This window comes from Muscardinus avellanarius, assembly GCF_963383645.1.
Source record: "Muscardinus avellanarius genome assembly, chromosome: 16".
Taxonomy (NCBI): Eukaryota; Metazoa; Chordata; class Mammalia; order Rodentia; family Gliridae; genus Muscardinus; species Muscardinus avellanarius.
The window spans coordinates 41,700,239-41,772,327 of NC_137802.1; positions in this window are offsets into that span (position 1 = coordinate 41,700,239).

Genomic DNA, 72,089 nt, shown 5'->3' on the forward strand with positions numbered 1-72,089 from the left:
GTTGCTTTATAACTTTGGGTAAAAATGATTAAATAAGGTCTTGCAGCCTCTGATTTAACTTTTACAAGAGAACAATACTGTCACCTTCAAAAAGTGATGAAAACTGCCAGCCATGTGGCGCACGCTTGTAATCCCCGCACTTGGGAGGCGGAGACAGGAGGATGGCGCAAGTTTGAAGCCATTCTCACTGGTTTAAGAGACCCTGTTTCCAAATTTAAAAAAATATAAAATAGGTCTTGGAGTGTAGCCCAGAGGTAGAAGGGCTCCCAGAAACCCCAGGACCACCCAAAAAAAAAAAAAGTATGAAGACAACAAAAGAATTTCGTTCATAACATCCTGACTCAAAGCTTGGCATATGGAGTATACATATTAAGGCATCTAGTTCTATTAACTAGAATATGGTTAGATGGACATATAAAAGTATAATATTTATAATACCCATACCTTGCCATTTTCCTGAGCATAATATGAGAAATCTTAGACAATTATAATTAAGAGAAATTATGCAAGAAGTATATGTAAAAGTCATCCAATCAGAAATTTCCTCTTTTCACTAATGACATTACTATGTAGGTATAAAATATAAAACTCCAAAAACAGTGTAAAAATAAAACAAAACTGAAGAAATAAATTCAGCAAAGATATAGGATGCAAAAGAAGTATATACAAAATAAATGGCATTTCTATACACTAATCACATATTATCTGAAAAAGAAATTGGCAAAATAGCCCGTTGACTATAGCATAAAAGTTAAATACTGAGGAATGACAGACTTGCACACTGAAAGCCACAAATCACCAGTGAAAGAAATTAAAGACATGAAAAAATCAAGATATCCTATGTTTATTAATAATACATTGTTGAAATTTCTATACTAATCAAAACTATGTATAAATTTTATATAATCCCTATGAAAATCTCAATGGTGTTTTTTTATATAGAAAAAAGAAGTATAAGTTGCATATGAAACTACTAAAGACTCCAAAGAATAAAAGCAAGCATGTAAAATAGGTGCAAAATTGAAGGCCTCACACTCCTGATTTCAAAACTCATTACAAAGGTTTATTAATTAAAACAATATGGTACTGGTGTAAAGTCAGACAGAAGAAATTTGTATAGAACTTTTTTGGGGGGTAATGGAGTTCCTGGAAAACCTTCTACCTTTGGGCTATACTCCCAGACCTATTTTTATACTTTTTTTTAAATTTTAGATACAGGGTCTCTTAAGCCAGCGCGGCTGGCTTTGAACCTGCGTGATCCTCCTGTCTCCTCCTTCCAAGGGCGGGGATTACAAGTGTGCGCCACCACGCTTGGCTGTATAGAACTTTTAAGATAGAGACTGAAATAAACCCACATATAGAATCACCTGATTTTCAACAAGGTTGCTAAGAAACACTATTCATTTATTTTTATACATTTATATCGATGCATTATATGAACAGACACTGTGGAAGGATGTGGGGATGATCATATAAAATAAGCTGTCTCGCTGGGTGTGGTGGCATGTACCTGTAGCCCTAGTCCTTGGGGTGATGAGTCAGGAAGATCACATGCTCTAGATCAGCCCCAGAAATTTAGTGAGACTCTCAGCAACCTAGTAAGACCCTGTTTCAAAACAAAAAATAAAAAGGGCTGGGGGTATAGCTTGGAGGTAGAATGTCCCTGGATCTACTCTCCAGTACCAAGACAAAAACAAGAAAAAAAAAAAGTGTTTCCTTGACTGTGAGTGTGAATCTTAGTTTAGATAGGTGCTAAGCAAACCATAGTTTATTGGGATTAATACTACCATAGAGAGAAGTTGTGATTATGTTTATGGGGTGTATGATGTAGTTTTTATTTGCATTGGTGATGAGAAAAAATTTTGATATTGAGCGTAAAGTTTTAAGTGGTTTTCTATAATAAAAAGTCTTATACCATTGAGATAAAATTTTCCTTTTGGTGTTCTGATTATTGATGTAGATACTCTAAATTTACTATCTCAAAACCAAGTTTTATTTTTTGAAATGTTAAACACAGGGTCTTTGTCTGATTTGTAAGTGACTGTGGAGATAATTTTAGAATATCTGCTGTTTTCAGTTTTCCTTTCTTGGGGGGATTAATCAATTTCAACTTGGGGGTTTAAAACAATGATAACGTATACTCGATATGGACTGCAGGCCTGCCTGCCGCCTGCCTGCCTTCCCTTCCCTTTATCCATCTATCCTCTTTCCTCCTTCTTTTCCTTCCTTCCTTCCCTCCTTCCTTCCTTCCTTCACCCCCTCCTTAAGATTTTTTAATAGAAAGCTGACTTTCAAAAGATTCCATAAACATATTCCTATATTATTTTCTTTTATTATAGTTAATTTTATTATATCTTTGGTTTATTGCGATGTATTATGTGAAGCAGTAGTTAAATTTTACTTTCTTATAAGAAGACAAAAGGGTCCTAAATATCTTTTACAAAGTTTGCCTAAATGGTTTAGGAATTTATCTGTATTATTTTGTACTTGTGCATGTATTTTACAATGATGTCAAAAAAGGTTTAATTTTAAAAGATAGCCAGCTATATACATATTTATATATACCTAGACCTAATTCCTGGATTCTGCTATATTCTATTCATATTTTTGAAGTAAGTAAAATACATTTTCATTTGAGTTAAATACATGATAAAAATGTTTTGGTGGTTATTTCATGTTCATTATTTATATAAACTTCAAAATTATTTTACGAGTTTTTGGAATCATTGTCCTTGGTTGAGGCTCTACTGAGATATAATTCATATACCATAAAATTTGCCATTTAAAGTATACAATTTAGAGCTTATTTTTTTCTGTTCACCAATGTGTCCATCACTGTAGTCAATTTTAGGAAATTTTATCATCTTAAAAATATTTTCACACCATTTAACTATCAGTATTCTTAGCCAACCAATTCTTTCTGTCTCAATAGATTTGCTTATTCTGGGACATTTCAGATAAATGTAAACATACAGTATCTGGTATTTATTGACAAGATTATTTTACTTAGCATAATATTGCAAGTATCAGTAACTCATTTCTGCTTGTACTTTTGAATAACATTCCATTTTATTATTATGTTAACATTTTATCCATTCATCAGTTGATGGAATTTAGGTTTGTTCATTTTTTCTACCTATTCTGTTGTTCTGGAACACCTATATATAAGTTTTGGCTACATAGCTAAGAGTAGAATTACTGGCTCATATGGTAGCTCTAAATTTAATCTATGAGGAATTGTCATTACATTGTGAACAGGCCCCACCATTTTACCTTCCTTTTATTTATTTTTTATTTTTTATTTTTTTGTGGTCCTGGGGTTCCTAGAAACCCTTCTACCTCCGGGTTACACTCCCAGACCTATTTTTATATATTTTTAAAAAACTGGAAACAGGGTCTCTTAAACCAGAGAGGCTGGCTTCGAACCAGCGCTAATCTCCTGTCTCTGCCTCTCAAGCAGGAGGATTACAAATGTGCACCACCATGCCCAGCGCTTTACCTTCCTTTTAGCAGCACACAATGATTCCAATTTATGTTCTCACTTAAACTCATAATTTATTATTTTTTATTATAAAGGACTTAATAGGTGTGCAGTGGTATTTTATTGTGTCTAGATTAACATTTTATTGATCTTTAATCAAGGTAGGCCTCCTTCTATGTGCTTACTATTTGAATATATTCGCTGGAAAATGTTTATTATATTTCTTTCATTTTAAAATATATTTGTGTTTCTTGTTATTTTTCTAGTAATTATTTATATGTTCCTTTATCAGGTGTATTGTTTACAAATATTGCCTCCCATTCTGTGGGGTGCTATTTTACTACCTTAATGATGTCTTCAGAAGTAAAATTTTTGTTTTTTTATTTTGAGCAAATCTACTTTATTTTGTATTTTAGCGTTTGTGTGTTTGACGTAATATTATCTCAGAAACCACTAAAACAAAAGTCATGATGCATTTTGCCTGTTTATCTGTTTTAGATTCTATTTTTTTCAAATGTTAACATACACAATGGAATTCTACTCAGCTATAAAGAAGAACAAAATTATTTCATCCACAAGAAGATGGAAAGACCTGGAGAACATTATGTTAAATGAGATCAGCCAAGATCAGAAAGGGAAGGGACATATGTTTTCTCTAACATGCCCAAACTAGGAAGTATTAGGGATACCAGAGGGACTCCAGATAATGGAGGGGAAACTCAGCAAAGCTAGAAAGGAAGGGTAGGAGAGGAAGAAGGCTGAGATTAATTAATGGAGGAACTATATCTGAATATGTGTAAAAGTATGAATGTAGCATGATTAACCTGGACACTCATTGTTGGGACTGGGGAAGAGGAAGTGGGGGTAGGAGAGGGTACCAAGCATAGTCTAAATGTATGTCATTTTCAATAGATCCACATAAAAATAAAATTAAAAATTAAAAAATTAAGTCTGTGACTCTCAGTTTGTAAATAAGAATTTATTTATATTTAAAATTTGCTAAAATTCTACAGTGAACTCATTTGGGACTGGGTTTTTTCTTTGGAGGTAATTTTATTTTGTCTTATTATCATTAACTTAATCTCCATTGGTTATAAGCCTATTCAAAAAAACTTTTATTCGACAAGCCAGTTTCAGTAATATTTATTCTTCTTGGAATTGGCCCATATCATTTAAAACATCTAATTCTTTGGGATATTATTTTAGAGTACTGTCTCATTATCTTTTTATTTCTGAAAGGAAATTATGTACCCTCAGTACTGGGGATAGAACCCAAACGGATTCTACTTTGGGGCTACATCCCCAGCCCTTTTTTATGATTATTTGTAAACAGGGTCTCACTAAGTTGCTGAAAGCCTCACTAAGTAGCTGAGGCTGGTTTCGAACCTCTATGATCCTCCTGTCTCAACCTCCCAAACGCTGGGATTACAAGTGTGCACCACCAAGCCTGGATTTAATTTTTTATTTAAATAATTTGAATCTTTTTTCTTAGTAAATGCACCTTAAATGTTTGACAATTTTGTTGATCATTTCAAAGAGATAACTTCTGGTTTATTTATTTTCTTTATTCTTTTTATATTTTATTTAAACTTTAATTTTTATTGTATCTGTCCCTCTACTAGTTTTATATTAAGTCAGTTGTATTTTTAGTGTTTAAAATTAAAATTTGCATCATAGATTGCTATATTGACTTTTTATTATTATTTATCTGGCTCTTTCATTTTTTGGATTCAAACAGCTATCTAATATTGTATATTAATAGAGGTTTTCTTTTCATCCTTTCTTTGGGAAGATATTGAAAAAACTGATCTCATATCTCTGTTATATGCTCAGCAACAAACATACTTTAAACAGTTAAAAACAGAAAGAAAAATATTCATTTTGTTGATTTCCATTTTAGGTATTCTTTTTTGCCATTTTTAGAATTTGAATGATGAATTAATGTTATTTGCTTTCAGTTCCTATCACTTTCTTTGGTATTTTTTGGAAGATGATCTATTCACTAACATACAAAATTCTCTGTCTCTTTTTTTTTTTGGTTTTGGAGTATACTTATCTCACTTGCTTTTAAAATATAAAATAATGGAATTAGAAATATTCTTACTTTACAAGGTTTGTGTGTCTTTTGTTTTGCTTTCTTTGAACATTTTTTATATTATACAATGGCCTTCGGTACATCCTTTGTTTCTAATAAAAAGTCAGATGTTAATCTTATTGAAATTCAATTGTATATGATAAGTTTTTTGTTTGGTTTCTTTTCTGAAGATTTTTTCCTTTTCTTCAGCTTTTAGCATCATACTTTGATGTGTCTGGAGTAGATTTCTTTGAATTTGTCACATTTGGTTTTTTAGTAAGCCTATTTGATGTGTACATTCACTTTTTTTTATAAATTGAGAAAGTGCTTGGCCACTAATGTTTTTCATTCATTGGGGAATTATTCAGCCATTATTACCTTGCATATCTATTTTGCTGCTTCTTTTTGCTCTCCTCTCTTTCTTGGCTTCACATTTTCTTTCCAAACCTCTGAGCTTGTGTCTTCACTATTTTCCTTTTGTTCATCAGATTACAAAATCTCTATAAATTAGCCATCAAAATTTTCCAATTATTTTCTACCAGTTTTTATCTACTATGAATGTCTTTGGTAAATATTTTTTTTTGCTGGTTTAATTTACTTGTTTTTTTTTAATTTTTTATTGGTGCATTATATTCATGAATCCATCATATTGGGGTAAAAATCTTGTGTGTACATACATGTACACATCACTGATTTAACCCCTACCCAATTCCCACCCCATTCCTTCCCCTTCCCTCCCTCCCTAGCTTGGCTTAGTAGTTGACTTCGATCGATACGTTTAAGTAAATTGTGTGTTTTAGAGATTTTTCTTCTTATCCCCCTCCTTTCCCCTCCTTCTTGTTTGCTCTTCTGTAGGATTTCCTTTTTCTTTTATTGTTGAAATCACAGGACTTCCATTTGGGTCGATTATGTAATTCTAAATATGTATATTTTTCTAGCTTATTTTTTATTTTTTTTAATTTTTTATTGGTACATTGTAGTCTTACATCTTAATAAAGTACAAGATGGTAGAGGTATCCCACCCCATTTCCTCCACTCTCCCTCCTTCTCATGTTTGGCTTAGTGATTGACTTTGATGTTTTTGTGAATGTGCTTTATGTACATTAAGGAATTTCCCTCTTCTTCCCTTTCATCCCTCTTAGGTCATCTTATTTGCTCATCTATGGTTTCTTCTTCTTTGTCTAGAGTTCCTCCCATGACCCCTTTTCTCCCTATCTTCCACATATTAGAGACATCTGATTTCTTTATTTTTTGTGACTGACTAATCTCAATTAGCATGTTGTCCAGTTTCATCCATTTCTGGATAAGTGATGCAATTTTGTTCTTCTTTAGGGATAAGTAAAATTCCATGTGTACATATCTCATAGTCTGTAATCCATTCATCTGTTGATGGACATCTTGGCTGGCTTCATAGTTTAGCAATGGTGAATTGTGCAGGTATGAACATAGATAGATATGAACACATTAGTTCTATAGCTTGGTTTGCATTTTTTGGGGTAGATACCCAGAAATGGATCATATGGGAAGTTCATTCCCATTCTTCTGATTATCCTCCATACTTTTTTCTAAAGTGGTTGCATTAATTTGCAATCCCACCAACAATATATTACAGTTTCCACTTCTCCACATCCTCACCAGCATTTGTTGTGTTTTGAATGATTGCCATTCTCATTGGAGTTAGGTGAAATCTCAGGGTTGGTTTGATTTGCATCTCTCTGATTGCTAATGATGTCGAATGTTTTTTATACATTTATTGGCCATTTGATTTTTCTAACTTCCTCCACAAAGCATGAGGCAGTTGGTCATAAATTCTCTGACCTACCATGTCTAATACATATACCACAATTTATTTTTCATTTAATTTCTAATGCAGAGGGAAAGTTCCCCATTCCACAAAGGGCCCTGCCCCTATCCATGAGGCAGAGATGTTGAAGACTATGGAGAGACAAATCTAGTTGGCGCACGCTTGTAATCCCAGCATTCGAGAGGCTGAGACCAGAGGATCGTGGTTCGCAGACAGCCTCAGCTACTTAGTGAGGCCCTCCGCAACTTGGTGAGACCCTGTTTCAAAATAAAGAATAGGCAGAAGGTGTAGCTTGGAGGTTGAATGCCCCTGGGTTCTATCCCCAGACCCGCAAAAAAAAAAAAAAAAAAAAAAAAAAATCTAGTTGGAGTTACCCCACAATATTTATTGGCACTAGGTAATAATACCCTCTTTTTTTTCAAATCACATTTTTGTGACATGGTTATTATACTCAGGTCATACATATACAATGAAATCTACATAAAAAGTAAAAAATATAGGGTTTCAAGAACACCCGGACAGGCAAACACATGGAGAGTCCTAGAGAATGGTGTACACAGAAAGGATGAAGGCTTCCCCCACATGCTCTCTTCATCTGTGTCCTTCATAATATGCTTTTAAGAATCTGGTCAATGTTTTTTTTCTGTGTTCTGTTACCTACTAAAGCAAATAAAACCTGAGTAGGGAGTTATGGGAACCTCTATTTATAGCTGTTTGGTATCTAATGTGAGGGAAGAAGAGTTGGCAACTTTCTATTCTGAGAGACTTGACACTATTTCCAAGTAGAAAGTGTCTGAATTGAATTGAATTAAAGGCCCCTCTAGCTGGTGTCATACTCGATGCAGGAGACAATATTATTTGCATATGGTGTTGTTAGAAGTTATGTTTGTTATGGATATACCCTAGGAGAAACTAGTCTGGGTATTTGTCTGCTCATGAAAATTCTGTATTTGGTAAGAGTTTGTTATCATTGACTTCCTTACTTCTTTAAGTATAGAGATATCTTTAATGGTTGCTATGAATCCTTTGTCAGATAGTTTCTAGACCCTCTCATGAATTGTATGCATTTTCTAAAACTTCCTTCTTCTTTTTTCTTGCATTGATCATATTTTTTGTTGTTGAAATTTGGTCTCTCTCTCTTTTTTTTTTTCTTTTTTTGTGGTACTGGGGTTCCTGGAAGCCCTTCTACATCCGGGATACACTCCCAGACCTATTTTATACTTTTTAAATTTGGAAACAGGGTCTCTTAAGACAGCGAGGCTGGCTTTGAACCTGCGTGATCCTCCTGTCTCCACCTCCCAAGAAGCACGGGGATTACAAGCATGCGCCACCATGCCCGGCTAAATTTGGTCATTTTGGATAATATATTATGATTCTTCCATACCTAGGGATTCTCTCATATTTTTCTTCTTTACTTAATTCCACCATGAGAGGACTATTTTAGCATATCTATTGTTTCTTCATTGTGAAGTATGATGCCCCTTCACAGAAAGTGCAGCTTGGTTATACATAAGACCACAATGAATAGTAGTGGCTCTAGAAGGTCTGTCAATCTGTCTCTTTCCTTGATCTTTCTGAAGTTGTTTTGTGGTAAATCTTTATTCTTAAATTTGTTCTGACCTCAGGGGAGATCTCTTTATACCTGTCAATTTTGTTTTCTCTGATGAACGAGCTGACCTTAAATTTACCTTTTTTGCATTTCAGCAGGGCTCAGTGGTAGAAGAACTTATATATCTATTTTTGGCCATTGCACATGTGGTTACCCATAACCACCCAAACAAAGCTCATGGGGGAGTAAAATGAGAATGCTAACGATATGTTAACTCTCTGTGAAAGTGTCCAGAGGCATTCCCCTAATCTATCAAGTTCTAATTATTAGAAACCTAAGTTTTAAACACAATTTCTACAAGTTATTTGCATTTGGGTGGGTTTTAAAGATGGTCTGTCTATTTAGGGATAGTTTTGGAGTGAACCTATATTTTGTTGGAAATTTCTATAAGTTTTAAGAGTTTGGCTGTTTATGGGAACGCCTGAGAAATTTTCAGTAAGTAGAGAGTCGCTGAGGGATGGAAAGCTATTAAGGATACTTAGCAATGCATTTCTCAGTACTCATGTCCAGGGTGGAGAGTACTGCAGAGTTTCAGCATCATGCCTCTGGCACTCATGCCTATCAACTACTTAAGAGTTAGTTGACCACAAATAAGTATAATTTTGATTATTCCGAAACTTATATATATGAGCATTATTTTTGCAATACTTCTTGGGGTTTATATTGTCATTTGACTATTATACATGGCTTTAGTTAATATTAAATTAATTAAAGATAACATATTCCATTATGTTCTTTGGTGATTTTGTAATAGGCATTCATATGTTGAGAACCATGGCTCATGTTTAGCTCTGAATTTGAGGTCTTTAGCTAGAGAGATTACCTATACCTCTAACCCCACTCTATAGTCTCCAACCTCCCACTCTACCATATTTTCAGAAGTAAATTATTATTCTATCTGTGAGACTCACTTTCACTGTTAGCATGCAATAGGAAAGATAGCATTCAACTGCAGATAACAAAGGTCACAGAAAATGCATTCAACTGAACCTTAAATCATATACGTAATAAAAAATTTTATCATCTCTTTTAGGATGGTACAGATGTTACCTAAAGCAATTATAGTCATGTTTTTTTCCTACATTTTCCATTGTATTCTACAGTTTGTGGCTTAATTTTTATCTATAGTCATTTTGTTCTTATGCTCCAATTCTCTCTTCCAATCAAGGAGAAGGGAATATGAACTAAAGGTCAAAGAGATAGATCAGCTGAGACTATTACAATTAACACCTTTACCCAGTAACCACAGTCATCCAATTCTGTACATCTCTGTATGGCTTGAGGTGACTGACAGGGCCGTCCCTTCCGGCTAGTGGGTTTGGGAAGTAAGTATTTATAACTGGCACATTACTTTTCGCTATATGACAAATTTCCCTTTCTTTTGGGCGCTCTCATCCTTTGTCTTCCTCAAGAAAACAGGAAACATTGTTTTCATAGTCATATTTCCATACTAATAGTTACAGGTTGAAGGTGGGAGAATGAGATTTCTGCTGTTTGTCTCAACCCTGTTGCTACGATCAATTTGTGCTTACCTCAAATACATGGTTCTACTGGGGCTGGGATTAATGGTAACAACTTCTGTTTTCTTTCTTTTGAGACACTTAGAATACCAGAGTTGGAAGCATTCTCAAACATAAATTAATCTGATTTTTTCCTAATAACTTTGCAAACAAATAGCATGAGAGTTTAAGTGACTTTCCTAAATGCATAGCTGAGAATTAAAGGCCAGTTGGTTTTTTATTCTCTGTCCAATGATCAGTGTCTTATACTTTGAGTTAACTTCCTGTGCAATTATACTGTAAAGCTGTTTGAGGGCAGGGCTGTGACTTAAACACTTACACAATTCCTGACTGATTAGCTTCATTCAATGCCTAGCATTTATCTTTACGTGAATAGCACTCTATTCATCCTGTTAATCAATTTTCTAAAGCTCAAAAAGTCACTGGGATAAATTTCATGCTGAGTGTGAAAATTACCACAAACACATCATCTGATAATAGTTTTGATTTTATAGGATGAGATGGAAAAAATAGAATTTAATGATTATATTAACTAATTTGGAGAAACTATAATCTTATACATTGAAATTTATTTCAAATATAGCCTCATTATCGATAGATATTTTTATACTAGTGTACCATGAATATGAAGATATAAGCAGCCGGGCTTGGTGGTACACTCTTGTAATTGCATTCTGGAGGCGGAGACAGGGGGATTGCGGTTCGCAAACAGCCTCATATACTTAGTGAGGCCCTTCACAACTCAGTGAAACCTTGTTAAAAAAAAAAAACTAGAAAAATAGGGCTGGGGGGTGTAGCTGAAAGAAAGAATGCTCCTGGGTTCCATCCCCGGTACCACACACACATTAAAAAATATATAAACAATACAAAGATGATTAAAATACTTTTTCCTCAACAAGGTGAGGTTGTAATAATTTCCTAACTAAAATATAAACACCAGTTACTACTGAGAAGCTGCACATATGCACAGTTCACACACACACACTCTCTCTCTCTCTCTCTCTCTCTCTCTCTCTCTTCTCTCTCTCTTTCTCTCTCCACCCCTTTTCCATATATGTATACAGACTCTCAGTAAATATTTCATAAGATTCCTAAGAGCAATTTTTCTTACACTTTGGATATGCACTGTATATAAACAATTTATATTTCCCAGGTGAAACAAGAAGTAATACCAAATTGTCACTTAGCTATTATAAAATAAAAAATATTTCCAGTTATTAAGTAATTATATAAATTCAAATAGAAATGTGAAAAATTGTACATAATCCTTTGTGTCAGAGGGTTAGACCAGGCTTATATTCTTTTCCATTTATCAGAAGGTAATAGGATATGTGTCAATCTAGGAACACTAAAGAAAGATAATTAATTTGTGATTTATATAAAAATATCCATTTTTACTTTGTATATATGTAAAAATATCTGTAAGCAAATTCCTTTGAAAATAAAAATGCTATAATTAAAAACTTTAAATCCAATCATATTTTTATTTAAATCTGTGAGAGAATATAATAAAACATCCTCTCCCTTTCTCTAATTTATGAAGCTTGAAAAAAATGTTAATCGCATACTGCAGATGTCAGACAGCTGGCCTGAAATTATTCTGGTGTGCTAGGATAATGTTCACAGTTATTAAATATTTACATAAAGTAGTTCCTAGTTTTGTTCTTTAGGGGAGACAATTAAACAATATTCACATGGAAGTGAAAATAACTAAAGGTAGATTCTGAGAATAAAGTTATTCCCTCCTCATCATATTGGAAATCAAGGCAACCTCCCTGTCCATCATTTCAAAGCTACATGATCTGGCTTCTGCTTAATGTGAGTTTTTTAAACTCTTGTGTCTTCTCTCTGGGTTCCAGCTTCCATTATATACTTTCTATTACTTAACCAGGTCCTTAGAGTCCTTGTACTACCTGGAATTCTTCCCCTGCTTTGTATATCTAACTTTCTACTGCATAGAACTGAGCCAAAATGTCAACATCTCTGAGATACTTTAATTTCACTTAATCAAAAGCAGACACCAGGAGTTCATCTTTAACCCTCTGGTGTTTGTGGTGACTATTTAATTGTTCAAGCTGATTATCAATATCTACACTACTGACCTCACAATTATAAGTTTCTTGAGAATAGAGGGCTCCTTGTATCATTCATGTTCTTACACAAATATAAAAATGTATCCCTGCATATCACAGAGATTACAGGCATGTCTACTGAGATAACATATCAATAATACTTCACAGTAGAAAGTACATGGATGAATTCTAGCAGAAAATCTCATATTACACGCCATAACCAATTACATGAAAAAGCCCTTGAGAAGATGATCTTGATTACATATGATATAATCTAACACGTCTAAAAGTCAAGGCTCCAGCCCAAGATGATCCATGCAAAGGGGCAGAAAACCCAAGTCAGGTATCATACAAATAGTCTATACTGCTCCTTCTCTTAAAATTATGTACTACTGAATTTCTGCTCTGTAGAAATAACATACCCAGTTTTGTTGAACTAAACAGTAGACAAAGACTTAGAAGTTTACTGAACATATTATTTTATTTTGCTAATAATATTATTATGGAAGATAATAAAGATAAGAAATAAATACAGGGGAATAATGGATATTTGACAAGTACTAAAAAAAGAAAAAGATACAGGTAAGTCCATAAAAATGAGATATATTAGTTAGAATGGGTGAAAGACAAAAAATATGAGGATTTGGGAAGCAGTGTCATCCAGTGTGAACTTAGATATTTTAGGTCGAACATAAATTAACAACAGGTTGTTTGCAACCAGATAATGGAGAAATGGAGGAGATGTTTAAAATTTATCTTATAAAATAATGAAATCAAAATAACTTAATGTATAAAGAAAAAAATGTAAAAATCTCTTTTTTACCCTTGTCCTATTCTAAAATGTTTCTGATAGTAGTTTGAGAGCTATGCAATGTAACACATAATGTATATAATATATATTAGGTATATGCAATATTTTATATATAAATATATGTATATAAAATGCCCAATTTTGCCTCTATTTCAGTGTGGGAATAATTTTTAAAAAGCTACTGTTAGGCATAGTGGCCCATACCTGTAATTCTAGTACTTGAAATCCTGAGACAGAAGGCTCCCAGATTTCAGGACAACTACCCACAAAAACATGTTTTATATGTCTTTTTTTATTGGTGCTTTGTAGTCATACATCTCAGTGGAGTACAAGATGGTAGAGGCATACATGCACACATCACTCATTTAGCCCTTCGCCAATCCCCACCCCATCCCATTCCCACTCTCCTCCCTCCTTCTCCTGTTTGTCTTAGTGATTGACTTTGATAGGTATGTGAATGTACATAATAAACATTAAGGAATGTCCCTCTTCCTCATCCCATTCCTTTCATGTTGGTCATCCAATTTGCCCACCTACAGTTTCTCTTTTTTCATCTAGAGTTCTTTCTATGGCCCCTTTTCTTCCTAGCTTCCATCCATTTTTTTTGTATGTGTGACTGACTACTCTCATTTAGCATAATGTTCTCTAGTTTCATCCATTTGCCCATGAATGATGTAATTTTGTTCTTCTTTATGGCTGAGTAAAATTCCATGTGTGCATATCCCATCTTTTTTTTAATCCATTCATTTGTTGATGGACATCTTGGCTGGTTTCACAGTTTGGCAATGATGAATTTTGTATATATGAATATAGATACACATGCATTAGTTTGAGAGTTTGGTTTTCATTCTTTTCGGTAGATATCCAGAAGTAGTATTGCTGGATTATATGATAGGTTAATTCCCATTTTTTTGAGGATCCTTCATACTATTTTTCAAAGTGGTTGTACTAATTTTCAATTTATTAATCAGATGATAATCCAAAATATAATTATTATTAATAAAATATTTAAACAATTAAGTTAGTTCCGAGATATATGTTATTTAAAAATGAATTATAATTTCTGATTTAAAAAGCACACGTAATTTCAACACTGTTAAAGATAATTTATCAGTTGGCACTGTATAAGAAAGTCAGCCTTCATCTATTCATTGTTATACTTAAAAACTATAGAAAGAAAATACTAATTTAGAAATTTTTCAAAGGGAAGGAATAGAGACTGCTCACACCTCCTTATGAAAGTCGTAATCCAAAATAACCCAGTTATTCCAACACTCAGGTGGCTGAGACCAGAGGATTGCAGTTCATGGACAGCCTCAGCTACTTAGTGAGGCCCTCTGCAACTTATTGAGACCCTGTTTCAAAATAAAGAATAAAAAATAAGATAGAGGTGTATCTTGGAGTTTGAATGCCCCTGGATTCCATCCCCACACCTGCAAAAAAAGAAAAAATAGAATTTTTTTGTTTGTTTGTTTATCATCTTGTGGATGGGAGAAAAAATAAGAAAGGTAGGAAGAAAAAATAGTAGATATCAATATCAAGTGTTACAAACAAAAAAGTCTCTTGCAATACTAAACAGCTTAAAATACAATAATAACAATTCATTTGCTTCTGAATCTGCAGTCTGGTTCAGGCTTAGTGGGGATGCCTTATCTGTGTTTCGCATGACTTGGACAGAATTACTCAAGTTGGTTGTGCATTTGCTCCCTGCTCTTATTGGAGTGCCTGAAGTGTTAGGACCTTAGTACCTAGTTCCAAATGAGCAGTTTAACAATTTTTTTACTGGTGGATCAAGGCTTCAAGAGAGTAAAATTGGATGCAATTGGAATGCATAAGCATATTTTGAATTTTTGCCCATTATATAGTTGAAAGCAAGTCATGAGGCTAGCTCATGTTAAGATTATACACACACACACACACACACACACACACACACACACACACACACATGCTTGTAATCCCCGCGCTTGGGAGGTGGAGACAGAAGGATCGTGCAGGTTCGAAGCCAGCCCTGCTGGCTTAAGAGACCCTGTTTCCAAATAAATAAATATATATATAAATAGGTCTGAGAGTGTAGCCCGGAGGTAGAAGGGCTTCCAGGAACCCCAGTACCACAAAAAAAAGAAAGAAAGAAAGAAAGAAAGAAAGAAAGAAAGAAAGAAAGAAAGAAAGAAAGAAAGAAAGAAAGAGAGTGATATATATAGGCAAATTTTTGTCAGGAAAAATACTATGTTCAGGAATGCAATAAACCATTAAAACCTATCTTTATGAACTTTAAAAAAACACAAAGTAAAACAAATAAAAACAAAAATTTGTAAAACATTGCTTCTTCTTTGTTATCAAAATTAATATCCCTTCCATCATTTTGAGAGAGAAACTACCTATGATTCTTTATCTTTTCTATTTGTCTTAGCCCCAACTTCCTATGTCTGGACAGATTTTCCCTTCCTTTGTGTTCTCTGATCTAAGCATGGCCCTGCCATCATCTTTCTCCTAGATTACTGATCTGTGTCTCTTCATCCTTTTACTATATCCTTCATATTATTACACGGTCATCTTTTTAAGACATAAAAACTCATCTTACTTCCCTTCTGTAAAGCCTTGTATAGTTCCATATTGCATAAACTATGAAATTTAAATTTTTATCATTTTATATAAAGCATTTCTAATATGTCTCCTGGCTACTATCACTCTTTGGTTCTAACCATTTCTTTACACATGTGCAACTTATTCTCTTATCATACTGAATTATTCATAGCTCCCCAAATGTGCCATCGCCATTCTGTTATCTGCCTATTTTTACACATTTTCTTCTCTAGAAAGCTATTCCCCTTCACTTATTGGAAACTGCCTCTCTCTATAAGCCTCAGCTCAAGGATTTCCCAATCTCTTGAGCTCTCCCTGAAGTATCCAACCAGAGTTAATAAGCACTCAGTTTGAATTATTTCTGCAGAAAATATTTTAGCATATACCCTTCCTGATGTACACATAGTAGGCTTCAATTTATGCTCAACAAATTAAATGTGAACAAAGAAATGCAATATTATATGACATACATGGCTATGTATAGCTTTCTACCCAATAAGAATAAAGCTCATCCTGCAAAAGATACTATGACCTGGGACTAGATTAGCCCATATCTAAAATGGGTAGAAACCATAATTACAAAGCTCTCAAATTTTTCAGTTAGGGTTTTATGATACAAGCCAGAAAACAATGCTATAATTGAATGCATCCCACCACTTATCAGAATCTTTTAGAGGTAACAAAGCAAGACGATAGCAGAGCTGGAAAAGCTGAGCATAAAGGCCGAGCTTACACTCTTCAGTGGTTGTTGTGATTCCATCCACTATTGGCAAATTTGCAAAACCCATTACATCTGTAAGGTGTAATTGAAACTGAAGATGAGATTCTTATTGCAATGTAATATCCATTCTGAATGCATGCTTTTTAAAAGAAGATTGTGCTAGCTAAGTAGCAACCAAACATTATATTGTAAAAATGTATTTAATAAAACAAGAAGTTTTCTCCTATCAAAGGACACAAACCTTAGCAAATTTAGAAATATTAGCAACATAAATCAACCTAGAAACATACTAGGTTCAAACTACAAAGCACTGTGTTGGCCAAAGACAACTATTTTATCTGGTAGCTGTCAGCTTTTATTTTTATTTTTTAATTTAATTTAATTAATTTCTTTTTTGCAGTACTGGGGATGGAACCCAGGACCATTCTATGTCCGACATACACCCCAACCCTATTTTTTTATTATTTATTTTGAAACAGGGTCTCACTGAGTTGCAAATGGCCTTCCTAAGTAGTTGAGGCAATCTGTGAATCCCAGTCCTCCTGTTTCTTACTCCCAAATGCTGAGATTACAATCATGTGTCACCACACTCTGCTGTCAGCTTTTGTTTTAATTGAAGACAATCCTCTAATGTTTCCTGGATCCACTGTGTATGGACATATATGAGATATGAAGAAATCTGGTCCCTGAGGATCTTGAAATTTGTTGGTTTTGCTGAATTTAAATAAAATTCCAAATACACATTCTGTAATGGTGCTCCAAGTTTTGCTTCATAGTTCACAAGTGAAGGGAACATACTCATAATCTGATATAGAAATGGAGGTACTCCTTCTTGGAAGACTAGTGTGTGCCAGGAACTGTGCCTGACAGTTCTCCATATACCATTTTTAAAAACTTGAAATAACTATATAAATTATTAATATCGCCCTCAGCTTAAAGACAAGGCAATAAATGCTAAGCAAGAATAAAATTGAAAGTGCTGGGCCATCTCACCTATCAGTGAGATGCAGATAGAGGTGGAATTAAAATCATTTCTTTTTAGTCCTATTCGTTGGGTTGAATAACGATATTTATACATGTATGTCCTATGAATAAATGACTCAGAATTTAAAGTTTAGAAGATAAAAGTTGAAGGACAGTTCTTGATAGTTATATGAAGATAATGTTCAAGGAGATAGTAATCAATTATTAAGATAGAAAATTAGAAGTCTGGCACATGTCAGTAATCCCTCTTTTTGGATGACTAAGGCTGGGGGATCACAGGTTCATGACCAACCTAAGCAATGTAGCAAGATCTTACTTCAAAGTAAAAAATAAAAAAGGGCTATAGGTCAGAGGTGGGATGCTACTGAGTTTCATTCCCATTACCAGACACACAAGAGAAGTGGTTTACATAAAAACAGAGTAATTGCAAGGAAAACAACAAACATATGTTTTTTTTTTATTGTGTACCATAAACACAATGTAGAGTAACTCACTGAAATTTTTCCAATGACCTTACAAGACATATGGTATCACTGACTCTATTTCACAGATAACAAAGTAAAGAGACACAGAGTTACATGTGTGGTGAGTGAAAAGGCCTAGGATTCAGAGAAATCTGTGTTCATTTTCTGCAAGCTTAACTTCCATGCTAAACTGTCTGCAAATGTGGCTATACCCTCTGAATCAATTTTCCCACAATAGGGAGATAATATGCAGGAAATTTTAAAAAAATCCCTATTCACTATTGTGATAATGTACTGAATAACTTAGCAAGATCCTGTTTCAAAATAAACAATAAAATAGGGTTCAAGGTATAGCTTAGAGGGAGAATGCCCCTGGGTTCAATCGTAAATATTACAAACAAGATACAAAGCTATTAGCAAGTTGCTTGGCACCATAAACTTTAATGGCCAAATTATTATTCTTGTTGTATGGATGACTGAGCCAGGATTTGGAGTTATATGTTTTTAATTTTTTTATAACTGCATTGTTTTAAATCAATCGAGGCAGACAGAACAACCAAAGCTCTTATCCTTGTGTTGATTCCCTTTCCTCAGCTTTGTATCTTCCTCTTCCCAAGATCAAATTTACAGATGAGCCACTATCTGAAGGAGAGGACAGGAGACAATGCTGGGAAGCACAGACTCTGAAGTTCCACAGAGGACTTATGCTGCATGTGCTAAACCTGATCGGTAAGCCCCGGTTCAGTGAGGATGGGCAATGACTCCCACACTTGATAAAAGGATGTGGAAATAAAGAACCAGTAGTCTATCGCCCCCATGAACCCTGTTGTATCTCATTATCCCATGTCTGCGAGTGAACTGGATTTAAACTGAGCCAGTTTAACTCTAGAGCCACTATATTTTTCCCTGAAGAAATGATCAACAGAGTGAAAAAGAAACCCTTAGAACAGGAGAAAACATTTGCAAACCACGAATTTAATAAGGATGTAATACCTGAAATATATTAAAAATAGGAAAATAAACTAAATTTTAAAAAATGGGCAAAGAACCTAAACACACATATGCCAGAAGAAAACCGAGTGATGGTGACTAGGTATTTGAAAAGCTATTCAGCATTCCTATTCACCAAATGCAAATCCTAAGACAAGGAGGTATCACCTCGCACCAATGGGAATAGATAATATAAAAAAGAAACAAGATGGCAAGCATTGATGGAGATGCTGAGAAACAAGAAGCCCATGAACATTCTTGGTGCGAGTTTACTGTGTACAGAAATGAAGGGGAATGTATAGACATTTGTCCCAAAACTAAAAATAGAATTACCTTATAACCCAGCAAATTCCACTTCTTGGGATTTCCTTTTCAAAGGAAAAGGGGAATTAATATTTCAAAAGACATCAGTACTCTTGTGTTTTGTCTTAACATTATTTATAGTAACCAAGATACAGAAACTCCCAAGATGTCTATTGATGATGCTCACTTTGGCAACACATTTACTAAAACTGGAGCAACACAGAGAAGATTAGTTTGGCCCCTGTGTAAGAATGAAGTGTCCCATGAGCCAGGCATGGTGGTACATGCTTATAATCCCAGCATTCGGGAGGCTGAGACAAGAGGATGGCGGCTCAAGGACAGCCTCAACTAATACTTACTGAAGCCTTCTGCAACTCAGCAAGACCCTGTTTCAAAATAAAGAATAAAAAACAGGGCTGGGGGGTATAGCTTGAAGGCAAAATGTCCCTGGGTTCCATCCCCAGTACCACAAACACAAAAGAGAATGAAGTGTTTTACACACACACACACACACACAGAGAGAGAGAGAGAGAGAGAGAGAGAGAGAGAGAGAGAGAGAGAGAGAGAGGAGAGAGAGTCACACAAAGCTATTCTGTGTTAAAAAAAAGAAATAGTGACATTTGGTACAGCATACATGAACCTGGTAGATGTGCATAAGCAAAGTAAGCCAGACAAATACTACACGATTTAATTTACATATATAATCTAAAGTATTCAGACTGATAGAAGCAGAGAACAAAATACCAGTTGCCAGGAACCAGGAAGAGAAAATGGAGAGATAGTAGATGAGAGAGACAAAGATGTGGTTACACCAGGTGAGTGACTTTTGAAGATCTAATATATAGTAATGTAAATATAATTAATACTGTATTGCCTACTTAAAGTTTGCCAAGAGGACATATATTATGTATTCTTAAGAGAAATAAGAATAAAAAGAAAGCAGTAGCTACATGAGTAATGGATACATTAATTAGCTGGATGGTGACAATTACTTTACAATGTATACCTGTATTAAAGTGTCCACCTGTATACCATAAGTACATACAATTTTTATTTGTCATTTATATCTCAATGTAGATGAAGGGAAGGGCAAGCCAATGCTTCTTAACATATCCATTACATTTTAGCTCAGACAATAATAGCTGGCATTTTATTTCTCAAGCACTTTGCATGCCTTTCTTCCTGAACTCCATATCAATCCAATAAAGATCGCACTTTTAGTCTCACCATTTTTCAAATGAAATTTTGTTTTCAAGGCTTGAAGGAATGAATTATCTTATGTAAGTCACATTGCTAATGCATGCTGTCTGACAACAGAGCCAAGTTCTTTATGAATACCAAAGTGAAATGCAATCGAGTATTAAAAATAGATCAGATATAGATTAATTCCTAGATCTCACAGTCAAACTGGAACAATTTGTTTTGAGAAGCAGCATGGAATAATCATATGTCACTGCATAAGTATAGCTACACACTCAAAAGAATAACACGAAGAAGCTCTAAGAGGAAACAGCTCTATTTTTAAGATTTGTCTACCTGAGATCGCATGTATGCTAGACTTATCTAAGTGTCAGTTCCTTCCCGGGTACATTTGTAATATTAACCTATTCCATGACTATGATGTATCACTGCAAAACTTGTCTGCAATGATATGATATTTCTTTCACATAGTTAAGCATTAGATTTTCATCTAATGCATACTGTTTTTAATCTGTTAAATTTAATGCAATTTAAATTTAAATTCTTTTAGCATAGTATACTCAGCCCTAAATCTCTTAAGTTCTTTTTTTTTTGGGGGGGAACTCTATGCACTATCATGTTAGATAATACAATGACTATGTAATATTTGAAAGTATTGCCTTAGAAATTATATGTAATCCACTGTCATATATATAGCTTCTGTAATACCACATAAATATCAAACATTAGAAGTAATAGAATTGCATAAAATATGCTATGTGGAAATATCTATGCATTACTATTCAATGTGTATCTTATTCATATCCAGGTTTTGCCAAACCCTACTACTATGCAGAACAAGACAGACAAATACAAGTATTCCTGTACTTGCATTCTCATTAGAAAAACATAAAATAGAGACAACTTAGAAGTAAACAAATTAAGTAATTATGGATTATTATTAAAAGATAAAAACAGGATCCAAAATTATATCACTACATTAAATAAATACTTAGGAAATGTACATATAAATAAAGCAATTCACAATAATAACTTTAGCTTTACTTCAGTTGTGTCATTACACTGGATTTATTTTGCCAGTAAATTTTCTTTAATGTATTTAATTAGAAAAAGATAAACACCCCAATTGAAAAATAGGCAAAGGAAATGAAAAGCTAGTTCACAAAAGAATAAATTTAAATAAGCAATTAATGAGAATAAATAATACCACAGGGAAAACTGGATTCAGCTCCGGATGGTTAAGTCACTATCCTACACATTTTCCTAGTACTGTGCAGCACTTATTAATTTTAATTTTAAAATAATTTTGGCACATACTTTTATTTTTAGTAATATTGCTATTTTATATTATAAATTTCTAGAGAAAAGTAACCATGTCTGTTTTGCTCTCCTTTCTTTGAATTTTCTCATAGAAACATAATAAATATTTGCTAAATAAATCAATTAAAATGTTGTTTTTAAATTAAGGAAATTCAAATTGTACAATGTTCTCCATTTTCAAATCATTTTCTCAAGAGGGGTTAATTATAATAACTCATGCTGGTTTCTTATTATTTGCATGAGAATACATTGGTAAAAGTATTTTCTGCCAGGTATGGTGGTACATGCTTGTAGTATCAGTACTTGGGAGGCTGAAACCAGAAGATCGCAGGTTCCTGGCCAGCCTCAGGTACTTAGTGAGGCCCTCTGCAATTTAGTGAGACAATTTTTTCAAAATAAAAAATAAGAAATAATTCTGGGAGTATAGTTCAGAGGTAAAATGCTTCTGGGTTCATTCCTATTACCACACACACACACACACACACACACACACACACACACACAAATATCTGAAGGGCAATTTTCAAAAAATATTGTCTGGATAATCAAATAAATTCTTCAAATAAACGAGCAGAAATAAAAACATAACAGAGAATCTTCTCTGATAGTCCTGTCAGTTTCGTGATCACCTCAATAAAAACAGTACCAGAAGTCTTAAGAAATCCAAGAAAGTCAACTTTTTAAAAAGTTCCTTTTCAGCAAGGTATGGTAATCCCTATAATCCTGTGCTTGTAATCCAGTACTTGGGTGGCTGAGACAGGTGAATTGAAGGTTTGGGGCCAGCTTTAGCAACTTAAGGAGACCTTGTTTCAAAATAAAAATAAATTTAAAAGGCTGGGGGTATATATATATCAGAGATAGAATGCCCATGGATTCAATCCCCTGCACCTCTGTTCCGCCCCTTAAAAATGTTCTTTCTCAATTCTACAATCTCTTCCACAGGAGTCGGTCTCAATAAAACAATAAAATTAGTACATAAAATTCAGATCTAAAACTACTTATTACAGAATGCTAATAACATAAAGCCTAATCCCTTTGTGGCAGACTGTTAGATGACAACTTTTCTTGATACCTCTTTTAAATATTTTAATTCATATATGTAACTTATAAACTATGAAACATTTGAAAGCAGATTTATTCTTTCTATTTTGATAATTAAAAATCTATGATATGCTTAAGATTTGTTATATAAAATAAAGTCGAGAATTAATGGCAGGTAATAAAGCTAGATCTGGTTGTAAAATATGAGTGTATTGCAATGATAATTTAGATCTAAAGAATCTCAGAGTGGATAAGCAAGGGAGACTATATAGAGACACTGGAATTCAAAGGGAACCTTGAAGACTTTTTAGAATAAGGACTTCTGGCTGTGATTTAGAGGTGGATAACCAAAGAGTAGAAGTAATTTTCTAAGTAGCAGGGACAAACAAGTATCTACATTGTGTTGGGAGAGAAGAGGGCACAGGGGGAAAAGTCCTGAAATTTCAAATTGACTGAATGGGAAGTGAAAAATACTGAGATAATTATTTGAAAAGGAAAGTGGAGGACAGGATTTGGCTTGAAGCTATGTAAATGAGAACAACAGAGAAAAGATGATCATCTTTTGATTGAAATTGACCTTCAAAATATGATTTGTTAGAAGATGGTAAATGTGAAATGAAAAAAGAAACTAATGTGTAAAGAACAGCTAACAGCTAATAAAATACTTTGGTCCAAAACTAAGTGATAATTTACAGTTGAGTTTTGACAAAAGGGTGGGAGAGCTGTCAGCAAACATGGGCATGTTCTAAGTCAAAGTTGGAATCCAGGGAGATAGAGAATGTAGGACTCAAAGGTGAAGCCACGATAGCTAGCCTTGCTTTGGGGAGGATGGTTCCAGAATCAGAGCCAGTTTTGTTGCTTTTGTGATCACTTTTGTAATTGTTGTAAGGTTGAGGAATCAACTGTACGTAAAGGTCATATGTAATTTATGCAATTTGGATAATATTGAGTTTAAGTCAATGTTAAGACATTTGAGGAATATTAACTAGAACACAGAAATATAGATCTGGAGCTCAAACATAATTCAGATTTAGGGAATATATAAGATGATTTTTATGATAATAATCTGTGATGCACTTAAAAATCTCTAAAATGAAGGAAGAAAAAGGAGGGTTCTTGTCCTTATCAATATAGAACAGTTTGATTTTAATGTATTAATGTATTTTCTTCATATTTTTGTCATCTAGGAAGTTCACAATTTCAAGGCACAAAATATTCCCTTAATGGTCATCTGTGTATGAAAACACATAGAATGAAAACCCTCCACAAATTAGAACATGTTCCAGTCACCATTATTACAGACATAATCTAAAGACTTGAACATGCAATTTAGAGGAAAGATACTTATTTTCTTACAGTTTCTGATTTTTCAAGATTTATTTTATATCCAGACATTTGGCTGAATTTTTTGATCAGTTCTATAAGCCTTTTGGTTGAGTTAGCTGGGTCATCTAGGTATAGTATCCAGTCATCTGCAACTAGACATAAATTTTGTTCTTCTTTTCCTATTTGTACTCCTTTGATTTCCTTCTCTTGCCTCATTGCTCTGGCTAGAGTCTCACAGACTATATTAAAAAGGAGTGGTGATAGGGGATATTCTTGTTTTTTTCCTGTGTTGAGGGTGAATTCTGACAGTTTTTTTCCCCTTTAATATGTTGTTAGCTGTGGGCCTATTTTATAATGTCTTTATGATGTTTATGTATGTTTCTTCTATTCAAATTCTCTGCAGTCCTTTTATCTTCAAAGTGTATTGGCTTTTCTCAAGTGCTTTTTCAGCATCTATTGAAATGATCATGTGATTTTTGTCTTTATTGGTAAAAATGGATATCCTTGTCTTGTTCCTGTTATTAAGGGCATTTCTTTCTTTAGAGTATAGTATTATTTATTTTTATTATTATTTGTTTTTTGGTGGTACTGGGGTCCCTGGAAGCCCTTCTACTCCCGGGTGACACTCCAAGACCTATTTTATTTTTGGAAACAGGGTCTCTTAAGCCAGCGTGTCTGGCTTCGAACCTGTGTGATCCTCCTGTCTCTGCCTCCCAAGTGCGGGGATTACAAGCGTGCGTCACCACGCCCGGCTAGAGTATAGTATTATTTAATATAATTTGAGGGTGTCAAATTTTCTTCTGTAGGAATTCTATAAATATTTAATAGCACATAAGATATTTTAGGCTTTTTATGCCATAAGATATTGGCTCCCACTACTCAAATCTGACATTGTGACACAAAATTCATTATAGGCAATATATAAACAAATTAGTATGGCTGTGTAACAATAAAATTTTATTTTACTTTTTAATTTCTTAGGATTTTAAAAAATTTTTGTATTGGTGCATTGTATTCATACATCTTAATGGGATTAAAGATGGTGGAGATATACATGTACACATCACCCAATTAGCCCTTACCCAACTTCTGCCCCATTCCCTTCCCCTCCCTCCTTCCCATGCTTGGCTTAGTGATTGAGTTTGAAAACATTATTGATGGTCAAATTTCTTACAGGTTTAAAAAAATGCATGTATTTTTCCTTTGATTTTTTTTTTTAGTCATTTAAAAATTAAATACCTTCTTAGCCCATGGGCCATGGAAAAAGAGAAGGCAGGGAATATTCACTATCCTAATAACTATTTTAAAACAAAAAATTATTTGTTGTCAATAATCATTATACTAATGTGCTATTTATTGCTATAGTTTATTTTTTCTACCCTATTGCAGCCCTGTACCTGATAACCATCCTCTATCCATTCCTCCTTCCCTGTATCCTTCCCAGGCTCTGGTAACCTTTAATCTCTACTTCTAGAGATAAGTATTTTAGTTTCCAATTATATATGAAAACATGTGGTATTTCTCTTTCTGTGCCTAATTTATTTCACTTAACATAATGTCCTCCAGTCCCATCCATGCTGCTATAAATGGATATGACAACTACTTAGATCTGATGATTATATATCATACACACCTATCAAAATATCACACTGTACCCTATAAATCTGTACAATTATTGCCTAATATATATAAAATATGTTAAAATAATTTAATAACAATAGTATCTTCAACAAGAAATAAACTGTAGATTTTAGTGGGAGAATAAAGTTACTCTTCTATTGTGAGAAATGCTCAAAGCCAATTCCCTAAGTTTATGTCCTTCCCAAATGGTCCACATGAACAAATTAAACAAAATTAGAAACTGTTTGCTTTTTATGATTAGTAAAATAATCAGAAGTACAAAAATTGTAGGGATATATTACTAAAGATCTTCACTTGCTGAGAAATTTCAAATGAAAACCTGTGTGTCCCTATTGCTTGATCACATACTGCAAGAAAATAAGAGTAGCTATCACCAAGAAAAACTGCACTGACATTAGGCTAAGAAAAGTCATGCATCAAATTCAACATAGTTATACTTTTAGTAATATAGATGAATGTACAATGCCCATAGGCTAGCAAAGGTTGTAGGTTTTTTTTTTTTACTTATCTAACCAGAATTTATTGAACACTTACCACATAGTAGGATTCATCACAGGAGAAGTAAAAAATATTTGTGTTTAAGACAATTTTTTTTTGTAGTACTGGGATTGGAACACAGGTCCTTGTGTATGTTAGGCAAGTGCTCTAAAACTGAGCAGTACCACCAGCAAAGGAACTAAAGGACTTTCTACTAAAATACTTATAAAGGAATGAGTGAATAACCTCCTTTTGAAAAATACAAATGAATTAAAAATACAAATTTATAAATATTATGAAGAGATTAAAAATGGACCAAAAATGATAAAAAGATTGGAGGTCATTAAAGTAACATGATTAGAGAGAGTTCTGAGAGAATGAAAGCAAAGTGAATTCATGCACCCTCTTCTGAGTAAAAATCATCTTTCCAAATTTAATTTGATGATAAAAATTATAATGACTTGCAATGTGAGTCTCTGTTATCTACAAGTATTGTGTATTTTAATCCTCTTCCCCCTATGCACACACATTTCATGACAAAAGAAGATATTAAGGAGCCAGGCATAGTGGCACGTGTAAGCCGAGTAGTTGGGAGGCTGAGACATGAGGATCGCAGGTTCATTGCTAGTCTCAGCAACTTAGTGAGGCCCTCATCAACTTCGTGAAATCCTGTTTCAAAATAAATAAAAATATGACTGGGGGTGTCATTGCCTGACTCAGCAACTTAGCAAGGCCCTCAGCAACTTTGTGAATTCCTGTTTCAAAATAAATAAAAATATGATTGGGGGTGTAGCTCAGAGGTAGAACACCTCTGGAATCAATCCCCAGTACACCTCCAACACAACACACACACACACACACACACACACGCACGCACACACACACACACACGCACACACACACACACACACACACAATGTTAAGGGTTAAGCAGATCAAATAATTTTCCAATATCACAGAAGAGCAAAATGGTAGTCAAATCATGATTTGAACTCAGATGGATATGATCCAGATTGAGCACCTTGAAGGTAACCCATCCTGTCCCATTCTTCCAATAGGATATGGATTCAGACTATCTAGCACTGACTTTGTTTAAGCTATGTCACTTCCTGTTTTCCATCGTTGTGCCATAAGTATCTTGTACAGTCTATTGTGTTAGCATCTAAAACTCAAGCTAAGTTAGCAAATATACCCTGCAAACCATCGTTTGTTCATTTTAGAGTTTGAATGTTTAAAGACATTCAAATATACCTTATTTCCAGAATTTGAGGAGTTGCTTTTCTGAACATCAGTATATTTTCCCACTTGTCATTTAAATCCTGATGCTTTGCCAATAGAGTTCTAAATCTATGTTCTCATTTATTCTCTGTGCTTGATATTGTATTCATTGCACAGAGGATTCTTAATATAGTTGCCAATACTGCACAGCAGTCATTGTCCTCAAATTTACTACTGATGAGCCTTAATGCCAACACAAATATTGTATTACTTTTATTATTTGTTTGTGTTTTTCATTGATTCTCCTTGCAGTGGCAAAAGCTGAGATGCTGGTTAGCTCTCCCTAGGTTACTATTTAAAGTTGTAGTTTTATCTATTTTGTTACTCCCTGGTTTGAATTCACATTGATTTTAAGCGAGTTCACAGCTTCTTACAATTCTTCTAGTTTACAATACTTGCTGCTTAGTATAACAATATCGATTTTCTAACCAAACATTTTAACTTCACTATGTGAATATATTGGACAATGGGCTTTGGAACATATGTTTCTATTATTTCCTTTAGATGGTAGGCAATGGAAAATCAGTACAAACACCAGGCTACCATAAGTAATTTATTTATGTGATGTACCTGATATTATATTGAAGCAAACAGCAGCATTGTGTATCCTGCACTATCTCAAGTTGGGCTAACAGTTGAACATAAGAGAAATAATATATAATTCTGGGCCATGCTAGGTTATAACACAGTCTCTTTCTAAAGTAAACTCCATCCCTTGGTTCTGTGAAAGCCAGAGTGCATACAGAACATGTGGATTTACTATAACCTTCTTCCTTCTAGGGAATTTCCCATGAGGCTTGCATGTAAGAATTTCAACACACACACACACACACACACACACACACACACACACACACACACACACAATATACCAGATCAAGAATTTGAAAGAACTAGCTCTGCAAATTTTTCTTGTTGGAATATATAATGAATAGTTTGAAGATGTACTACTTTAAAAATATTTCTACCCTCATTTGTTGATATCAATTTTTTAAAAATCATTTTTGCCTTAAGTTACTTATATAATATAATCAGCCCTCTGTATCAATGAATTCTGCATCTTTGTATTCAACTCATCATCGATCAACAATATTAGAGAAAATTATAGTAAACTAAAATGTATACTGAACATGTACAGACTTTTTTGTATACTGGGGGATGAACTCAGGACACTTTGCCTCTGAGCTATTTCTCCAGTCTGATTTTTTTAAACTTTTATTTTGATACATAACCTTGCTAATTTTCCCATTTTAGGCTCAAACTTGCAGTCATCCTGTGTTAGCCTTTCTAGTAGCTGCAATTATGTGGGTGTGACTATGCCAGGATCAGCTTTATTATCATTGTTATGATTGTCTATGTACTACAGCATTAATTACTATTTACATAGAAATTTCTTGGATTTACTGTTACAAATAATATATAGATTATTTAATATATACAGGAGGCTGTGTGCATAGCTTCTACATAAACATGATATCATTTTATATAAAATGCTTAAGCGTTACCAAATTATAGTACCTAAATGGGAGGGCCCTAGAATCAATGCCCAAGTCATACCAAAGGGTGACTATGCTCAAAAGATATGATCATTTAGCATTACTCTTCACTTAAAGCTCACAAAATATAGGGCTGTTTCATTGTGTTTTGTTTGAGGCACTAGGAATTGAATCCAGGCACATTCTACCTTTGAGCCACACCCCTAGCTCTGTTTTATTTTTTATTTTAAAACAAGTTCTTGCTATATTGCTTCAGGTCTCACTGAATTGCTGAATCTGAACTTGAACTTGAAATTCTTCTCTCTTAGCCTGCAAGTACTCAGATTACAGTTATGTACCACTATTCCCAATTAAATGTATGTTTTAAAGACCTGGGGTAGCATATCTTCTTATATTTTTAATCTATATTACAATATAGATTTTAAAATAGCACATATAGGTTTTAAGTAGTTTTTAAATCTATATTCAATCCCCAAACAATACTTGCATATGAAAAATGATATTTATATAGAAAGTCAGTTATGTATGTATATATGCAGGTCAAATTTTACATCCCCCAAATCTATACTTTGAAGCCCTATCTCCAGCATTTCAGATTGTGACTATATTTAAATGTGGTCTTTAAAGAGATGATTTAATTAAAGTGACACATTTAAGGTGGCTCCCATCCAACCTGACTGGATTTCTCAGTGACCTGTGAGAAAAATTTTTTTCAAACCGTCAAGTCTATGGTATTTCACTATGCTGATGATAACAAACCTATCGCACACATGGCATCTTCAAAATCAAATATTTTATGGGGTCTGATGAAGGAAGGCAATAACCTTGGACCCAGAAAATTAGAGGAAGAGAGAATATGGTTACCAAGCCAGGGATGTAGTCAAGGCTTTGTGAGTTGCTGGGTGACTGGCAATAAAATTATTCCAGGTACATGTAAATAATGAGCCCCTAAGTCACCTCTGTGACCTAGGCCAGAGTAGGTCTGCCCAGTCTCTTTATATTTCACCCTTCGTTCCAACTTTCACTTTTGTGAGCTTTCTTTCCCCCTCAAGGATGCTTTGGATGATTTTCATTTTGGCAAATTATTTTTTTTTTTTTTTGATATTTAATGTTCTTTTTTTTATTTTTTATTGGTGCACTGTATTCAGACATCATAGTAGGATACATACTTTTGTAGACTTACATGCACACTTTTCCCAGTCAGCCCCCACCCAATCCCCACCCCATTCTCTCCCTATCCCTCCCTCCCATGCTTGGCTTAGTAGTTGACATCTAGTATTGTGGCAATTTATCTAAAATTAAAAACGATAATCTCACATAACAGTTTCATTTGTCTGATACCAAGCTTTTGATGACTTAAAGATAACATTTCAATATTTCTTTTTGCTTTCTTTCTTACCAGAGAATATTTTTTTCTATTTTTTAGGTGAAACTATCATATATTTATATATTTATTTTTCAGAAAAAAATCTATCCTAATATGGAATATGGAATATGGACTCTAGGTACCCAAAACGATCTTGAAAAAGAACAAAGCTAGAAGATATATATTTTCTGATTTCAAACCATATAAAGCTACAATAATTGAAACAGTGTAGTACTATTCTAAAGGCAGATATATAAACCATTGGAGTTAAATAAAAGCCTAGAGCTAAATTCTTCCCTATATTGTCAAGTTATTTTTGACAAGGTTTCCACGAACATTTGGTGGTGGAAATAATAATCTTTTAACTCAATATTGTTAAAAAATAATAATTACATGGAAAAGAATAAAATTGGACCCTTACCTAATCCCATATACAAATATTAACTCAAAATAGATAATAGACCTAAATATAAATCTTAAGACTATAAACTTTTAGGAGAAAATCTGGGTCATTAAACCTCACAACATTGAAATTGGCAGTGATTTCTTGGTTATGATTTCAATGGCACAGGCAACAGAGGAGTATACAAACTCCCTAAAAAATAAAAAAAAATATTGTATATCCAAAGACAATGTAAACAGAGTTAACAGTTACTAATAGAATGGGATAAAATATGTCCATATGCTATATCTGAAGGTATATTAATATTCCAACTAGAAATCCTAAAAATTAACAACAATAAAGGCAAACAATACCCTTTAGAGATAGGTAAAAGACTAACATAAATAATGAGTCTCCACAGATAACCAATCTTAGTTGTCTGTTGGATGGAAAATCTTGTTTCTCTAGTTCTGGAGTGTGTTACCTATTTCTTCTTTGTAGTTAATCTTTTTGAGTATTTTCTCTAGCGCTGGTTTTGAAGACATAAATTCCTTAAGTTTCTGTTTGTCATGGAAGCTTCTTATTTCTCCATCTAATTTGATAGAAAGTTTTGCTGGGTAGGAAATTTTTGGTTGAAAGTTGTTTTCTTTCAGAATTGGGAATATGTTACTCCAAGCCCTTCTGGCTCTCATAACTTGGTTTGGGAAGTCTGGAGTGATTCTAATTGGTTTGCCTCTGAATGTCACTTGGCCCTTTGCTTTTGTTGCCTTTAAGATTCTCTGCTTGGCTTCCACATTGGTCATTTTGACAATTATGTGGCGTGGGGATCCTCTTCTCCGATCCTGTCTAAAGGGAGTTCTATAAGTTTCCTGGATCTGTGTATCAACCTCTTGCTCTATGTTTGGAAAATTTTCTGCTATTACTTCCTTGAAGAGATTGTTGATCCCTTTGGTATCACTTTCTTTTCCCTCCTCTATTCCAATGATTCTTAGGTTAGCTCTCTTAAAATGGGCCCATATTTCTTCAATGTCAGATTCCTGCTGTTGGATATTTTTTTCTAGATTAGAAACTATGCGTTCATTTTTGGATTGCTCATCTTCTAAGAGCGAGATTCTGTTCTCCATGTGTTCTAATCGGTTGTTTGTGCTTTGAATTGAGGCCTTTACTTCATTAATTGCATCCTTTATCTCTTTCTGGCTCTCTCTAAGTTCTTTTCGAAGCACCTCTATTATTTCTACAGTTATTTTCCTGATTTGATCTTCTGGAAATCTCTGATTTTCTGTTTTATCGGGTTCTGATGTTGTGGGGTTGTGGGCATTCATTGCTCCAGTGTTATTCCTCTTTCCCATGATTTCGGATGTTTGTGCCTTCTCTGGGTTCTTCCCTTGGGTCACTATGACTTCCCTTAAGGTGTTCTGGATCTCGAGTCAGTAGTATCTCAGACCCCACTACTCCTTTACTGGGTTTTATCACAGAGTCTCCGACCCAGAGAGTCGATAGAGGCTGCTTTAGACTGTGGGGGGTGCCAGGTTGCACGTTCTCCTATCGTGTGATATCTCTGCCACCGCCCCTCCCCCGCTGGGTGAAGTCCCAGTGAGTACAGTACTGGGATTTCTCCTCTGTGGCCCGCAATTTGACTCACTGTTCTTGAGTACGCAGATGTAGCTGTACTGGCCTCGATGAATTCGCTGCTGCTGCCGCCGGTGGCAATATGGCGCCACTGCTACGCCCTCGGCTATGGGGCTGGCGTTTTTCTTCTTGATTTTGATTTCTACTCTGAATCCCTGCAGCGTGTGCTGAGCTCGGCCACTGGGAGCTTTAGATGCTCTCTGCGCGGAGAAATCCCGCCTAGCTGTTCCGCAGTGGCTCACCTCGGCTTGCTGTAGCCGTCCTGTGAATTCTCCGGTTCCGCTGGCAGTATGGCGCTGGTGCCGCCGGCAGTATGGCGCTGCTGCCGCTTCTGCCGCTTCTGCTGCGTCCTCGGGTGCGAGGTCGGTGTATCTCCTCTGTGGCTCTGTTCTCAGTCCGCTTTCTCTCTGGAGCCTGGTGATTTTTTGTTTCACTGGTGATGGTGTTTTCTGGTTATGAAAGGCGCTGATTTTGTGGTAATGGAGATTTGTTGTTAGCGGGGCTCTTAAGCCCCGCTTTTCTCGGTCGCCATCTTCCCGGAAGTCCTCATTTTGGCAAATTATAACTGCATAACAAACATTTTAGGGGAAGAAGAAGCATCCCCAGAGGCTGGTCCATGTGCAAGCTAAGAAAAGAATTAGCCATTTCTGACTGTTTCCTGTAGGACAAGAATATGTGATGATTTGACAGTTCCTTAACTTATTGCTATCACTCTATGCTCATTTCTTACTAAATAATTAAGTCTGTGGCAGCAAAAACACTTGGTATTTTATCATCAGAGTCAATATTTTAATTAATTCACCAGAGAAAATATTAGTTTGTAAACATGAGGTGAGATTCTCCCTCCTAGTAACATAATTTTTACTCAGTGTTCAGGATTTTTTTCAGAAGGATGATTTTTATGTTCTAGTGTTGATTATTTCAAAAGCTATATGATAATTATTTAAAATGAGGAAAGAAAGAAGAAAGGGAAAAAGAAAAGAAAGAAGGGAAGAAAGGAAGGAAGGAAGGAAGACAAAAGAGTAGAGAGGAAGGAGAGAGGAAGAAAGAGGGAAAGAGAGAGAAGGAAAGAGGAATTAAAGAAGGTAGACCTCGATTTGGGCTGCCTGGGATTTATCCTTGCTCTACTAATTACCAGCTCTATAGCATCTCTTGCAAATAATTTTTCTGTGCATGTGTAGACATGAAGAGAATAATATATACTAGCTGGATATTTAATCTACGTAATTATAGATTTTGTCATTGTTTCTTTTTTTCTTTTTCCTTTTTTGATAGTGGGAATTGAACACAGGGGCGTTTTATCTCTGAGCTATACCTCAGCCCTTTTTAGCACTAATTAATTAGTTAATTAATTAATTTAGAAACAGGATCTCATTCAGTTGCTAAGGATCTAATTACGTTTCCCAGGCTGGTCTTGAACTAGTTATTCCCCTGTATCAGCCTACCAAGCATGGGGATTAGAGCCATTCACCACCATGCCGGACCTCATGTTTATTTAATATTAAGTGAAGAAACCCATCTAAAGCATTCAGTATGTCTGATGTATGCAAAGATAAATATATGCAAGCAGGTAATCTAAGATAGTTTCCCAATAGCAGCAGCTAGTAACTTGGGTTGAACTAACAACACTCCTTACCATTTTACTGAGGCAACTCCAGCACACTGGATTCTCCTTGAACACACTGGTTCTGCTGAGCTCTCCCAGCAGGTGACAGTTCTGGGGATCAGTGCTGTCTCCTGTTTCTTTCCCTATTCCTTTGCTGTAGCTCTCCTTCCTCTCATGGTGGCCAGGACAGTCTGGATCTCAACTGTGTAATTTGGGATTATGCCTAAGAAAAGTTCAGAAGCCTTTCTTTCAAAATTACCCAGAGACTACCTTCCCTTTGATTTACTCCAAACTCAGGACATCATTATTAATACTCTAGCAGGAATTTTCAGACTCCTTGGTTTTAGTGCCCTTTTCCATCCTTAGAAAGTATTAAGATCCCAAAAAAGTTTTTTTATAAAAAGTATGCTGTATATTTATTGATATTGCCCTTTTTTTTATTTTTGGTGGCACTGGGGTTCCTGGAAGCCCTTCTACCTCCGGGCTACACTCCCAGACCTATTTTATATTTTTATTTGGAAACAGGGTCTCCTAAGCCAGCGCGCGGCTGGCTTCAAACCTGCGCGATCCTCCTGTCTCCGCCTCCCAAGCGCGGGAATTACAAGTGTGCGCCACCACGCCCGGCGATATTGCCCATTTTTTAAAGTTAAAAATACAGGAACACGATATCATTATTGGGTATCACTACTACAACACATTATATGAATAACTATTAATTTGCAGAGGAAAAGCAGTACCCTGTGCTGCCCTGCTTTCTGAAGCTTTCTACCATTCCTCTAACATACACACATATACATGTGGATTTTCTCACACTGTCTAGGAACTCTATTTTCTAATAAATTAAAATGTACGGAGTAGTTCCTCCAATTCTTTCTTCTCCTGAGGCAAAGCACCCAGAATTCTCTTAATACTTGTAGAAAATGCTTACCTCTGAAGAGAATAAAAGCTGAGCACAAGGATCCCATGCCTGTAATGTAAGGTTCAGTTTTCATCCAAAAGTAAAGTTCTCTGCCCCTCCCCATGGCAGCTCCCTTGCCTGACCCTTTGGCTAACTGCTCACTTGTTAGAAGAGTTCACTGCTGGGCCTTTCCTCTGAAATAATAGTAACTCACTATAAGCCACCTGGCTTTCCCTCGAGTACAATGTGTCTTTTATAACTTCATCCAGTTTCCCAGTGTTTAGAATGATACCTGACATGTAGTAGCACTCCACTGAATGGACTGAGTGAGAAAGGATGCGATGTTTCATCATGGAGGAAAAGAAAACTACTTTCTTTTGAATCAATTCAGGGACATCCTAGATGAGAATGGTAATTGAGGAAGATAAGAAATACATCAGAAGTAAAATCGTTTCCCTAAAAATGCCAATTGTATTGGTTAAATGAGTTAAGATAGAACTCTGGATTAAAATATTCATAGCTCAACTTAATTCTGCTTTTAGACAAGACTCAGTGTACTGGAACAATAGTAGTGGCATATAATGGTCACAAAACTCATTTCTGAAATGGAAGCACTACTGAAAAAATGGTTTACTAAGAAAGAAAAAAATGAATATTGAATCCTGTTTTTTTCATTTGACACCCACCAAAACACTTGGAATAATGTTTTAATGTTTCTCTTGCCCATTTGTGAACAAAATGAATCTTCTTAAAGATAAAAATTTGGTAAATGATAAAATTGAAACTTAATGTGTATCATAGAATGTAATTAAATCACTCCGCATCTGTATGGTTTGTGTAAAAAAATTTGGTCCAATAATTTAAAATCCAGATGAAAGCATTGGATCTCTCCTAGCTAAAAAGTACACAGCACTCTATAAGGCCTATTTTGGCAATCTCTCTTTATAGTCCTTTTTTTTTTTTTTTTTTTTTTTTTGGTGTTACTGGGGTTCCTGGAAACCCTTCTGTCTCCAGGATACACTCCCAGACCTATTTTTTATGTTTTTTTTTTGTTTTTTTTTTTTTTTTGGGAAACAGGGTCTCTTAAGCCAGCACTGCTGGCTTCGAACTTGTGTGATCTTCCTTGTCTCTGCCTCCCAAGCACGGGGATCACAAGCCTGCGCCACCACACCTGGCTTCTTTATAGTACTTTAAACAAAACTCTTAAATCACTGCAACTTGTGTAGGTGATGTTGGGAAAAAGAAGGAAGACATCTGCGAAGATAGAAACAGAAAAGCACAGGTAAGCCAGGGAGACAAAGACTGAGAAGACATCAGTTCTCAAATTGACTGACTCAGCACAGATGAGACAAAAGACCTGGCCACTCATCTATCAGCTTATGCAAATCTCTATAAATTTAAAAGATAGCCTTGAGAGTTGTATTGGGGAGATGTAATTAAAAAAAATATTCTGCTAACTCAGAAAACCTCTCTACAAAGATAGTAGCGAGAAGAGTTTTATTACCAAATAAGCTTTAACCCTGGATGTGATGCACACCACATACCACTAAGAGATTGCGAAGACAGGGAAAAAAATCACCCTTTTTACATATTCAAAGTAAGTGCAACCCATTGTGTACATATTTGAGAGATAAATAATAGCGAGTGCTAAAATACAAGGAATTGACAGCACCGTTTGACACATTTAGTTCAGTCTAGAATCACCTGGTAATTGGGGTGACCATCTGTGTAAGCTAATTATTTTATTCAAAGGAAAAAAACAAACATTTCAAATATTTTTGACAGAAAGTAGGTTTGCAACATGGAGCAAGGCACCCACAGAAGTCAAGTTCCTATCTTCCTTTAATAACTGAGAGAGACCAGTAATATCTCCCTTGATGTTTACATTTCAAAGAGATGGCTTGCAGGTACTGGAGACATTTCTGGGTCATAAAGGCCTAATTTTAAAATTGATATATGTATATACACTTCAAAGAGAGGAAGAAAGGATTTATAATTATAAGTTTGCTGCAGTAAATACTCTAAAATGGGAGAAAATTCTTTATTTCCTACATGGAGAATTAGAATTCTTATTTTTAATTTGTATTTATCTTTTCATCTATTACCTTTACTTTGATAGTATATTACAATATATGAAATAAAATGAATCTGCCTGATAACTTATCAACATTGAATATCTTTAAGTTTTCAGTGGCAACATATCATCTCTTTAAACAGCAGGTTTATGAATGATTCTCATTATAACTATAAAACACATATGTATTACTGTCAAAAATAGTGTCCATAGGAAGGGCTAACTAAAATATTCACAGCAGCTTACTGTGACATTACTGAAGAAAAATCAATAATATTTAATTAATGAAAGGATGACACAAACTTCAGTCTGATACTGAAGAAGTAATAAAATATCCTACAGAAAAATATAGAAATCCAAATTTTTTGTAGTAGCCTTTCAAAATTATCTAGCCTTTGTAAAAGCCAGATTTCTTAGTAGTATACAAATTAGTTTTTTAAATAAACTTTAATAATGTGCAAAGTTTAATTTATGAGTAGCAAATACTATTGTATCTTTACAATTTATTAGATTATAAGTAGCTCTTGATTGTCCTTAAAATGAGTTTATGAAATTGTATTCATTTATTCTATGATTTGCTAGTATACACACACACACACACACACACACACACACACACGAGATCATGTAGGTGTACTTATATGCAGGTGGGTAGAATCTACAAATGTCCAGAAGTACTAATCTTGGGATACAAAAAGGTGTTTTTTTTAAAGCTCTCAACTTACAGGTTCTAATTCTAAGGTAGAATTAAAGTATAAGGTGTTTTTCTTTATTTATTGGCACATTGGAATCATACATCTTAATGAAGTACAGGGTGATAGAGGCTTATGTGCATACAGCACTGGTTGAGCCTTTCTCAGTTCCCACCCTTCCTTCTCCTCCACATGTTTCCATGTTCAACACATTGATTATCTTTGTTAAGTTTGTGTAGGTGCCTCGGGTCCATTGAGGTGTTCCCTTTTCAAGTCTCCCTGCTCCCACTTCCTTCAGTCAGATCTTCTTCTTCACACCACTAAGGTTTTTACTCCTTTGTCTGGAGTTCCTTCTGTGTCCCAGTTTCTCTCTGGCTTTCACATATAAGAGTGAACATCTGACCCTTACGTTTTTTGTGACTGACTAATCTCACTTAGCCTATGATCCCCGGTTCCATCTATTTCTCTGAAACATACACACACACACACACACACACACACACACACACACACACACATACATGTAAATGTATGAATATATTATTTTTCTTTATGGCTGAGTAGAATTGCATTATTTATAAATACTGTGATTTTGTAATCCATTTATCTGTTGATGGACACATCAGCTGGTTCCATATTGCAAGTATGAATTGTACAGTTATAAACACAAGCATGCATGCATTACTATGGTACTGAGTTTCAATTTTATTAGGTAGATACCAAGAAGTGTTATAGCTGGGTCAGATGGTTTAAGTTTTAAAGTAAAGGTAAGTCTCAGTTCTTAGGTAAAATGAAGAGAAGTAATGTAGATTTGAGTTTGCATACTGTTTTTATAATGTCATTAACTTACGATGACTTATTGTGTCTTCTGAAATTTTGTCGTATAAAAAATTAGACCATATACATGCTTCAAATTTTTTTCATGATCACACAAGATTTGTGACTGATTCATAAAGTACTAACTTGTTATTCCACTTTCATCTTTCACTTAAGTAGGAAGAATGGGACATAAATGAGGAAGTTTAATAAAAGGCCAGTATACTATATAAAGAATAAAATTCTGCCACGAAAGGAATAAAGAATCTTTATGCATTAGAAATAATTGTGTGGAAATTAATTGCCTTTGGTTTCAAACTCCAGCACCCCCCAAACACAAACAAAATGAAAAAAAAGAAAAAAAGAGGAAGAAAAAAGAGGGGAAAAAAAGAAATTGGGTCATATATTGACAGGTGAGCCTACAGTTTCCTTAAGGAAGATCTGAATTTATTTCTTAATCACCACAACTCTCAGAAAGTCTCACTCTCTGCCTTCCTGGTGTGTTAGTGTATTTTGGGGGGTTGCTTGTTCCAAATAGCTTCAGGATCTTGTGAATGTTCAGAGGTAGAGAACAGCTGTGAGTTTGAAATATGCTTTTTCTTCTTCCTGAAGACTGGAAGAGAGGATGATTTCAGTCTGTCTCTCAGGAGCCTTCAGCATAGCTCTCCAGATTACTATAAAGTCCAAAGTTCAATAAGAATCCTCTAAGAAAGCAAACTATCAACTTGGTCTCTCACTTTACATTAGTCAAACCAGCCCCCAGCCACAGCTGAGCGTGCAGCTGGTTTCTCTTTCCCAAGCAAGGCATTGAGCAGAACTACTACTGAATCTGTGTCTGATAGTAGACATTACACGAGAAAAGAGAATTCATTAAACAAACTCAACTGAGCACTGTGTCTTTAGCATGCATCAAATTAAAACAATTTAGCTTCTGAATTATTATTCTCTTTATATGAATTAAAAGAAACTTCAATTTTGAGGATTATTTTCTATAATATTAAATCTATATAAATATTCTAGGAGATGCAGGACCAGGTTTTAGGTGAATCCAACAGCTCTCTGGAGATTCATGGATCTACACATGTCATAATTGAGACTTTTTTGTTTTTGACATTTCTTTTCATGTCTAGTTATTCCCAGATTCTGTTGCATGGCTGGGGATCTCTGCACATATACACCATATCCCATGGTTACTCCATCACTGTTCCTTTATGCTTATTAATTCTTATGAGGATCTATTTCTTAAATATTCACAGGTGCCTGTTTTTGTCTTCTACTGAGTCTAGAAGATTGTCTTTAACTAATCAAAGAATAGAGAATGACTACTACACTTTGTTCTTGTTTTTTCTACATGTTCCTTTTAAACAAATATAGAAAAAGATTTTATATACTTATGAGATTATTGAATAAAAATATGTTTTACAAAGAACTACTATGTATTTCCCCAAAGATATCTCCTCAGAGTCAATAAAATTAGATTCAACTTACAAACTTTTTTTGGGGGGGTAATGAGGATGGAACCCAGTAGCATTCTACCTCTGATCAACACTCCAGCTGTATTTTGTATTTTTTATTTAGAAACAGAGTCTCACTGAGTTACAAAGGGCCTCACTAAGTAGCTGAGGCTGGCCTCAAACTGCAATCCTTTCTCAGACTCCCAAATGCTGGGATTACAAGCATACACCACCACTCCCAGCTTCAATTTACAACCTTAATAGAAAAAAATTTAATCATAAAAATTAAAAAGAAGTATGAATTATTCACATTAAATCTCAATAAATATACACAGAGACTTCTTTCCTACCTTACTCTTTAAGAAAGACTGTGTGTGTGTGTGTGTGTGTGTGTGTGTGTGTGTGTGTGTGTGTTGGGATTTCAGTTCAGTAACATTCTTCCTATGAGCTCCATCCCCAGTACTTTCTAATCTTTTTATTTTAAGACAAGGTCTTGATAAATTGTTGAGCCTTGTTTTAAACCTTCAGTCTTTTTTCTAGCCTTTCAATACTAAGATTATAAGCCAGTTCACACCATACCCAACTCTTTTGTTTTATTTTGTCTGATTTCCCAAGATTGTTTTGACATTTCAGAGCTCTGATATATAACATTCCCTAATAAGAATATATTGAAACCTTCATGTTTTCTATACTTAGCAATATAAATAAATAAGTAAAATAGGTAAGTAAGTAAGTTAAAATTTTTACAGAGATGTAAGGCAACCATTTCATGAAAGGGAAAAAGTAAAACCACAAATGAGGAAAGCATGTGTAGTCTCCACTTTTGTCATTATGATATAACCATATGATAAGGATTCTATTGATGTAGATAAGGAATTTGCTTAAGGTCAAACTCCATGCATTACATTCCTGTTTTATTCTATTTTATACAGAAGAAATAAACGTGACTCCTCAACTTACTGAGGTTTATATTAAGCATTTATATCAAGTCCCATAGTCAAAGATAATCAATTTGTGTACTTAGATATATAGAAAAATATAGAAATATTCTCTCAAATAGAGAAAGCCTTGTGCCCTTTTCCAGAAATGTATAATTCCCCTTTTAAAATAGCTTTTTACACTCTGGCTTAAATGAATTTTCCATCTGTTAATATGTAATGGTCCTTATAAAAAGGATAACTACATGATGAGATGGGTTGCTTGCTGCTCTGGATCAAGCTGGAATTCTTCATCTAGATATTTCTGATTAATGTATTGGACAGTAAGACCTATATCATTATTTTTAGAGTCATTCTAAAAATAGTGCCAGGATTGAGTAACTTTTTGTTTTTTTAATTTTTTTATTGGTACATTGTATTCATACATCTTAATGTGATGTAAGTCGGTAGAGACATACATGCACACATAATCCATTTAGTCCTTACCCAGTTCCTATTCCATTCCCTCCCCCTCCTCCTTTCATGTTAGGCTTAGGGATTGACATTGATATGTTGGTGAAAGTGCATCATGTGCATAAGAGAATTTCCCTCCACCCACTTTCCCATACCCTCAGTTAGGTCACCTTATGTGCTCATCTATGGAATCTCCTTTCTTGTCTAGAGTTCCTCCTATCACACCTCCCTAGCTTCCACATATTAGAGCATTCAACTTCTTATTTTTTGACTGACTAGTCTCACTTAGCATAATGTCCTCCAGTTTCATCCATTTTCCTGTAAATTAATAATATACATGCATGAAAAATACTCAACATTTATATAAGCAATCAGAGAGATGCAAATCAAAACTACCCTGAGATTTCACCTAACTCCAACTAGAATGACAATCATTCAAAACACAAACAACAACAAATGCTGGCAAGGATGTGGGAAAATGAGAACTAATACATTGCTAGTGGGATTGCAAATTAGTGCAACCACTTTCAGAAAAAGTATGGAGGATCCACAGAAGAACGGGAACAAACTTACCATATGATACAGAACATATGATACAGAACCATATGATACAACACTTCTGGGTATCTACCCAAAAGACAGGAAACAAAACTATCAAACTAATGCATGTGTATCGTGTTCATAGCCACACAATTCATCATGGCCAAACTATGGAACCAGCCAAGATGTCCATCAACAGATGAATGAATTTTACTCAGCCACAAAGAACAAAATGATGTCATTTTCAGGGAAATGAATAGAACTGAAGAACATTATGCTGAGATTAGTTAGCCACAAAAAGCAAATGATTGGATGATTTCTCTAATATACGGAAGTTAGGGACAAAAAGGGTCATAGGAGAAACTCTAGACAAAGAGGGGAAATCATAGATAAGCAAATAAGGCAACCTAACTGAGGGGATGTGAGGGGGAAAGAGAAAAATTCCCTAATATAAATGCCGTACATTCATAAATACATCAATGCTAATCACTAAGCTAAACATGAGAAGGAGGGAGGGGGAAGGGATTGACATAGAAATTGGGGAAGGGCTGAGTGATGTGTGTACATATGCCTCTACCATCTTGTACTTCATTAGAATGTATGACCAACAATGCATGAATAAAAAAGACAATAGATGCAGATGCATATATAATAGTTTCTACGTGAAATAGATGGAGGAAATAAGTATTGTTGGAAATGAAACTCTATAGAAGGTCAGAATCATGCATAGTTCCTGAATGTGGAACCTTGTAAAAATTTGGGGTCGTCTAGGATACGGGAACAATAGGGCTAAAAAAAAATGGTTCTGATGTAAATGAATGCAGAAGAGTAAGGGATCATAGTATCCTTCAAAATGAGTTTCTGAAGTGTGTTCCACAACCACATTGTTTATTTCTATTTATCCATATAACTTCGAGACCAGTATTTTAATTTTTGGGCTTTTGCTTATTTTATATTTAGAAGATAGAAAAATTATCATGAAAAGATAAGTCAGTGTGCACAAAATTTGAGAAAACATTCTGAACTTTGTTTTCAAAATATTTGTCTAACAATGATTTTACAAAGCAGTCATTTGAAATATTTATAATTTTTAATTCTTAATAGCCAATGAATAAAACTCCTTAAAGATACCACAAAACTGTATTAAAACTAATATTTTATAGAGCCTATTGATTTGTTCCACTCTATTAACTATTTTACTACCTATCTTTATCTCATAACATCATTTTATGTCTTAAATATACACAATAAAGTTGATTTTAAAAGTATTATAAAAACTGGGTGTGGTGGTCCACACATACAAATTCAGCATTTGGGAGGATGAAACCGGAGGATTGCGGTTTGAGTACAGCCTCACCTACTTCATAGTGAGGCCATTTGCAACTCAGTGAGACCCTGTTTCAAAATAAATAATAAAATGGGGCTGAGGAATGTAGTTCAGAGGTAGAATGCCTCTGGGTTCCATCCCAAGTACCACACACACACAAAAAAAAGAATTATAAAGACAAATGACGGCTTATATTAGCTTAGATAATAGTTCTGAAAGGCTAAGACCATGATTCCTTACTTGAATCTCATAACTGTTAGAAAATGGATACATATGTGTATTTCCCAAATATGATCAATTATCAACTATTTTCTAATTTTTACAAAAGAAAAAAAATTAAAGGCCCAAATTTTTAAAAGCACAAAGGCAGAAATATACCAAATTCTATAATTTCCTCCAAAAGTTTCTTTTCGTGTTCTTATGTGCTTTATGACTTACAGAAGATTCTTTTATTTGAAAAAAATTACCACTAATTTTTTAGTCTCTTCATGTATTCAAGTATAAACTTAACAATTCTCTTTGAAATAATATGAAATTTACCATATGTCCAATTACAGAAATGCAATAATAACTTTGTGATTACTGAAGACAACCCCCTATTTTATTTGCTTCATGAAGACTCACAAATCATTATAGTCATGGAAAACCCCACCAATTTAAATCTTTGATAAAACACTCTAGTTCTCCAGAGTGACAGTAAATGGATTGCTATGTACTTCGAGAATATTTTGTGGGATCTCAAAAGAATAATAAAGTAAAATAAAAGTATTACAAGTATAAATTAAGTTCTGGCAAGTCTGTAATTAGATATAAATTTTATGGAGTTAAAATAAAGAAATGTTTCTTAATATTTTTATAAATCAAAATAAGCATCTTTACAAATGAAACTGTATGCATCTTGAAATATTCAAGACAAATAAAAGTAGTAATTCTCTAGTTCAGATATAGCAGTATTCTGGTTCTTACCCTTGATGTCAATCTAAATGAAGCCCACAAAGCTATAGAATTCTACAGTACATAATATGGTATTTTCAAACTAAGGTGAACCACTATAATCACATTTATCACGTGAACATATTATTGAAAATATTAAATAAAGTCAGTATCTATCTGATTCATTTTATTATTAGTTACTAAAAATTTATAGTCTCTTTATTATAGACAAAACCTACCACTGACATATGAACTAGTATCTCTGAACTCCTTTATCCTAGAGCGGACAGAGGTCAATACATATTTTTTGTAAATAGCCAGATAACAAACTTTTTAGTTCATAAACTTTTTAGTTCATCTCTATTGAAACTACTCAACTTTTCCAGTCTAAAGCTATAGATTTTATAAAAAAATTTGTGTTCTTATAACAAAAATCTATCTTCAAAAACACACAGTGAGATACAATGTCAGTAAAATTATAGTAATAAAGCCTCAAGAAAGAAAATATCAGTAAATGTTATGTTTGTATATAGATCCTATTAGCATGTGCAAGGAGGGATGAAGGGGGTGTGGTACTGGGGAAATGTACCAAGAGATGTCACATGAGTGATATATGAGTGAATCACTCTGAATTTCACTACAGTGCATAATTATAAAGTACCAGTACATTTTTTAAAATGACAAAGTAGGTAAATCTATGTGTGGGACCTTTCATAGAAACATCCAAAAATAAAACAATATTTTTGAGACTCAAATGCTAAATCAATAAATAGGCAACTTACTTCAAATGTGAAACCTTTATGACACTTTTATTTTCTTCTGTCCCACCTATTTCCCTAAGGCAGAGGGGGGTCTTTAAGTCAACAACCCATACTTCTAGAGTGAACACTACTGGAAAGAGCATAGCAGACAGAAGTTTCAAAGCATTGAATTGGTTTTGCTAGTGTAGAGCTCTTTGTGTATTCTGTATATTAGCCCTCTATCTGAGTGGTGGCTGGTAAAATTCTTCTCCCATTCTGTGTGTGTGCGTGCTTTCTCTTTAGGTTCTTAATGGCTTCCTTTTTTTTTTTTTTTTTTTGCAGGTCTGGGGATGAATCCCAGGGCAATTCGACCTCCAAGCTACACCCCCTGCCCTATTTTTTATTTTTTATTTTGCAACTGGGTCTCACTGAGTTGCAGAGGGCCTCACTAAGTAGTGGAGGCTGTCCGCGAACCACGATCCTCCAGTCTCAGCCTCTTGAATGCTGGGATTACAAGCATGTGCCAACACACTTGGCTTGATGGTTTCCCTTATTTTTTTTTAATTGGTGCACTGTATTCATACATCATAGTGGGATACAAACTTTTGTAGACATACATGCACACATTGCTCAGTCAGCCCCCACCCGATCCCCACCCCATTCTCTCCCTATCCCTCCCTCCCATGCTTGGCTTAGTGGTTGACATCTAGTATTATAGCAATTTATCCAAAATTAAAAATGATAATCTCACATAACAATTTAATTTGTCTGATACCAAGCTTTTGATGACTTAAAGATAACATTTCAATATTTCTTTTTGTTTTCTTTCTTACCAGAGAATATTAATTTTCTATTTTTTAGGTGAAACTATCATATATTTATATATTTATTTTTCAGAAAAAAAAAATCTATCCTAATATGGAATATGGACTCTAGGTACCCAAAACGATCTTGAAAAAGAACAAAGCTAGAAGATATATATTTTCTGATTTCAAACCATATAAAGCTACAATAATTGAAACAGTGTAGTACTATTCTAAAGGCAGATATATAAACCATTGGGGTTAAATAAAAGCCTAGAGCTAAATTCTTCCCTATATTGTCAAGTTTTTTTGACAAGGTTTCCACGAACATTTGGTGGTGGAAATAATAATCTTTTAACTAAATATTGTTTAAAAATAATAATTACATGGAAAAGAATAAAATTGGATCCTTACCTAATCCCATATACAAATATTAACTCAAAATAGATAAAAGACCTAAATATAAATCTTAAGACTATAAACTTTTAGGAGAAAATCTGGGTCATAAAACCTCACAACATTGAAATTGGCAGTGATTTCTTGGTTATGATTTCAATGGCACAGGCAACAGAAGAGTCTACAAACTCCCTAAAAAATAAAAAAAATATTGTATATCCAAAGACAATGTAAACAGAGTTAACAGTTACTAATAGAATGGGATAAAATATTTCCAAATGCTATATCTGAAGGTATATTAATATTCCAAAACGTTTTAGTTTGCTGCCATCCCACTTGTTAATTTTTGCTTTAATTTCATGTGTTTTGGAGGTCTTGGGGAGAAAGTTATTGCCTGTTCCTATATGTTGGAATGTTGGGCCTATGCCCTCCTCTAATAACTTCACAGTCTCTGGTCTAATTTCTAATTTCTAAGTCTTTGATCCATCTCAAGTTGATTTCTGTTCACCGTGAGAGGTAAGGATTCAGTTTCATCTTTCGACAAATGAATAGCCAGTTCTCCCAGTACCATTTTGTTTAAAAGCTGTCTTTTGTCCAGCGTATGAGTTTGGCCCCTTCGTCAAAGATTAATTGACTATAGGTATGTGAGTTTGTTTCTGTAACTTCTATTCTGTTTAATTGGTCAACATGCCTGTTGTTGTGCCAGCACCATGCTGTTTTTACTACTACTGCTCTGAAGTATAATTTGAAGTCAAGGATTCTGATGCCTCCTTCATGGTTCTTATTGCTGAGGATTGCTTTGGCTATTCTGGGTCTTATATTTCTTCATATAAAATTAATGATGGATATTTCTAGATCTATGAAGAATGTCGTTGGCATTTTGATAGGGATTGCATTGATTCTGTAGATTACTTTTTGCAGAATCACCATTTTGATGACATTTATTCTGCCTATCCATGAGCAAGGAAGATCATTCCATCTTCCAAGGTCTTTTTCAATTTCTTTTTTTAATGTTTTATAGTTTTCATTATAGAGATATTTTATGTCTTTGGGTAGGTTTATTCCTAGGTATTTTATTGATTTTGAGGTTATAGTGAATGGAATTGTGTTCTTTATTTCTTTCACTGTGGATTCATTGTTGGAATATAGAAAAACAACTAATACTTTTAGGTTGATTTATAACCCAATCAAGAAATGGGAAACTGAAGAGACACTTCAGAAAAGATACAAATGGCCTATAGATATATGAAAAAAATGTTCAACATCATTAGCCTTAAGAAGATGCAAATCAAAATTACACTGTGATACCATCTAACCCCAATCAAAGTGACAAGCATAAAGAAATCAAATAACAACAATGCTGGCAATGATATGGAGAAAGAAAAACTCTTTTACACTGTTGGTGGGAGTGCAAAGTAGTTCAACCACTATGGAGATCAGTGTGGAGATTCCTTAGAAAACTGGAATGGATTTACCATATGATCCAGCTCTACCACTCCTGGGTATCTTTACAAAGGGGTTGAAATCAGAGAACTACAGTAACATATGCATACCTCTCTTTGTGGCAGCACAATTTGTAAGAGCCCAAATATGGAACCAACATAGGTCTCCATCAACAGATGAATGGATTGCAAAATTATGGGAAATATACAAAATAGAATTCTACTCAGCAATAAAGAAGAACAAAATCACGTCATTCACAAGAAGATGGAAAGACCTGGAGAACATTATGTTAAGTGAGATCAGCCAAGCACAGAAAGAGAAGAGACATATGTTTTCTCTAATATACCCAAACTAAGGAATATTGGGGATACCAGAGGGACTCCAGATAATGGAGGGGAAATCTCAGCAAAGTTAGAATGGGAGGGTAGGAGAGGAAGATGACTGAGGTTGATTAATGAAGGAGCTACATTCAAATACATATAAAAGTATGAATGTAGCTTGATCAACCTGGACACTCATTGTTGAGTGGGGGAAAAAGGGAAGTGGGGGTAGGGAGGGCTCCATGCACTGTCTGAATGTATGCCATTTTCAATATGATCACATAAAAATAAAAGTCAAACAAACAAAGAAAGCATTGTGTTTATCTGCTTTGACTTAGCTGGTGGCTATGAGAAGGGATGGCATAAGGTGCTTTATTTCTCCATCTTGAATTTTTTTTGTGTGCAAAATACAGCAACACAGAGGACATTCTTTCAAACTATTGTAAATGAACAACTTAATAGATATAAGTAAGCCTTAGGATAAGAATACAGAAGGCAAACAGCAGTTTAGATGATGTCTGGGAGGAATAGCTAGAGAGTTTCATTGGAAAATTATAGCATTAAAAAGCACCTGCATTTTCAACGCAAAGAATTTCAGTTTCAAGGAATTTCAAAAGTACTACACTGACCAGAGAAAGACCCAGGCTCAGAAAGACATGAGAAAATCCTAAGTTTGCACCTTGGGCTGATCCCAGGCTCAGAGCAGCAGAAAATGAAGGCTTAAGCAGAATTGTAAGTGGCCTGACCAAGCACTGAAGTAATACCCCAACACAAAGCCAATTTGCTAAGATTAGGGAAGTTTTCTTTTCTTTTTTTCTTTTTTACTTTTTCACTTCTGTTGTTAAAGGAAATCAATACCAAAACACTAGTTGACCACAGTACGATAAAGCAACAGAGAATTCAGAGACCACACGTGACAAAAGATACTAACTTTATGAAAATACTTTAAGAAGTCACCAAGCAGACAAACTAGCAATCTACAGCAAGCAATAAAAAAAATCCTATGGATGAAAAACAATTCAATTTCTAGAATTAAAATAAGTTTGAAAATGTTAAAAATGTTCACTTTGAAAACTATAAGATAAAAATAAATAAGGAAGTAAAGCCCATTTGCAGGATAAAGTAAAAGAAATTGTCCTTGACAAAACACAGATATTACATGTATTAGAAAAAGGTTTCTAATTAAGAGTATTAAGTATGCAAGTACCAAAAGAGATCATGTAGAAACAGGGGAAAAAGATGCTAGGCATAAAGTTCTGTGGTAGAACATTAGTCTACAACTTGGGTTCCAATCCTTAGCACTAGAAGGAAAGGAAAGGAAAGATAAGAAAAAAGAAGAGAAGAGAGGAGATAAGTGAGACGCGGAGAGGAATACATGCGAAAACTAGAAGAATAGTGTATGAACAAAATATCAACTTGGAGAGAGAAATTATTAAAAGTCACATAAACTCTGAAGCTAAACTATACAAACTAAGATGAAAAATTCATTGTAGAGCTTTTTGTTGATGTTGTTTGTGTTTTATGATTTTGTATTTTCTGATATTGGGAATTGAACCCAGGAACATTCTTACCGGATGTAAGCTACATCCTAACAATATTTTATTTTTATTATGATACAGGATCTTGCTAGGTTGATGAAATTCTCATTCCTTGGTGAGGTTGACATTGAACCTATGATCCTCCTGTCTCAACCTCCCATGTACTAAAATTATAGGCAGGTACCACCATGCCTGGCTTCCCTTTTAAAATTTTTATACCAGAGTTGAGAATGCAGCATAAAAAAATCAGCCAACCTGTAAGTAAGTCAAACTAAATTATCCAACGCGAAGAGGATAAGGATAAAAAAATAAGGGAATAGTAAAAAAACAAGAAGCCTGTGGGAGAACAGGAAACATATAACTGTAGGCTTTCCAAGAGTCCCAGAAAGAGTGCAGAGAACAGAGAAAATTATTTGAGGAAATAATAGCTGAATAATTCCAAAACTTCAATTTCATAAAACAAACCTTAAAAATGCAATTTCAAAGAAAATATCTTGAATGCACCAAAGAAAGAAATAATGTTATGTACAAAGAATACTTAAAAAGATTAGAAGAAAATTTCTCAGCAAAACCTATTGAGGTCAGAAGGCAGTTAAAAGATGTGTGTAAAGTTCTGAAAGAAAAAAAAAATACTGTCAAGCAAGAAGAAAATATCATTGTTTCTGGTATATAATTCTTCTCTCCTTTATATTATTAAAATATAAATATATGAAATAATTATTATAAAACCATGTTAATGAGCAAATGAACATAAAAATGAAATTTGTAACAACATAATGGATAATAATGGGCATATGGACAGCATCTATGTATACTTCTAAAGCTAAGGTCATATTAACTAATAAATTCTTGTAAGTTTAGGGTTAACTGTAATTCCCATGTTAATGAGCAAAAAGTAACTTAAAAAATATATATATATATAATGAAAATAGCACAATACTAAAAAATCAAACAAAAGAGTTAGTAATAGAGCAATTGAGCATAAAAACAGAAGACGAGTATAAAATAAATAGCAAGGTTTTAAAAAGTTTTTCTTATTAATATTTAACTTAAAAGCTAAGAGATTGATTTTTCAAAGTGAATGGTAAAGATCATAAGAATGAGTTGAGCAATTAAATATCACTTAAGTATGTGCTGTCTACAAGAAAATTATTTTGACTTTAAGACACAAACAGAATGAAAATTAAAGAATGGAACAGACATCACATTCCAATGTAACCAAGAAAGATCTGGATTGTGTATATATACTAATATAAGCAAAAAAATACTTTAATTAAAAAACTGTTACAGGAGACAATGAAGGACAATATACACTGAGAGAAGAGTCAGCCTATTAAGAACCTAGAGAAAGTATAAATACAGACATACCTAAGAAGTGAGCTTCAAAAGACAGGATACACAAATTGACAGGAATGAAGGAAGAGAGAGTTTTATAATGATAGTTGGACATTTTATTACCTCATTTTCCACTGTGGATAAAAAAAAACTGAACAGAAGTTCAATAAGTAAACAAAGTACTTGGATAATACCCTACACTACCAATTGCACCTAACAGACCTATAAAGAACATTCTGCCCAATGATAGAAAAGTATACATTTTTCTCAAGAGCACAAAGACCATTCTCTAGGACCAACCATATATGGAAAACACGTCTCAATTAGTATTGAAGCACTGGAGTACCTCAAAGTTTTTTCTACCAGCTCAATAGAATATAATTATAAATTAATAGCAGAGGGTAGAGGAATAGATGAACCAAAACATACAGAAATTATACAACACGTTCTTAGCCAAAAGGTCAAAAAAAAATCTCAAGAGAGAATTATAAATCCTTAAAAGATGAATGGAAACATAAAATTCCACAATTTATGAGATATTGAATAGTAGAGCCTATGGGGAAATTTATAGATATAAATATCTATATAAAAAGATTAAAATGTCAAATCAATAACTTGAGCTTATACACTAAAGAACTACAAAAATATGACCAAACTAAATCCCATGTCATTCAAAGGAAGGTAATAATAAGAGCTAGAACAGAAATTTTATACAAACAGACTAGAAAACAATAGAGAAAATGAACAAATCAAAAAGCTCTCTGAAAGCATCTAGAAAATCAATATATCTTTAACTAGATTGAAATATCAATTACACAGCCCAAATATTCATTGACCACAAAGTTATACATTTCTCTCTCTCTCTCTCTCTCTATATATATATATATATATATATATATATATATACACACACATATACATATACATATATATGTGTATATATATATCACAATGGATTACTATTTACACACAAGAAATAAAGTAATATCATCTACAACATGAATTATCTTCAAAACACTGCCAAACATAAGAAGCCAGGCACAAAGTTTGTTTATTATTTAATTCAATGTATTTGCAATATTCAGAAGAGGTAAGTCATATAGAAAGAAGCACATTTTGCTGATTGTCAATCTGGGCAGAGGGTGAGTGGAGAGTGACTGATTAATGGGTACAGAGTTTTCCTGGGCTAAATGAAAATATTAGAGACTCAACAGAGATATTAAAAGTTAATAATGGAAGAAAAACCAGAGGAACATTGTGAGTATACTAAATACCATGCATTGTACACTTTAAAATTGTTAACTTTATGTTAAAATGGTTAACTTTAATTGAATTGAATTTAAAATGGTTAACTTTGTGTATGTGAATTTCAGCTCAAACAGACAACAACAATAACCACCACCCAAGAGTGTCTTCAATTACTCTTTTTCGGGCATTGTTTGGTGATTTCTGGCCTGTTTTACCTATATGTGTATATTCTCTGAGTCAGATTATTTCAGAACTCTATTTTACTATAAAATTTGTTTAGGTTCCATTCTAGTCATATTGGAGTTATCTTTTAATAATAAGTATGAATTCTGAAATTTATGGTTTTCTTATTATTAAATAAAGTGAGGGTTATGACATCATGCCTCTGTTTGACTTGGCATGTTTCATTTCAGTTATAATAGGTGATATAATATTTCAGTTTAATTAATGTGCTCTTTGTAGATTTGCTTTTCCTTACAAAGGAACATAAAATATGCTAACATTACAGAAGATTCTAAAATTAATTCTGTATTTTTTTCTGTGAGGTTTTTTTATTGCTTGATAATTTTCTATAAACTTTAACCAAATATGATCAACTCATATGAATGTTGGTAGCATGCATTCACTTCTATTTTCTAAGAAGAATATATTAAATTGATGACAATGCAGGTTTTCTAGAACATTTACAAATGATAGTATTATTCTACTAATCCATACTTAAAATGAACAATTATATCAGGTAGGCACTGACAATTCATTTAGATATAATGATATTTGAGAAGCAGACACAACCAAGGTTTGAAGAATAGAGGTTATTCCGCAGTAGATTACATAAATAAAGTTATCAATATGTAAATAAGTTCATATAAAATATTTTTTGGATAAATCTTGCCTTTATGAAAAATAAAAATATATTTAAATGAGCTAATATAAGATAAATAAAAGTTACAGAGAAAAAATAAGAGAATAGAAAAAATAGCAGTGAAGCAGTGAAGTAAGAATAGTGAAGTTATTTTTACAATTTCTTTAAACTAAGGAAAACAGAAAATATATAATATATATATATATATATTGGTGGTACTGGGGTTCCTGGAAGCCCTTCTACCTCCGGGCTACACTCCCAGACGTATTTTATATTTTTGTTTGGAAACAGGGTCTCTTAAGCCAGCGAGGCTGGCTCTGAACCTGCGTGATCCTCCTGTCTCAGCCTCCCAAGCGTGGGGATTACAAGCGTGTGCTGCCACGCCTGGAAAAATATATAATATTTTTAAAAGGTAAAAAATGAAAAGGAGGGAAGGGGGAGGAAATGGGGAAGGAATTGGGGAAGGACTAAAAGAGTGATGTGTGCATGTATGCCTCTACCATCTTGTACACTATTAAGATGTATGACTACACTGCACCAATTAAAAAATAAAAAGCAAACAATGGAAGATAATACCTGAAGATCCCATGAAATAGCAAAACAATAAAAAATAAATTTACAATCCCAGAAGTATTAAGAAGAATGAAAAAAATGTTGATTCTCTAGGTAAAATTTTTATTGAATCACAAACATTACTTAAAAGCATTTCTGGACATGGCTGGAATTTTTATTTTAAAATAAAGAATCTTAGTATTCTAAACATTATAGAGGAACAGTAAAAAGATGGGGAAAGCTAGCATCTTAAACTCTTTCTTTTGCAATATTAAAAAAGTGGAGGGTTATGGAGAAATCATGCAATAACCGTTGTGCTAAAAAACACACTGGGGCTTGCATTCGGCCAAGTAACCCTTGGTGTTCAAAGTGTGCTTCCTGAGCAGCAGAGTGGATATTGCTTGCCCCGTTGTTAGAGATGTAGAATACAGACCCTAATTCAGATCTACTGATTCTGAATCTTCAGGTAAAGTGATTTCCTGGTGGTTTAGGTACACATTGATTTTGAAAAGCACAGTACCAGACTACGCTGCCTTCTTGCATATGTTTGTATGTGTGTGTCTGTGGTTGCATTTGTACATTATTTTGTGTTTAACCAGTTGATTCAGAATTTATTCTCAGAAGTCAAGAAATCCATTAGAAATCTTCAATCTTGAGATATTGTAGAAACAGGATGTTGGGAATATTTTCAGCTATAATTCATTATAAATAAAGCCAAACAAAGGAACTCAAACAGTCCCAGAATTATTGCCAATTCATTTCATTTACATTATGAGCTTACATTTATTATTCTTGTTCAGAAAATATTTTATCCTGAAAGAAAACATCCAGTTATCCGTATTTTAGATTTTATTTAAAAAATAAACCATGCATGGTGGCGCACCCTTTTAATCCCAGCATTTGGGAGGCTGAGACAGGAGATTCATGGTTCGAGGACAGCCTCACCTACTACATAGTGATGCCCTTTGCAACTCAGTGAGACCTTGTCTCAAAATAAAAAATAAATAGGGCTGGGGGTGTAGCTCAGAGGTAAAATACCCCTGGGTTCCATCCCCAGTAGCAGAAAAAAATCAATTGGCTCTACGAGTTAAAAGAGCTAATTTATAAAAGTATGTATCTTTAATATTTCATGACACATAAAATAGGACATGGTAAGATTACAGTTTTTTTCATTTTCAAGAAATTCAATAAGCTGGGCGTGGTGGCGTATGCATGTAATCCCTGCACTTGGGAGGTGGAGACAGGGAGATCACGTAGGTTTGAAGCCAGCCTTGCTGGCTTAGAGACCCTGTTTCCCAATAAAAATATAAAAATCGGTCTGGGAATGTAGCCAGGATGTAGAAGGGCTTCCTGGAATCCCAGTACCACCAAAAAAAAAAAAAAAAAAAAAAAATTCAATGTGTTAGTATATTCAACATTCAACATGTTAAGTATACAGAGACATGTTATTTGTGTTCCTGGTCTAATATCATAAAATATTAAATATCATAAAATTATTATCATAAACATTAATATCATGAAATATTAAATATTTAAGACATATTCTGAAAAATATTATATTGAAAATGTTTTTTAAATTTTTATTTAGTAGAATAAATTTAAAAGCGACCAGAATAAAGTTCAACATCTCTAAAAGTATATCACATGATCAAAACCCCCTATCTCAAAAATGTCACTAGCATTGGCTTTATTTTCAATATTTTACATATTTTACAGATATAAAATCATCCCACAATGTGTATACATTTATATATTTGCCTGTAGAATAATAATTTATTGACTCATTCAAAATGTTTACATACCATCATTGTGTAAATTTCTAATTCAATTGCCTCTACTGTTCAATAGCTTTAGTATAATTTCTTTTTTTGTGTGTGTGTGGTACTAGGTATGGAACCCTTCTACTTCCGGGCTACACTCCCAGACCTAGTTTATATTTTATTTGGAAACAGGGTCTCTTAAACCTGCAACCTTCGAACCTGCGTGATCCTCCTGTCTCTGCCTCCCAAGCGCAGGGATTACAAGCGTGCGCCACCACGCCCAGCTACCTTTAGTATAATTTCATAGAGCCCTAATAACCATTGTGTTGCTCAAGGTCCTTCAGAAGTGATCTGAGGCTCTGGATGTTATTAATCTAAAAATATATCTTAATTCATTCTACACAAGTGAAGAGCTTAGCAGATAGTTTTAGAGCAGAAACAAAAAATCAGCTGCTCATCCATTTCTTTTTCTTTCTTAAATGCTTTTATTGGTGCATTGTAGTCACACATCTTAACAGGATAAAATACCTGTGAAGACATATATGCACACATCATCCAATTAGCCCATACCCAGTCCCCACCCCATTTCCTCCCCATCCCTCCTCCCCATGCTTGGCTTAGTGATTGACTTTGATATGTTTGTTTAAGTACATCATGTGCTTTAGAGAGTTTCCCTCTTCCGCCCTCCCATCCCCTCAGGTAGGTAGTCTTATTTGCTCCTCTCTGGGATCTCCTTTTTCATCTAGAGTTCCTCCTGTTACCCTTTTCTCCCTAGCTTTTGGATATTAGCGAAAGCATCCAATTTCTTCTTTTTTTGTGACCATTTCTTGTTTTGCTTTTCTGTTGTCTTTATACTTAGGTGGCCTTCTGTCAAGTTGGCTCCATCACCACCAGTCCCATGCCCTCTTCAATTGCTAATTTGAGCAGAAACAAAACTTCTCCTTTCCAATGACCCTAGCAAAAGTTGGAAGATGGCTTTCATTGACTTATCCAGATCCAGCTGCTCACCTTTCAAGAAAATAGTAGACACCAGATGTTACCTCTCTAACTGGCCAGATTCAGGTTATATGTCCATCGCTACAGAAACAAAGACTCATCCTTACCAAACTGTGAAATTTGCTGTAGGGGTAGGTGGATTCAAACCAGAAAACCAAGTTTTTTTTTTTTCTTCTCAAAGTAAAGAATGGAAACTAGTCAGGCCCCAAGAACACCACTTTCCCAGTTTAAAATGAGTATGTTCAAATAAGAGAGTTGGCCAATGAGCCGTTAAACACATACAATAATCTTCATTTTGCCCTCAAAAGATAATAAAACCAGAAATAGGTAAGAAAATGCATAATTAAATGATTACTTCGCTACACATATATGTACTCACCCATAGGTCAAAATAGTAAAATAAAACAATGTATTCATTATATTGGTGGTTTAAATTGTGTTGAAAAAAGATAGCTTATATATAAAATATGAATGACATGGTTTTTGAGCTTTAATTTATGCATATGTGGGCTCCTGGTTATGAATAGTTCCTAAAATAGATTACTTTTGGGTTTTAATCTTTATAATATATTCTAGCACAGCAATTAAGTATACAGAGTATAACTGATATAGTAAGTGCCTCAAAATTATGAGTTAGTCAGTGGATTGAATGCTAAACAGAGCTGGAATCATGGGCAAGTTTCATCAGGGTCGTTTCTATTGTCTGGGTTTGTTTTATGTATTTTTATTTTATTTTTGTTGGGCCATTGTAGTCATACATCTTAATGGGATTCAGGAGAGTAGAGGCATACATGCACACATCACCCATTTAGCTCTTCCTCACTTGGCACCCCATTCTCTCCCCAACCTTCTCAGGATTGGCTTAGTGTTGTTACATAGTCATGTTTTGACTTTGATATGTTCGGGAATGTACATCATGTACATTAGAGAATTTCTTTCTTTCTCCCTCCCGTCCCCCTCAGGTAGGTCACCTTATTTGCTCATTTGTGATTTCTTCTTCATCTAGTTTGTCCAGTTTTGGTTTTAGTACAATAGCCTAAAATATATTAGGTTTTACAGAATATTTACATGTCAGGGAAACATCTGCCAACTACAAACTTTTTGCAACATAATGCTCACTTAAAAAGCATCTTGTATTACAACAGCTAAGGCAGTAAGTAATATATTTGAGATAACTAAATAAACAACTGACTTCCTATTTTTGTAACATAAAGACATTCTTTCTCATTAGGAAATGTTCTATTAAGTAAGAGAGCAACATTGTTTCCCATAGATAATTAGCACAGAATAATGGTAGAATATATAAACTAAAGACAGATTGTTTGTATCTTTGAATTATATCATTATGAATTTCTTTTTGATTGTCATAACATAAATAATGCCTAAATTAGTTATGCTTCAAAGGCGGGTATAAATAAAATTGTAACATAAGCATTATATCTCAAAAAATGATTTGTTACTAGTGGCCAGGGTTTCAGGTTTGCTAATAGTCCTATAATACAAATTTGTTGAATATTTAATATCTGCCAGGCACTCTTTGCAGCATCAAGGACATAGCAATAAATAAACCAGATAGAAACTTCTGGATCACTTAGAGCTTCTGTTCTACAAGATTGATATAGTAAACAAATAAATAAAGCAAGTAATATCTTAAATAAAAAAAAACAGCAGCAAGGAGTTTAGGGAAGGGAAATATTTTTTACAAAAACAAAAGAATAAAATGTGTACTTTTAAACATGACATTTCTAAACAAAACAAAACAAAACAGATGAAGTTTTGAGAGCATAACAACAGAGCAGAGGGCTAAATTTGTCCTGAATTGTTGCCAGGATTACTCCAAATGTTGAAAGGTACTTTTATTGAGTCATTACTTTTGGCTCACATTTTGAGGGGATGGTTTCATTTTTATTTTTCTCAAAAAATTTCTATTCTGTATGGTTTAGAATATATTTGAGAGACTGCAGAGTGCTATACATATTTTTATGAATATAATCACCCTGACTTCTAACCAGAAAGAAAAGAATATTTAAATTTATTGTCTATTAAAACTTAGACTGTTTTCTATCACTCATTTTCTGTGCTTCATTAACCTTGAGTTTTTTATCCATTTAAAGATTTTCATTCCATATTGTTAACTGAAAACATTAGTAAGGAAACTCTGTGAAAATGTGAAGAATATTTATTTTATTTACCTTCTTTTAGTATAATTCATAAAAGTTTTTTTTATTTTTACTGTCTTTCAAGCACAATTGAAACAACTTAAAATGTTTTATGTCTCACCTTATACTTCCCATCTCACAATTCTGAAGTCCAATATATTCATTATACCTTGGTTTCTCCCTGTCAACAAAATTCATATTATTAAAATACCTTATATCATTAGTGTTTACTTGGAGTTACTCATATATTTATCAGTATTTAACCCACTATTCCTTCTTACATCTCAGTTCATTCTCTGATTCTATGTGTATGTGCATGTGTTTGTTTACTCCTTTAAAGTTTATTTATGATATTTATTAATGGCAAGATACTCAGTTTAGTTTTGTTGTGGAATCTTTGTCTCAAGTCTTTTTGTATAATGAAGTAGTTATCTACACATTTGTAGCCTAGCAATGATTTTCTCTTAAAATTTAGAGGTAGTATTATACTGTCTCCTGGATGACAGAAACAAAAATAGTCTCTTCTTTTGGCAGGTAGGTTGTTTTCTGTAACGGATTTTAGGATCTTATATTTGTCTTTAACACGAAGCTCAATTCTTATATGCCTATATGTAAATTTATTCTGCTTAAATTGTGTGCTATTTCCAGAAACAGAAATCATACTGTTCTATATTGCTTCTCTTCCCTTTTCTTCTGTATTCTCCTTATAAGTTATGAATAGATTTAAAATTTATCTTTTATATTGTGTAGGTTTTCTTTAAGAAATTCATATATTTTCTTCTGTAAGTGCCACATTCTTGAAAATTTTTTCACACCCATCTTCCTGTTCAGTAATTCTCTTTTGGCTGTATCTAAGCTGCTAATTAAGCAATGTATTGACCTTCTTAATTCTAATGATTATATTTCTCAGGACTAACATTTTTATTAATTTCATTTTAAAATTTTACATAGTGCTTTGCTTTCGTTATTTTTTTAAATTTTTTAACTTTTTATTGCAAAAGTATATATGTATATTTTATTTTATTTTATGCTTTTGGATCTAATTCTGTTAGGTATTTTTTTCTGTCCTTTTTTTTTTTTCTTTCAGTACTAGTGATGAAACCCAGGGACATTCTACCTCTGGGCTACACCTCCAGCCCTTTTTTTTCTTTATTTTGAAACAGGGTTTAACTCAGTTTCAAAGGGCTTCACTGAGTAGCTGAGGCTGGCTGAGAACCTGGATCCTTTTGTCTCAGCCTCACAAATTCTGGGATTACAAGTGTGTGCCACCATGCCCAGATTATTTTTTCTGATGACTCTTATAAAACCTTGTATCTGTATTTAATATTTGGTTACAAATATTAGTTTGATGTGGGGATCACATTTTTCTATAGGAATTCTAATTGGTTATTACTTGGAGAAATGTCATTTTAGAAGAAACTTGTGCTTTCTACTGCAATGCTAATATTATTACATGGCCACTTAGCATGGTGTTTCTCAGACCTTTTAGATACGGTAAATTAAAACATAAATTCTAGGTAAAAGCACATGCATGATTTCAAATTTTTAGGGAACATATTTTTACCTTTGACGGCCTGGCTGAGAGAATTAAATTACTGTTTCCCTTTGCTGTGAGGTAGATATTTCTAGTATACACCTTTACAAATCCTCTAAGTTCCATCTTCAAACATAAGTATTGGTTCCACTCTACCCCTGTGCAGTTCTCTGTATTTGTCTTTTGACACTATGTGACTACAAAAACCAGACTTTTTGTTGACATGGTAAAATTCTCTCAGAGTGCCTATAGTGTCACTGCTGGTTCATCTATGTATGTTTGTTTTCTCCTTTCTTTTTTTTATTTCAAAATGTGTTTTTCTCTTTTTTAAAAACAAATATTTGTTACGTTTTACCTAAATGTATGCCAGGAGATAACCCAGGATATTTATTATTTCATATTTTGCAAATTCACACTTATATAAATTACATAATTTAAGAGTTTTTGGAAGATTGCATAAGTGACAAAAAATCCCTAAAGAAAGCATCATTTTCTGGGGTGTCATGCCAGAAAATTGGTCATACAAAAAATAAATCACTCGATTGTTCATTGAACAGTATTCTCTAAATTGATTACAAATAGGTTCTGGTGATAAAATGAAGTGGAAAAAATATTATGGCCATCTCCTTCCTTGATTTTTCAGTATATTGGGATGAACAGATATATTCAGGTAAAAAGGTATTAAATTAATATGATACAATCACATAATTACTGAACAAGTGACATCTCTTGCCTACAATTAGGAAAAAAAATGTCTGATCATCTCTATACACTACATCTTGGTGTTAGTGTCAACTAGAAAAAGTCAAGCTAGGCACTGGATGGATCAACACTTTATTCACATGAAGAAGAGACAGAATGAGATTATCATGAGCAGCAAGATCATGGTTATCAGTCCTCTCTGGCCAGCAAGTCCTTCTAATACCAACACAAAGCAATTGGCGACATGCATCCCTCTTCTACTACAACAAAAAGATCCCTTTCCTTCTCTGCAGGAGACAGAGCCAGGCTAGTGAGGTGCCCTGTGACACACACACTTAAGCAGAACAAAGGAACCCACTGAGTCTGAAACAAGGAAAGCTATTCTGATTTGTGCCGTGAATTGAGAAGTAATTCCTCCTTGCAGGGCCCTTAAGGATCATTCTTACATGGCTGCAGAAATTATACATGAAGAAGAATATGAATTAAGGTACTTATGAATTCATAGGTCCTAGAGACCATAGGCATGGCATTGCGTCCAAGGCCACAAAGAAAAGATACCAGGGTAGTCACGAGGCAGAAAATGAAAGTTAAGAGGAAAGTTTGAAATACACAAAATTGGAGTTCCCATAAGGAAGGCAAGGCAGAAAAGATGCCTAGTTAAAAGTTAGTTAGTTTAAATATTTGTGGGCATTAAGACAGAAAAGTGATCTCTAGTTGTCTGGTACCTGGCATTGAGATGATTAAAGAAGGAATGGGGTCTCCTGGGTGTATAGGTCAGAAAGAAGAAATGAGGCTGAGAACTAGTTCACTTACATCACAAAGACCTGATAAAAGCTGGACCATTTGCTATCTCTCAAAATTAGCTAGAAGACTTGTGCCATTCAGAATGGTTTTATGAGAACTCAAGACAGAATGTATAGAAAATTCAGAAATATTTATAACGCAACATATGGAGTGATAAGTCCAGCACAGGCTTATCTTTATTTCTCAGTAATAAAGAATAGTAGGCCCAAGGCTCATTGTTTTGTGGCAGGGAGGATGGGAAAAGACTGCATGCATTGGATTGATTTTCCTAACAATGTGTAACTACAATTGTGATAAATGATGTGGTGATAAGGAATTTGCTTAAAAAAATGAGGATTATGAACAGAAGTTAACAGGGAGCTTGCTTACCTCTCTGCTTCACTTTTTTCTTGCCAGTTAATACTTATTATTTCATATCATCACAAACATTAAGTAAGGCAATAATATTCAAAAAGCATTATAAATAGAGTAAATAAATGTTATAAATACTTAAAATAATGCCATGTGTATAGTAAATATTGAGTTAATACTGATTATTACTATTATTTAGTTGTTTAGTAACTAAAGAAAAACTTCCTACCCAAGTGTGGGACATGGCTGTAATCTCAGTACCTGGCAGGATGAGATAGGAGGGTTGTAGAATTGAGGCCAGCTTCAGCAATGTATAAGGCCCGACATAATGTAGTGAGACCTTGTTTTAAAATAAAATAGGGTTGGACATTCTATCTCAGAGATTGAATGTCCCTGGGTTCAATACCCAACATAAACAAATAAACCAACAAATTTTTTTTAATGATGAAGGTTAGCTATGAAAGATAATTAGGAATTAAGTAGGTAGATATCATTAATTGTGTAACAACCACACAAGCATCCCCTCGTGTTCCCCTCCACAAACACACATATACTCACAAGGGAGGGGAAATGCAAAACAAAAAAAATATAGTGACTTAATACAATGACAATTCACTTTTCAGGATTTTATGTGTCAAGAATCATGGCTGTGGAGTTTACTCCACATGGTATAGATTGAAGACAACTGACTGCATTTATCTGGCAGTGGGTTTGGGTTCAATGATTTAAGAAACCTTCATTAATTGTTTGGTAGTCAGTGATACTTCCTGTAACTTTTCTCTCCATGTGGTATTCCAATCACTTAATAATTCAGTCCATTCATTTTTAAAGCATGGTACTTATCTACCTTAGTGAGGAAACAAAGAGGATGAGCTGTAATGAGCAAGATATTATCAGGTCTCAGCTTGTTGATGTCACATTGGTCAGAGCAACTTACATGCTCATATCCAGAGTCAATGTGTGAAGAGTCTACAAACCTGTATTAATCTTAGGTTTGAGAATTATGAATGATCTCATGTAAGCATCTATCATGAAGAAGTTTGTGAAGAAAGGTTTTATGCACTTAGCAGTGCATGTGGAAAGACTCAGAGACAGTGTAAAGATCAAGAAATGTGAAATAAAGGCATAAAAATCAAGTAAAGGATAAAATTCAGAGACAATGTGGCTTATGGATTAAAGCTAGAATTTAAGGTAAATGCCGAATGATGCAAAGATTGTTGGGCACATTAAAGAACTTTGCCTTTAATGATAAGAGCAGTAAAAATCATTATTGTGTTTCAGTACCAATTACTCCAGTGACTTATAGAAAAGATCAAAGGAGAGAAGCATGGAAGTAGATTCAATTGTTTAATAACTGTTTCAGTGTGTCACACAAAAGTTATTATTACCTAGATACAGACAGAGAGAAAGGGGTTGAAGGTAGATTTTATCAGTGATAGTTATTTTCATTCAAAATATGCAAATAGCACTTAAAACTCAATAATACTAAGACAATCAACTCAATTAAGAAATGAGATAAAGACCTTACGACAAAACTATTCTACCATATATATGAGAAATAAGATCTATAAGACAAATAAGCATGTGATGAAAAGATATACGATATTATATACTATCAGGAAAAGTGAGTTAAGCCAGATGCCATTAACACAACTAGTAAAGTGGCCAAAATCCAGGGCACTGAAAATGCCCAGTGCTATTGAGGGTGTGGAACAACTGGAATTCTGACTCATTGATGTTATGAATGAAAATGGCACAGCCAATTTGGAAGACATTTTGGTGGTTTTATATAAAACAGAGTATACTTCTACTACATAACCCAACACGCTATGTTTTATACTAAACAAAGGAAAAGTTGATGATGATGATCATACAAAAACTTGTGCATGAATGTTTATGGTAGTTTTCTTCATAATTAGCAAATGTTGGAAGAAAACAACAGACCATTCAGTATTTGAATGGATACACAAATTATGATATATCCAGGAAATAATTATTCAGTGCTATCAAGCCATGAATAAACAAAGAAGAAACTGAAATACATATTACCTTAGTAAAAGATGCCAACCTAAAAGGATATAGACTATATGATTCAAATTATAAGGCATTCTGGAAAGGTAAAAACTACAAAGATAGTAAAAATCCAGTGGTTTCTAGAGGTTATACAGAGAGGGCAGGATGAACAAGAAGAACCTAGAGGATCTTGAAGACAATGAAAACAATCTATGAGTTGAGCGTGGTGGCGCACGCTTGTAATCCCAGCATTCAGGAGGATGAGACCGGAGGATCGTGATTCACAGACAGCCTCAGCTACTTAGTGAGGCCCTCTGCGACTCAGTGAGACCCAGTTTCAAATTAAAGAATAGAACATAGGGCAGGGGCTGTAGCTTGGAGGTTTCATCCCCAGACCCACCAAAAAAAAAAAAAAAAAAACAAAAAACAATCTATATGACATCATTATGGTAAATATTCCTAGGTTTTTAGCTAAAATAATTACAGAAATATTAGTATTTGATAAATGCTTGGAATAGACAAAATTGGTGTTGTAAAAAAGTAGTTTGATTTTTGTATATGTTACATTTAATGTGCCATTAGGTTATTTGTATGCAGTGGACGTGGTAGACATACCTTTAGTCCTAGTACTTAGGAGGTTGAGACAAGATTCCAAGTTTGAGAATGGCTTCAGCAACTTAGCAGAGCTCATAGCAACATATTGAGACCTCAGCAAATTAGCAAGACCTTGTTTTCAAATAAAATAATAAAAAATAAGGCTAGGAAGTGAAATGTTCATGGGTTCAACCCCTAGTATCATGAAAAGTGATATTTATATGCAAATGTTAAATACTTTCACATATAATGACTAAATCTCAGAAGTTGAAGAATGAAATTTTATGAATAATTCACATGAAAATATTATAGGAACTATAGACATAATCTAAATTTCTTTGGGTACGGACATAGAAGAGCCAATTTTCATGGATTCAGTCTTCCCAGAATAATTCCAACATTTAATTACCAGATGAATATGTTTATATCAGTCAACAAAAGAAGAATCTGAGAGATAAGAAGAAAACTAAGGTAGTTTTATGTTGCAAAAGGCAGGGGCCAGAAAATCTTTTGTCATTTTTGGTAAGATGAGTAAGATGTCGATGTACAAACTATCATTACTTCAATGCAAATGTAAGCCACTGGTGACTTGAACTGAACAGTTCTGAGGGTACCAGATTGGAAAGGATTGAGAAATGAGAGATTAGGCTCTAAGCTCCTTCCACTCTTTTGAGATATTTGGCTTTGGATTAAAATAAATTGAATGAAACCTGGAGGATGCACAAACTTAAATGAGGACTTTATTTTTTATGACAAATAAGTGAAAGCATTACAAAATTAATTGAGTTGAGAGTGCATAGTTATATAAATCACCTAATATTCCTAGAAAAGTGTGAAGTCTGCCACATTGTGAATGCCAAACAACCTGATTTTCTTACTGTGACCATCACCACTGGAACATTCACACAGATACCTAATGGAGGGAAGCCTATTTTCGTAAAATGAAAGAATGAGGACTCAAGCAGAGGTGGTATTACTCGAATGAGATATTCCAATCAGATGGGTTCTGTTTCTGTGTAAATGTAGATGTGTTTGTTGACAATAATTTAGAATAAATCATGTAAATATTTAGGAAAGTTTATGAATGTGGTTACTATGCACTGATTCAATATTTTTTTTTTTTTGGTGGTACCGGGGTTCCTGGAAACCCTTGTACCTCTGGGCTACACTCCCAGATTAATTTATATTTTTATTTGGAAACAGGGTCTCTTAAGCCAGCTATGCTGTCTTCGAACCTGCGTGATCCTCCTGTCTCTGCCTCCCAAGCGTGGAGATTATGCGTGTGTGCCACCATGCCCAGCGATTCAATAAATCTTTATGGAGCATGTATTGTATTCAAGCACTAGTCACTGGGAATATGATTAATCAAGGCCGATATCTAGTAAAGTTTTATAAATATTTATTATATTAATTTAACCATGTGATGGATGCACGTTCTTTAAGTACTGTTTATTGAACTCAGGGATGTTCTATCTCTGAGCTACATCCTTAGCCCTTTATTTTTTACATTTGAAAGAGAATTATAAAATTGCTGAGGGCTTCACTAAGTTGATGAGGCCGGCCTTGAACCTAGAATACACCTGTCTCAGCTTCCCAAGTACTGGGATTACGGGTGTGTGCCACCACACCCAGTTTGTGATCCATGTTGAGGGAAAGACATGCACTGCTATAAGCACATATGACAAAAGACCCAATACATGTGGGAAGTTGGTGAAGACTTCCTAAAGTATTGCATTTGAATTGCTATCCAAGTAGGTATTAGCTAGATGCAGAAAGTTTTGACATCAATAATTTTTATTTAAACTAATATATATTTGAGTACCTGTTATAATATATGCCAGATATAAATCAGGCATTGAAGAAAAAAAGGAAGAACATGAAATTAAAATGTACACTATTCTCATTTCCCTGGAGCATTCCATATGCTAGAGTGGAAAGCCCTCTGTGCTGTCATTTTCTCTTCTTGGAAGGCTTTTCTCCTGAATATTTACATTATTTGTTTCTTCACTTCCTTTAGGTTTTAACTCAAGTATCACTGTTTTCAGTGAGCTTTTTCTAAGTAATCAAACTCTTACTTCCAAGCCTCCTTTATTTTACTGTAATTTATATCCAATGTGTTTTATGCAGGGTGTAGTGGAACACATCTGTAAGCTTAGTACTTGAGAACCTAAGACAGGAGGATGGCAGGTTCAAATTCAGCCTCTGCAACTTAAGGAGACCCTGTTTCAAAATAAGAAATAAAATAGGGCTGGGGGTATAGCTCGGAGATGGAATAGCTTGGGTTCAATCCCCTGTACCATAATAAAAAAATCAGTGTATTTTGTATATCTATCCTTTATCTATCCCTTTTATCAAAATAAGAGACTCACAAAGATAGAAAATTTTTCTGTCTCATTCAAAATTATATATCCTTGATGTCTACAACAGTAGTGAACAGAACTAGTACACCAGAAATACTTACTGAATGAATAAGTTAATAACAAAACCAATGAATTTTATATAAGAAATTCTAATAATTAATGGTAGAAGCAATACAAAGAATATTTACATTATATTAATTTTAATTATTACTCAATGATACTGTGTTAGACAATCTCTAATACTCATAAAAGTATCTTGTGCTAAAAATTTGCTTTAGCCTTCCCTGCTCTTCTCTCAACCATTTTATAACTACTTTAAGTTTAAAGGCAACCACTTAATTAGAAGGGAGAACACATAGTGAACATTATATCCACAGATTATAAAACAAGGCTAAATAATAGAGTCATATTATCATTCTATCTGTGCAGGCTCATAAAACACAGGCACTGAAAGAAAAAAGCAGATAGACTTTCTATCCTGAGAGCTTCCATGTTGATCCCCAATGAAGGTCATTGTATACACTCCTTTGTAAATTACAGCAGACTGCCAAATCCTTGAGTTTCTTGGCAGAAAATCTTCTGAAGTTTTCATGGCAAGGCCTTCCTCCATTGCTCTAGGGATACCATATTCTTGTGTGTTTTATAAGCTTTAGTTTTGTGCCTCTTTTGCTCACTTCTATAGGATTTGTTTTTAAATAAAACAGAGTGCAGGGGAGCCAGGGAGGCCATATAAGTGTAGGGGTGGGTGGAGGAAGGCTTATGTTCATTAATAGAAATACCACCATAGACAATGTGTATACATGTGAATATATACCGATGTCAATCAGGGTACTCCATATTGGGAGAAAGGGAAATGGGGAGAGGGGTACCAAGAGCATGTGCATGGGTGTCACTGTCAATATGATTTATATTATGATGTGAAACTATAATGCACCAATAAAAGCAAATTTTTTTCTAGAAAAAAATAAAAGAGTGTGGATAAAAAATATAAGAAAGAAGACTACTTTCAGCTTTCAACATGCAAGGTAAGTCAAGGACTCTGTTTCTCTTATTCCCTAAAACAGGACAGCTACTCACTTATTTAAGGTCAATTTGATATAATTTCAACTCACTCTGTCCATCCTAACTCTTGTCAGAATGAACCAATTTTTGCTGAGATTCTTTTCTCCCCCTTCAGTTTTATGTGCAATTCCATGTAGATTTGTTGTTGTCATTTTGTTTTATGATACTGGGGATTGAACTCAAGGGTGCTCTAACACTGAGATTCAGCCTCAGCTCTTTTTTAATTTTTTAATTTTGAGACAGGGTCTTGCTGAGTTGCCCAGGATGGCATCAAATATTTGATCGTCTTGCTTTGGCTTCCCAAGTGAATGGAATTATGGTGAGCCACTATGCCTTAGTTCATGTGTTTTGAGTGTATTTTCAACACTGTGCTATTGATTCTATTATTCTGTTCCAATTTCTTTGTATATTAATAAAATAAGTGTATCTTCATACAACTTATACCAGGTAATATTTACCATGTTTCCTCATATTTAACTATGAGATAAAAGTAATTCCTCATAATTTCCCTTGGCCATTATTATTCCTATAACTAAATTTAGCGCAAATACAATAGTCCTAAACTTAATATAACTCAATAATGTCCTCCCGAGTAGTTCTGAAATTCCATCTTTAACTTTCTTCTTATGGACATTTTGAATTCTACTTATTACCTTACATATATAATCTAATATGTTCTTCAAAAGAATCATGTAAAAGAAAAAAGAAAATTCATACAGTCCCTGACTTACAATGAATTGACTTTGGTATTTTGTTATTATGGTGGCAAAAATTGATATACATTCGATAGAGACCATACTTTGAATTTTGAGATTTGATCTTTTCCTGGAGTAGTGATAGCCTTGTGCTTATGATTAGTGGTAGCAAGGGGCAGTTACAAGTCAACCACCAAATCACTAAGAAGTACACTTTACTAGCCGGGCGTGTTGGTAGTGCACGCTTGTAATCCCCACGCTTGGGAGGTGGAGACAGGAGGATCGTGAAGGTTCAAAGCCAGCCATGCTGGCTTATGACACCCTGTTTCCAAATAAAAGTATAAAATAGGTCTGGGAGTGTAGCCCGGTGGTAGAAGGGCTTCCAGGAACCCCAGTACCACACAAAAAAAGTACACTTTACTAAAATAAGCTTTGTGTTAGATGATTTGCCCAACAATAGACTAATATTAGTATTCTGAGCATAGTGTGTGTGTGTGTGTGTGTGTGTGTGTGTGTGTGTGTGTGTGTGTGACTAGGGATTGAATTCAGGAACATTCTAACTCTGAGCTAGTCTCCCAGCACATTTTATATTTTGTTTTGGGTCTTGCTAGGTTGCTATGAGTTTAACTATATTGCTAAGGCTGAACTCCAACATGTGATTCTCCTGTCTCAACCTCTCAAGTACTGAAATTATGGTATGCCTCAACACAGCTAGAGCACATTTAAGATGTGTTAGGCCAATCAAATATGTTTGGAAGGTTAGGTGCATTTTATACATTTTATTTTTTACTTGTAGTATTTTCAAGTTAACAGATTATAACCCCATCATAAGATGAGATAAGATATTATAGGTTGAGGAGCATCTTGTATAAAAACAAATATTAATGGACAAACAAAACAAATGAAACTGTGGTACATGTGAAGTGTGTGCATATACAAAAACATGTGATTATATGTATGTGTGTTATTGATAATGTTTAATTATAAATTTGAGGAAGGGTACATACAGTAAACACAAAGAGCATGATTACTTTTCAATTTTGCACAAACCATTCATTCCTTTAGCAATGCATGATCTCCCAAATCCAATTAAGCTATTATTACCCATACTAATCCTTAAAAAGTAACGTTAAAAAGTCCCAGCATTTTACGTTTTGTTTCTTCTCTATTCCAGTGAATTCAAGCTAGCTTTTGATTCTCCAGCAAAGGCAATCCTTGCTTTTTTATGCTGTAATTATTTTCTATGTTACTTTTTATTGGTAAATTGTAGTCATACATCTTAATGGAATGTAAGATGGTAGAGGCATACATGCACACGTCACTCATTTAGGATTTCAAAATATTGAAGGCATTAGTGTAACTTTTATTCTCTCCTACTCTCTCACATAGTTGTTTCTTCTTTGTTCCTCTGTATTCATATTAATAAAATGCAGTTACCCACTATCAGACTCATTGTACCATGCTGAGTATATATAAGCTTCAATCATTCTGGCACTTTTATTTATTCAAATTACATACCCAAGTGTAATTGATTTCCTGTTCCCTTCATTTACTCTAAGCTAGAGATTTCTTTATTTTTTTTTTCTTTTTTTTTTTTTTAATTTTATTTTATTGGTGCACTGTATTCATACATCATAGTGGGATACAAACTTTTGTAGACATACATGCACACATCGCCCAGTCAGCCCCCACCCGATCCCCACCCCATTCTCTCCCCATCCCTCTCTCCCATGCTTGGCTTAGTCGTTGACATCTAGTATTATAGCAATTTATCCAAAATTAAAAATGATAATCTCACATAACAGTTTCATTTGTCTGATACCAAGCTTTTGATGACTTAAAGATAACATTTCAATATTTCTTTTTGCTTTCTTTCTTACCAGAGAATATTTTTTTCTTTTTTTTAGGTGAAACTATCATATATTTATTTTTCAGAAAAAAATCTATCCTGATATGGAATATGGACTCTAGATACCCAAAACAATCTCGAAGCAAAAACAAAGCTAGAAGATGTGTATTTTCTGATTTCAAACCATATAAAGCTAAAATAATTGAAACAGTGTAGTACTGTTCTAAAGGCAGATATATAGACCATTGGAGTTAAATACAAGCCTAGAGCTAACTTCTTCCCTATATTGTCAAGTTATTTTTGACAAGGTTTCCACGAAGATTTGGTGGTGGAAATAATAATCTTTTAACTAAATATTGTTGAAAAATAATAATTACATGGAAAAGAATAAAATTGGACCCTTACCTAATCCCACATACAAGTATTAACTCAAACTAGATAAAAGACCTAAATATAAATCTTAAGACTATAAACTTTTAGGAGAAAATCTGGGTCATAAAACCTCACAACATTGAAATTGGCAGTGATTTCTTGGATATGATTTCAATGGCACAGGCAACAGAAGAATATACAAACTCCCTAAAAAATAAAAGAAAATATTGTATATCCAAAGACAATGTAAACAGAGTTAAAAGTTACTAATAGAATTGGATAAAATATTTCCAAATGCTATATCTGAAGGTATATTAATATTCCAACTAGAAATCCTAAAAATTAACAACAATAAAGGCAAACAATACAATTTAGAGATAGGTAAAAGACTAACATAAATAATGAATCTCCACAGATAACCAATCTTAGTTGTCTGTTGGATGGAAACTCTTGTTTCTCTGGTTCTGGTGAGTGTTACCTATTTCTTCTTTGTAGTTAATCTCTTTGAGTATTTTCTCTAGCGCTGGTTTTGAAGACATAAATTCCTTCAGTTTCTGTTTGTCATGGAAGCTTCTTATTTCTCCATCTAATTTGATAGAAAGTTTTGCTGGGTAGGAAATTTTTGGCTGGAAGTTGTTTTCTTTCAGAGTTTGGAATATGTTACTCCAAGCCCTTCTGGCTCTCATGACTTGGTTTGGGAAGTCTGGAGTGATTCTAATTGGTTTGCCTCTGAATGTCACTTGGCCCTTTGTTTTTGTTGCCTTTAAGATTCTCTGCTTGGCTTCCACATTGGTCATTTTGACAATTATATGGCGTGGGGATCCTCTTCTCGGATCCTGTCTAAAGGGAGTTCTATAAGTTTCCTGGATCTGTGTATCAACCTCTTGCTCTATATTTGGAAAATTTTCTGCTATTACTTCCTTGAAGAGATTGTTGATCCCTTTGGTATCACTTTCTTTTCCCTCCTCTATTCCAATTATTCTTAGGTTAGCTCTCTTAAGATGGGCCCATATTTCTTCAATGTCAGATTCCTGTTGTTGGATATCTTTTTCTAGATTAGAAACTATGCATTCATTTTTGGATTGCTCATCTTCTAAGAGCGAGATTCTGTTCTCCATGTGGTCTAATCGGTTGTTTGTGCTTTGAATTGAGGCCTTTACTTCATTAATTGCATCCCTTATCTCTTTCTGGCTCTCTCTGAGTTCTTTTCGAAGCACCTCTATTATTTCTACAGTTATTTTCCTGATTTGATCTTCTAGAAATCTCTGATTTTCTGTTTTATCAGGTTCTGATGT